Genomic DNA, 72089 nt, shown 5'->3' on the forward strand with positions numbered 1-72089 from the left:
CTCATACTCCCTTTGCTTTGAACTTAAAAATGCTGAAAACTGGGCTAGAGACATAGCTTAGTTGAACAAAGCCCTGGGTTCAATCCCCAGCACCACAAAAAAAAAAAAAAAAAAAAAATGCTGAAAACTAGAGAACACTATTTATTTCAAAGATTTTACGGCACATACTGTGCAACTAATCTTAAAAAAAAAAAAAAACGTAAATAAAAGCATTAGATATAAGTTTAAAGGTAAAAAGTATTCCAGTGTTCTAAATCACTGGATAAAATTAATTCAAGTTTTCCCTATTAGACATTCAACTACTTCTATTTCAGAGGTGAAGCATTATACATCACTGACAGGTATAATGCTCAATGGTGGGTTGTTACCTGTTCTCTTTTAAAATCAAATCTCTTTTTAATGGGTCATTTACTGCCTTTTGCTGCCTTACCTTATTGCTCTTGTTGTTTTACAAGCTTGAACAATCTGGAGGAAGTTCCAGTGCACAGGTAAACTTTGTATTTTCAAATGACACATTCATCATTTTAAATGTTTTCAACTGTCAGAATTACTCACATTATATTTCTTTTCATAGAGATTTAACTTTTTCCCACTACAAGTATCACCGTTTTTCCCTCAGATCCTATTTCCACAACCTCCACAACTGCCCCTGGTAAGCATAGGTTTGGGAATCTCAAATTGATTAGTCGGATGATGGTTATGAAACTTTCTGAATTTTCATATGGAATGAGGTCGCCAGGCATCAGCTATTCATACTTCTCTCCCTGAATATCTGTGGTGGGGTGTGACAAGGGATGAACAAATTTCCCCCAAATCAACAACCTCCTCCAGAGTCCTTCTACGCCTATCATCAAAAAGATATTATCTGAACTGATTACTTCATGACACGTGTAGTTGGTCTTGAGGAAGAGAACACTAACGTCTATGACATCCATTCTTTTGTTTTTACTAAATCACCTTTGCTGCTTTCTTTTCTCTAAAGTTTTCCCCAGCTTTCTACAACTCTTTATCAAAGGTCAAACAATAAAACTAATTCTATTCTTGTTGGGGTTTCTCCAATCTCTCCTAATATATTTTATAACATCTTTTCAATAAAGGCTGGAAGAACACTAAACATAGTTTCCTTTAGTCTACATATAACTTTTATAGACAGACAACATTCATCAGCTAACACTAAGTGTCTACTACATAATAGGGTTAATGGTGAATGCTAGAAACTTAAAAAGCATTAGATAAGTTCATAATCTGATGAGGAAGAGATATGAAAAATGAAATGAAAAATACAACACCATTTGATAAGTGCTCCTACACAAATAAAAAGCTAAATCAGGCCACAAGTCAGACTTCACAAAGGAGTTAGCATCTGGGCCAGGGCTCAAAGAATAAGGAGTGGGCAGCATTTTGAGTAGAACAGTAAGTGCAGGGCCACAGACCTGAAAAGCACAAGGCAATTTGGGGGAGGAATGATTAATACAATGAGGCTGCAACACAAGTTGTGACCATGTTAAAGTTGGACAGTATTTAAGAAATGATGTTGGGCTGCGGATATGGCTCAAGCGGTAGCACACTCCGCTGGCATGCGTGCGGCCCGGGTTCAATCCTCAGCACCACATACAAACAAAGATGTTGTGTCCGCTGAAAACTAAAAAATATAAATATTAAAAATTCTCTCTCTCTCTCTCTCTCTCTCTCTCTCTCTCTTTTTAAAAAAAAAAGAAATGATGTTCAGAAAAGTTCAAACACATTTTAAAATAGCATCTTGTCTAATTTATTGTCTGATCCTCTAAATATTTTTAAAATATATAACTTTCTTAATTTAGTTTTATATTTAAGTGTAGAAAAACACTTCCCCTTATATTTAATTTCAAAAGGTTTCAACTTTAAATAGGCTTTGGAAATTTGTGGCTAAAGCTGTCCTCAATGGAACATTTCTTTCCCTTTAACATTTTCACATATTGAATTCTACCTGCTTAATTTCTGGGTACTTGTATTTATTATTAATTGATAATTATTCTAATTATTTTGTCTCTAATAGGAGCTAAATACATTGTTTCCTTTATCTGGCTGAAATTCAGTTAATTTGTTTTTAAGTTGGTGTAAAAGCCTAAAGTATTAGTTTTTTATTATAATTTAGTAGCCACCATTAACATCTTTTTTTTTTTTTTTTTTTTTTGGTACTGGGGATTGAACTTAGGGGCATTCAACCACTGTGCCACATCCCCAGACCTATTTTATATTTTATTTAGAGACAGAGTCTCACTGAGTTGCCTAGTACCTCCCCGTTGCTGTGGCTGGCTTTGGACTCTCAATCTCAAGCCTCTCAAGCTTCTGGGTTTACAGGCATGCTACCACACATGGCTTAACATCTTTTTTGGTGTGTCTGTGTTTAGTCAAATTGGATTTATTCCTATTTGATTCACTGTTAAACAATAGTATTATTCAGGATATCAAAAAATTAAAATTACTATCAATATTACTTAAAATGCAATGATAAATTCACTATGGTTTCCTTTCCTGGCCCATTAACATCTTATATTTTAAATTATGTAATTATATGTGGCAACAAAAAGGAATCAATGGTATCTGAAATAGAAACTCTTCCTACCACCAGAGGGCAGAACAGTATTTAAAAGTAAGCAAGTAAAGAAATCCCACTGGAATTCGCAAGAACTATCAACACTGATTCAAAAGACAGATTGCCAGGCTTTAGCTTTGACTGATAAAGCAAAATGACCATACCTCTTGAAAGAAAAATAAATCAGAGAGAATCATGTGCTTCCTAAGGAAAGTGTCTTGTATACTGATATGCCCAGTCCTAGACACAAAGTTAATTGCTCAGTACACATGTCAAGCATGGATAGATGGACAGATAGTTGGAAGGTTAAATGAATAGTTGTGAGAAAAAAAGCCCAAAGGAAATGTTTGTGGTCTGTTTTGTTCATAATTCATTTCTTCCCCTTCTTTAGAGTCCAATTCTTTTTCATTATAATCCAAACCAGGTAATTATACCTAAAACTTTAAGAAAATATTTAAATGAATACAAAATACAAACTTGAAAATTCTCTAGAATTTTAATTAGAGAGGAATTTTATACCAAGAATTAATGATTAGCATTCTCTTTGGGGACTACTAGTTATTGATACTTTGTCTTAACAAAATACCAATTGTTAAATTTTGAACAACTTAATATATAAATCTCAAACCTAAAACCTGATACATTCAGTGATTGTATGGAATAAACCTGGGGACCAGTAGAAAAATTTGAAGGCAAATTGTTCTAGAGATGCCAGCTCTAGGTCTGCTCTTTAACACTTTGGAATAATCAGGCTCCTCTCAGCCTTACCTTATTCTCAAAGACAAGAGAGTAAAAATAGATCTTTTATGAAATACATTGTGCCTCTGAAGTTATGCTTACATTTGACATTCATGGGGAGAGGGGATACTTATTGAAATGTATCTGTCCTTGAAGCCTTTGAACTATATTTAGGGTTATGTTCATGGTATATAAGGTTTATTTAAATTTTACTTTAATGGGACTTCACTGAAGTACTGATAATTATATGACTGATTTAGAAAAAAAAAGTTATATATTTTATAGTATATTAATTCCAATTTTTAAAATTATACTCTTCTTAAAATTACAGAAAATAACATTATTATAGTTTCTTTCATAATGTTAATGCAAAAGTGTAGTATTTTTTCTCAACCTAGTAAGCATAGGTTTAATGATCTTCAAAAAAGAAATTCCAGGCTGGAGTCATGGCTCCATGGTAGAATGCTTGCCCAGCATATGTGAGGCCCTGAGATCCATCCTCAGCATGGCATATAAATAAATAAAAGACCCACTGGACTAGAGCTGTAGCTTAGTGGCAGAGTGCTTGCCTAGCATGCGTGAAGCACTGGGTTGGATCCTCAGCACCACATAAAAATAAATAAAATAAAGGCATTCTGTCCATCTACAACTACAAAAAAAAAAAAAAAAATTTTAAAAAGATTCATTGACAACTAAAAAACATTTTTAAAAAAACTTATAAAAAAGGAAACTGGGAAACTGTGGCTCAGAGGAAGAGTGCTTGCTTAGCATGCGTGGGGCACTGGATTCGATCCTCAGCACCACATAAAAATAAAAATATTGTGTATACCTATAACTAAAAAATAAATATTATATGTTTGGAATCCACAAAAGAAAATATGGACTACATATATCCAGAAATAGGTTTGAGAAAGAGGTACCAAGGGGGAGATACTTTAAAAATATTAGTAAATATGAATCTTAATGATATAATTCTTAAATGCATTCTAAAAAGCATGTTTTCATTTACCAAGCTAATATAAAATTATAACAGAAAAAAGTTAAAATGCTGAATTATCAACTCCTAGATTATTTCGTATTTCCTTTATTCTAGGTCCTGACACCTAATGAATTCATAATGGTAAATACATTTTGCCTTGTTAACCTATAAGTCTATAAATATATTATATTCAAAATACTGCATAAAATGAGCCAATTCATCCTGAAAATTACTCTTATTAGTCCAATTCATGTAGATACAAAATAAAGCACAGCTGTTAAATTCAAACCCAAAAAACAATCTTAATGCCTGAGAACAATTATATATTCACTTATTCAATTCAACCCAACTATACATCAATGAAATAATTTCTTCTGTGATTGCCAAGAGTGAGAGTCAAACATAATGAATAGAGTTACAAGACAGAAGAAAATATTTCTGTAAATTAAAGAAATGTAAATCTTGGTATTGATTCTTCATTTTAAAATCTTACATTATGTAAATAAAATCATAAGTAACAAAGTGGAATTTTCAATAAAACCATTTTCATATACAAAATAGTCTAATTTATACATGTACTACATTAAAATTAAAAATAAACCTACTGATAGTCCTGACATTGATTTTTCTTCTTTCTCAGTTGATCACCTCCACTTTGAACCAACTGGGGGTAAGTATTTTTAGGCTACTATAAACTACAAATTTAATGAATGGACTAAAGATAATAGCTTAATTTTTTTATCTTATTTTTAGGGCTTCCTTGGGGTAAGATTTTATTTCTACTTATAAAATAAGTGGCAATGTCAAGAAAGGTAAGAATAATGCCTCTGAACTATAAAAACACATGGCAGAATAACCCACTTCATCTACCCAATTAGAATTCATTAGTTATAAACTCAGTGTCCTCCAAGACTTTTAGATCAAAATTTCTGCATGTCACATCTCCTTAATGCAAGAGCCATCAGCTTGCTGGATGAAAAGGCTACAAACTTTAGGACATCTGCTTTGACTCTCTCTCAAGCAAGTTTGCTTTCATTTAAAACATACAGTAAAAAAAAAAAAAAAAAAAAAAAAAAAAAAAGTAGGAACAAAAAAATATATATTCCTTTTCAAAATAATTGAATATAATTAAAATTATATACATATGTATTTTTTAATCTACCTTGAAGAAGCTGATGAATCAAAATATTTTCAACTTCAATATTGAGAAAGAAATTGGATTTTTACCCAACAGTTTCCCTTCCTAATCAGTTTCAATGCCCTTAAGTATTAATTTAGTATGTTTTTACCACTTCAAGTATTTCTCTAAGGTCATCAGAGGCCAAACGGGAAAAATAAAGTTCCATGTTGTAGACAAGACAGTTCAGAGTTCAATTTATCAGCACTAAAGTACAGTAGAATCACGTTATTTTCCACTCCCAACCAACAGAGTCACTTCAATATTAACACATGAGCAATAAAATAACCATAAAATGGGAGACAGGTGATAACAATATTTTCATATAACTATAATCTGTATTTTCTATTTCAACAGAAATAATCCTGTCACCATTATGCCAGAAGTTATACATGGTTAGTAAAATCTCCAAATATTTTTCTATTTGCAGACCACCGTTACATATTTCTAAATATTTTTGTTAAGTGTTTTATCACCTTGAGATTGTGTCCATGTTGGTAAATTCATAGTATGATGAAATCAACCATAAACAAGACCAACCTAATGACAAAGGACTTCTTCAAAGGATATATTTTTAAATTAGTTTATTTGTTAAAACTCCTGAAATATTTGAGAAAACAATAGCCACCAGAAGTCCTAAGCATAATTTACACTTCTAAACAAGAGTAGCCTCTAAAACTGCTAGAATTTTCAAATTCTCTCCATAGCTACCCAGTGTCTAGCTTTTAAGATAATTACAACCTTAAGTAAACTTAGCATACACTTCTATTTGAGTTGGAAATTCTTTCAAAAGCTCAAGAATGTCTGCTGGCAAGACAAATACTGATATCTTAGATTAAGATATCACCAAATAAATTGTCTTTGGTCCAAAATTATACAAACAATTTCAACAATGCTGGCTTAATCAGGTGTGGCCCTTAAATTTCAAGTCATAAACTATGCATTATTTTGGCTAACATGAGTATCATTTATGTAACATACTTTTCCTATCTGCATCCTTAAAGTGACAAATCACAATACTCATAACCTGAGTAGGGTTAATATGTAATAGAAACGAGAACAGATACTGGAACTAGGTAGATCAGAATTCAAGCTCTATCCCTTACTGAATAAAACCTTAGGCAATCTTTCAAAGTCTCAATTTCTTCATCTGTAAAATGGAATGGAACAGTCCTGTGACTTCACAGGATTGTTGTGAGGATTAAGTAATAATGATATAGATATTCGGTAAATGGGATCTATTATTGCTACTTACTTTATTCAGTCTCTAAAAGAAAAAAATATTAATTATCTCTAAGACATTAGGAAAGTAAATATGAAGGGGACATTATCTAGCAATAGAGATGCAGATGTTCCTCCAGGAAGGTCTTAAACTAACATTTTAATCTGTTTTTTCTTAATTATAGATGGTGCTGGATATTTACAATTATCACAAGACTATCTGCATTTATCTTATCTATAGTTGGTAGTGGTTTAATCATTTTTTATACTCTGTCAATGTTCTAATGAAAACTCTAAAATACCACAACGAATGTTATCTATAGACCTATCTGCTTCAGTCATACTTCAAATAAAACTTCAACACAAACTAATATCTTTATTATTTCAGTTCAAATATACCAAAATTATTAAAAAATAAGTAAATGTTATTTTCACAAAATTTCTCAAACTTTCTTGAGAGCTTTCATTAGTCATTTCAATTTCAAAGAATTCTATTTATTGCCAGGAAGAAGCAATTTCTTCCTGTCAAACAGTAAAAGTAGAAGCCAGCTCTTTCATGCTGGGAGAAAGTCATTCAAATGGGGGTGATCAATGCACAGGATCCTATGGACCAGGATTTCATGGATTTTAAAAGAATAATATCATAATAAGCCTCATAATATAACTCTTCCAGAGGAGACCAAGGTATCCTGAAATCAAACACTGCAACATTTCTTTGCAAAACTTACAGTTACACTAAGAAGAGAAATGTCTCTTTCCAGATCAGTTCGGGTTTATCACCAAAAAAGTCATGACATCAAATCAACAACAATCAAGACAAAAAAAAAAAAAAAATCCCACCATTTTGTTTTATCTTAGCCCTAATCTTGCTCTCTAGCTATGAGAGTAAGCCTGGTTACCCTTTTCAAATATCTGTAGAAAAGTACCATGTCTCTTTCCACAAACTTCCTTTTCTTTAGGTGTCCCATCTATAATCTAACTGGAAGGAAGAAGGAATTCTGACAGTCCATACTGCAGGTTGTCAGGAGTCAATATCACAGGACTTTCCAATAGAAATCCTTAGCCTGAGTGTGACAGATATGTCCACTGGGACAGGCAGTGCTCTTTTTCTTTCCTCTTCCCTGCTTCCAAAAGACCCTAATACACCAACCCTATCCTTCCTCTATGATTTACACTGACCACATGTCTCTCAAAAATTAAGTTCAATCCTTAACATTCCCTACCTCATAAAAAGTACTCTAACTTACAACAACCTCTCTGTCCCTGCCTTTTTACATCCATCTCTAATTCATTTGTGACATACAATAGTTATAGTAGAGTGAAATCTCCATAAATTTCTAATCCCCTAGGCATATTTTTAAAATTCAGAATTTCTGAAAAATGAGAATATGAGCTCTTATTCATCAGTCTTGATCTTTATTGACAAGATAACTGAAATTTCCTTATAAAATGGATGACTCAAAGACAAAAATACAGTTTCCACTTTTGAAGTCAGCTTCAACAAAATCATATGAAGCAAAATGTGAAGCAAAATAATTTAAATAAAAATCAGATTAGACATTAAACTATACAACCAATGGCAGTACTCCTCCAAAAGAAGTTGGATGTGGCACAAACATCCTTCAAATCTCAGTTTAGAGGGAGGAAAAGAACTAACGAACAAGAATTAGATGGAAAAAGCAGAAGTTACAGCTGATGGGAAATTTATCTTTGTTCTAACTACAACTCTTCAAGAGCATCAGTTATTAAACTTGGTTTAAGCCATGCTTATAGAATGCATACAAAATATAACTATTTCTAATCTTTTTGATCAGAAAGGTGGAAATTCTATTTTATGATATTTACTCATATTATTCTGATGCAAAAACCTTCTAAATACAAACATTTTGAAAGTGAATAAAATTACTTCCTAGTGAGCTACGCTGCCTTTTTACAGCATGAGTTCTGTCACTGCCTTCTTTTCAGTGCATGTTCCTTTGCTTGCCTCTGGCTTACACGGAGACCACAAGCTATGACCCATTGCAGTCAGCTTCAGAGTCCTCACTCCAGTGTGCATCTCGTTTCTCTGTCACAAGTTTGATGAATTGGGAGTGGCTGGCATAAAGCTTGAGTTTATCACTGATGTCCACCCATTTCACTTTTCCAGCATCATCTCCAGCTTCTAGGGCAAGATTGTCCATTATCTCACCTGGTTACCAAAGAAAAACCATCACCAAAAAAAAGGAATTCATTTATTTATTTCTTTTTCCCAGCATAACTACATCTCCAAGTATTCTTAGTAAAAATAATCATAAATCATTACTGTATCAGTGGCCAAGAAATTTAAAAATTAAAATATTCCAAGTTGCCTATATTTTAATTAAGTTACTAAATTTCAGGTTGAGCACCAAAAAGAAAGATTTTTCTCTTTAAAAAATTAAGAATAGTATACTTATCAAAGAGAACATATCAAATGAGTACAAAACCTTACATCAAAAAAAAATTCCTGAGGGATTAGACACACACAAAAATAAATAAATAAATAAATAAATAAATAAATAAATAAATAAATAAATACAGGCTTAAGCAGACTTTTCTAAGCATGACAAAAAACTACAACAGAAAATATTTATATTTATACAAGCATAAATATATTTATTAAAATATCTCTATAATTATTAAAAAATTAAAATAAACATTCTCGGTCATTTTTAGGAATATAAATGGCATATTTCTATAGAACAATTTGGTAATGTTTATCAGGTATTTTTAGAAAGCAAATGCTTCTTTATAAGTATTCAACCAATAAATATCAGAGTGTCTGTGTACCAAACATTAAACTAGGCACTGAATGTACAATAACAATCCACCAATTCCTCTATGAAGAATTTATCTAAAAGAAAAAAAAACAGCCTGTTAAAGCATTTCCTCTTTACGTCATTTATTTTTTAAATAACTTTCAATTAACTTTACCTATATAATAAGTACTTGTAATAAAATAATAAAGCTAGTGTTTAAAAGAAAGAACTATTATTATATTTTAGCAGATTCCTAAATACCAATGCTGAAATGATAGCTCTATGTGCATCTTCATTATAACTGCAACATCCAACCATCCACAGAGAAAGAGAACTAAAAAGTAAACCTGAATCCAAAAATTAAAGCATCAAATTATCTAAATAATAACTCTCTACATCAAGTTTCTTATTAGAATTAATAATGTCTGAAAGGTTCTTTTACTCACCCCTATGGTCACTTAATAAATTATACAAAACAAATTTTTAAAAATTTAAAGGGAGATGATCTGACATTTAGACTTCAGGAGTCATAATTCCTACCTTAACAAGAAAAAAAGCTGAACTGAAAATTAACAATTCTTCTTATATCCAACAGAGGGCAGAGTCCTTCCCCCTCTTCAGAGGAAAATCCCCTCTAGTTTCCAGAAAGGGGAAATGAAAGTAACCATTTTGAAATACTCCCACAGTATATTGCCCTTATAGAAAATTATTTTACCAAGGCTTAACCAACCTTGGAGAAGGGAAATACCCAATTCCAGAGCTCTCTGTCTCCTTGTCTGACCTAAGAATGGGAGAAGGAGGAAGAGAAGCCTAGAAGCACTTGTAAAGGTCACAGGCCAAGGGCACAGGCTCACTAAAAGGCTGAGACCCAAACACTGGATTCTATCCCTAAACTTACTATAACAGGAGAATACAACTGAAGAGCATATCTCAGACCTTATTAAGAAGTCTCTAAGGCAACCCTAAAACAACAGAGTAGGTTAAAAAAATTTTTAAAAAAAAAAACAAAAAACAAGGACACTAGAGGAAATTTTAGTCTCTGACTCTTATTATAGCTTTAGCAATAAATACAACTATCCTGGCCAGATAAAAACAAAACTTCACACTAAAGTCCTATTTGCCTTAATTTGTTTTACCAGATAAATTGTGTCCAGCTTTTAAAATACACTGCAGGTATGCTAAAAAGTCAAAAACACAGTCTGAAGAGACAAAGTAAGCAATAGGACACTCAGATATCTATTTTGGAAGAATTCTTTTTTTTTTTTTAAATGGATAAAAGGAAGTGAAGTGAAAACAATGAACAACATATAAACTATGTAATCAACCTTTTTGGAAGATTAGTTATTATTTTTAACCACTCCCACCAAAACAAAATAACAAATTTGTCCGTATTTCCATTGTATAAACCTGCCTCTAAGTTCTATTTGTATATTTCTTCTCAGTTCTTAATACCAGAAGGATGAATTCTTTTTTACTATCTTAAAGTAGAAGAATAGAAATAGTGCCAGAAGTTTTCCCCAAGTTCAACAAGCAAAAGCACAGAGAAGTCACAGATCTTCTAATTCTAGTCTGTTTTATAAATGAATAAACTGAGTCCAAGGGGAAAACTGATTTGCACATGACTACACAGCTCAGAGAAGAGCCATGAGTAGAACATTCAGTTCTCTGATACAGTGTCCTCACTCCATTATGCTACAGATAAATATCAAATACTCAGGAAATCATCCAGTTTGGCAATCAAATGTGTTTCAAGAGAAGATATTCAATGTGTAAATTTAAAATAATAATTAATTTTTAAGATAGCAAATTTCATCTCTTTTTATAACACATTTGATTCTCCCAAATAAATTCTAAAATCCACAGACTAGAAAAAAGCATTCATTTTAAATTTTTTCAGTATTTGTAACCTTTCTGATATTGTTTTGTGCTTTAAAAATGCATGCTTATTATTAAAATATTTCAAACACTAAGACAAATATAAATCTCAACTCCTTTATTATTGCCCTACTCTCCCACCCAAATTCCTAGTTGCTTTTATTTTTATCTTATACACAAATGGATATATATTATACAAATAATAGGACAACCTTTAAAAATACATCGTTTTAGCCCATAAATTCAACCTTAATTTCATATGCTACCAATAGTTACTGGTGAATAACACTTTTGAAGTTTTGTTCTATGTAGTCTTTTAATGCCAATAACTTTGCTTTCATATAAATATAGTCCTAAAATCAATAGTTCATTGTCCTGGGGCCAGGGCTGTGACTCAGTTGTAGAGCACTTGCCTAGCATGCATGAGGCACTGGGTTCGATCCCCAGCACCACATAAAAATAAACAAATAAGGGCTGGGGATGTGACTCAAGCGGTAGCGCGCTCGTCTGGCATGCATGCGGCCCAGGTTCCATCCTCAGCACCACATACAAACAAAGATGTGTGTCCGCTGATAACTAAAAAATAAATATTTTAAAAAAATAAAATAAACAAATAAAATAAAGGTATTGTGTCCATCTACAACTAAAAAATTTTTAAAAAATAGTTAATTGACCTTAAATGCTAAGATAGTCCAGCTATAACTGCCCCAGTAGGCTGCTTGACTTACCTTTATCCTCAGTTCCAATCAATCCAATAAACATGAGTATAAAATTACCTGTTTCATCATGATAGTTCACAGCTTCTGTCTCCATCCATGCATTGTCAGTGTTTCGAGGATCATCAACATATCCCTTATATATCTATTTTTAAAAGGAGGCAGATTAAAAAAAAAGTCTAGGGTGAAACGGGAATGGGTAGAACAAAAAAATGTTCAGAAGATTCACTAGATTCAGAAATGTAAACATCCTGTTGTACAACAATGGTTAAATTTTATTGCATGTATTTTACCAAAATTTTTTAAAAAGAAGAAATGTAAATATCATAGAATCTTTACTGTAGCTTTCAAACACTTCTTTTAAATTTCTCAGGAGACAATATTTTCGTTAGAGGCAGCTTTAAGGTTCAAAAAACCCTCCATATCTTAAATTTCTAATTTCAAAATGTGAAAGGGGTTGGGGACATAGCTAAATGGTAGTGCAAGTGCTTTTAGCATGTGGGAGAGCCTAGGTTTAATCACTAACATCAGGGGAAAAAACTGAAAATAGTCCTTTTGGGGGCTGGGGATATAGTTCAAGTGCTAGAGTGCTTGCCTCACATGCACAAGGCACTGGGTTCAATCCTCAACACCACAAAAAAAAAAAAAAGAGAAAGAAAAGAAAATAGTCCTTTTAATAATTTCTGTGATTATAAGTTCATAAATAGAAAGGTAGATTTTCTACTTAAACAAAGGAGATCTATAAATAAAACTAACATATTTAAGCTGTTAATACATGAAAAGATTTGGTTCTAGTCATCTAACACAAATGTGATACAAAAAAATAAATACATCAAACTGGATAACATAGACAAAAGATTAAGAAATTCTAATTCCGGAAAAAAAACAAAGTAATCCAAATGAAAGGCAATGAAAAGAAAAGAAAATTTATTCCTTTCCTTATTATTAGTGCACATATACCTTATAAGGTTTTTTTAAATTTTTTTAATTTTTTTAATTTTTTAATTTTTTAAATTAGACCTGAGATTTAAGTAGTTATCTACCTGAAAAACTCTTGTAAAATTTAAAATGTGAATGTCCTTTCAGAGAAAGGAGGATTCATGCAAACAAACAAAAAAGAGGAAAGAGGGCTGTTGGATGTATACTCAGCAGATTAAAAAAGAGCTTATCACATTTGGTCTACAGAAAAAAACTAAAAGAAATTATTATTAAATTTACCTAAAGCTATTAAAGTTTAAATAGAAATGTATTTTAAAGTGAAGATCTACAGCCTAAATTTTTTATGAATATATTTTTCAAATATACAAGGAGTTTTATTTTCTTTAGAGAAGGTACTTTTAGGTTGCAGATATATTTTAAGTCATTTTTTATTAATTCACAGGACTAAACCCCTTCTGGAAACCATCAGTTCTTACCACTAGATGTTCCTGGCTGAAGAGTTTATGCAACTGTTCCTCTATTTCTCTCTTTTCAGCACTGGATTTCTGTAAGGAATTAAGAGCTTCCTCACCAAATTCTCTTTTCAGTGTAGCACTAATCTTCTCTCCTGGATCTACCATCCCCTAAGAATCATATTATTTTTTTAAAAAAAAACAAGAAGAAGAAGAAGCAGTAATAAGCTTTGATTTATTAATGAAATATTTACTGAGGTACAACAGACCATTATTCAATCAGCCTATAATAATGGTCCTCATTCCTCTGTAATATGCTCTCCTCTAAACCATTTGTTTCTAGTAGAAGTAGCCAATAAATGTACCTTATCTATTTGGCCACAGTGATTATCCAAAGTTGGCCTATGGTAAGCCAATCAAATTCATATCCTGACACTTTCCAAACTTAAAGGAGAGAAGGCCAGAGGCAAGAAAGAATACAGCAAATAGAGTCATCCCAATTGTCCATTCCATTCCAGCAGACTGATCTCATCTCCTTGGTGTTCACAGAACACACCAGACCTACTCCCACCTGAAGGCCTTTACACCTGCTATAATTTTTGTCCAAGATGTTTTTTCATGGATGCCTACATGGTTCATTCATTCGCTTCCTTCAGATTACAAACATCACTATCTAAAATTGTGAATTCTCATACACTTCTTAGTCTCCTACTTTGCTTTAATTTCTTTCTTAATACTTAGCATTTCCTAAGGTAAAATATATTTAACTTTTATTATCTCCCTCTCTGGATGTGAGCACTATAAAACAAGGATGTTTGTTTATGTTGCTGTGTTGTACCTTCAGTGTCTAAGATACTAGTCAACAAAGAGAAAATACTCAAATTATATTGAGTAGATGAATAACTCAAAATTTTATCAGTAACCACAGTTACCTCATCAGAATGTCAAATGACAATTAAAATATAAGTTCCTATGATGAAAACATTATGACATTGTTGCATTGAGCACGAGTGAAGTCTGATGATTTGGTTCATAATAATTAGTCTAAGCTTTTATCAGAATCAGCTTAGATCTTTAATTCCATTCTACTCTTATCCTACAAAAAATTATTTCAGATAACAGTACATTTATAGAATATTTATTATATTAAATCATCTCCATTTCACAATACAGAACAAAATAGAAAACCTTCTACACACATATGATACATATATTAAAAGTCACTTCAAATATCATACTGGCATAAATTCAAACTAAGGTATACTTGGTTGACAAAAGTATATTTTTCCTAATATTATGGAAATTTTTAAACTAAAAGGAATAATAAGTAAAAAATGCTATCTTTTTTACTATGTATAAAGTATCAGAAATTAATAAATAATGCTAAAAATATTACCTTCGATTTGGAATAGTGGTTAGGATGGGAACCCACATTAGTAAGTGCCTATGCTATTTTGTAAGGTAGATATGATTACTTTTATTTTAAAGATGAGGCCTAAACTGCATGTCATCCAGTTGCAAGTAAAAAGGCCAAAACACAACCTGAGATCTACCTCTAAAGTCCACATGTTTTTACAAAAATGTTAAAATTAAACTCAGATTCTACACTTGTTATTAAAAATGCCACTTCATTACAGTGATGAAAGATGATGGAAATAGGCAGAAACTCAGGAGAAATGGAGTAGTAAAGATCCACACACAAAAACCCTGTAGGAAATAAAGTAACTAAAAAGAACTTAAAACATTAATTTGATTTAATTGCAATGCTTACCCCTGGAATTGCCCATTCTCCACAGTCTTTCCTTTTTATTGCAACAAACTGTAAGATGTGTTTCCCAGAAACAGGGTGGGTGATTTTATTTCCACTGCTATCCCTTTTCCACCTGTGAATAGTAATGAAAGATCGTAGCTCACTTAGAACAAAGACCAAGGTTATATCTCAAGCCAAGACAAAATTATAAAGATATATTTTTCTTTATAACAGAATATATTTAAATTTACCTCAAATAAATTTTATACAAGAAAAACTATTCTTTTTTTCTTTTGAAATATTCTGCATTAAGCATTGTTACAAGCAAGGACAAAAGTCTACTACACATAAAAGATACCGTGCTCTCACTGTAATGAAAATTCAGGATATTAACAGTTTTCAGTTTTTACTATTTAAAGTACTATCCAAAAAAAAATAGTTTAAGAGCAAACAGAATTGAAAGAAAGGGTTATAAACATTTATTTTTAAATACAAAGTTTTTTTTAAAAAAAATTATAGGTTGAAAAAAGAAAAAAGACCTGGCAACATTTGCATTTAAAAGTTCACCCTGAGTTATAAGAAAAGCAGAGTACCTGATACAGTTTTACTCAGTGTCTAAAGCAGTGTTTTTTCAATCTTTATGCCCTCTTTTGATTAAAAAAACAAAAACGCACTCCATTCTTTAATCTAATTTTATATTTTGAATTGAATTACATGGTCTTATAAAAAGTATCAAGGCATATTAATTTCAGAACATACTTTTTCTAACTATGATCACCTTCCCAGAGATGACAAATGTACCTCCCCCTTCCTAACCTCCACCATACTTTTTAAGAACTGTTCTGATGGTCTCTTAGGCGAAGGTAAAGATTTTAAACTTCCAATACTAACTCAAAAGAAAATCTATGATCTGATCATTTCTCTGGATGAGACTCAATAAAATATTCTAGCTTGGATATGAGTTTCCAGGTGGCTTTTTATATAACAGCTGACTATCATATCCAACCTAAAATTCTCCCCAGAAATAACTTACAGTCTATCAGTAGAGTTAAATGTGTATACATGAATAAGTTATAAGATGGTAATAATTTGTATAGGGTAAACAGAAATGAAAGAATAACTATTATAAGACAACATCTATTTTTAAGATATCAGACAGAAGAATAACATAAGCAAGAAGCAAAGCAATAAAATAAATAATGTGTTCAAGAAACTGAACATCTGTATGGGGTCTAGTACTGTGGGTATTATTGAGGGAAAAGATGGGGGATGAGGCTGAGGAAGCAGGCAAAGTGTTTACATGACAGCAGTCATAAAATTCCTCTGATTAGAGAGCCAGAAAACATTTTAAGCAGGATAAAGCAATTAAAATTTAGAATTAGAAAGCCCCCTCATTTTGACAAGAATAGTGGTTGGTTGGGAGGGAATCAAGACTAGGGGCAAGAAGACAAGTTAAAGGTTACCACAATCCATGTAAAAGATAATGAGAATGGGAAGGGAGGCAGACAGTGAAATGGAGAGAGAACAGATTTTTTTATTTTACTGAAATCTGTTTATATAACACTTATTATATATCTTATAAACAGATATAAATCTGTTTATATAACACTTATTATATACATTTAAATGCTTTAATATATTTATTTTTTTAAGCTTCAAAACAACACCATAAAGTAGTTGTATTATCTTATTTCACAGACATGGAAATGAGGCAGAGAGAAGTCAGATAACTTATCTAAGACAACAGTGTTAATAAGGGTATAAACCAAGATTTGAACCCAGGCAATCTGGTTCTAAAATCTGAGCTCTTATTATTGCTATCTATTTAACTCAAAAAAGCAGAATGAATATATTAATCAGATGAGAGGTAATAAGACAAATGACAGCTCTGTTCACTCATAAATATTTACTGGCACCTATTACAAGGAGATAGGAAAACAGATTTAACACAGAGCCCCTGCTTCACATCCAGACAGTCTGACAGCCATGGCTAGAAAGGATCAATGAAAAGCAAAAGAAAGAGATGCTGCCAGGTAAGAAGACAGGGCCAGAATGATGAAGAGCTGTCTGCCTACTATGTTTGTATTCTTAGATTTTATTTTGACCCTTTTTTAAGGATTTTAAGCAGAAGTTATTTGCTATGTTCTTTTAAAATATATATATTTATTTATTTATTTAGTTGTAGATGAACACACAGCATCTTTATTTATTTTTATGTGGTGCCTGGGATTGACCCAGTGCCTCACACATGCGAGGCAAACACTTTACCACTGAGCTATAGCCTCAGCCCCTTTGCTATGTTCTTTATTAGTACTAGATATATAACATCAAAGTAAAAATATTTCTTGATAACAAAAGAAGTAATGTTTCATTTTAATTAACAAACTTCATTACTATTTACTGACATCATTAACACATGATATGTAACGATGATATATGATAATATATGCCCTACTGACATTCTCTAACCACTTCTGATGGCATACACCTTCCTATGCTTAACCCAAAATGAAAAGAAAATGATATTGCCATTAATTATTTGAACTAAGTTTATTCACAGTAATATACAACACTTCCTATCTCACCTTAACTTTAAGGAATGTGAAGGAACTTATTGGGAATTTGAAAATTTCATACTTGCCCTGAAGATTCTGAACTGGAAAGTTTGTGAAACTCTGTACTATACAATGCTGTTTTGAATCTTGAAATACATGAAAGAAAGGGGGATGGAATCTTCATGCCCATGTGATTCTTATGATTACTCATTATGGCTAAAGGCAAAAGTACAAAATCTAAAGTCACATATCCCTGATTCAAATTTCAAATCTGAAAGATTTAGATAAATCACTTACCCAAGTTAAGACTTCATTTCCAAATCTATAGAACGGATATACTGATACCTACTCTGGGAAATCAAAGTAGGACCTAGAAGAATGGCTGTAGTAGAGCATTATTTCTAATAATCCATTTAAGTCTTGTTAATTCTTCCTTCAACATCTTTCCTTCTTCTTATCCCTCCATTTTCCTGCCACTCATCTATTTAGAGCAATTTATCAATTAATACATGCATTATTAAGATAATAAGCATCAACCTGAAAGTACAGACCCATCACTTTGGGCTTGTGGTAAGGCAACAACTCAAGGCAACATCTCATGGCAGAGAGGGCCTGTCACCTCGTACAGGCTACGAAGCAAACAGAGAGAGAGGGGGCCAGGGTCTCAATATTCCCTTCAAAGGCATGCCCCTGATAACCTAGCTTCCTCCTCTAGGCCACACATCCTAGAAGTTCCATTACCTCCCAAAAGTACAACAGGGTGGCAACCAAACCTTTAACATATGAGCCTTTGTGGGACACTTAAGACCCAAACTATAACATTATGCCTCTGGCCCCCAAAGGCTCATGTCCATTTCACAACACAAAATACATTCAGTCCATCTCCAAGAATTCCCAGTATTGCTGAAAAGTCCAAGTCCAAAGTTTCCTCTGAGGCTCGAGGCAATTCTTAGCTGTGAACTTCTGTAAAAATCAAAAAGTTACAAACTTTCAAAACACAATGGCTGGGAATGAATAGGGTAAATATTCCCATTCCAAAAGGAAGGAATAGGAGCATAGAAAGGAAGAAAAGGACCAAAGTAAGATGGAAACACAGCAGGGAAAACATTATGTATTGTTAACTCCATGTGTCATCAGGAGCACAAAGTAACATGATGGGACCTCCAAAAGGACTGGGCAGCCCCATCCCTACAATCTTGTTGGATGAAGCCTACTTTTCTGGCTGGGATCTCAATCGCAGCCTTGGCTTCATTCTCACGTTACACATCACTCGGTAAGGGGCTATGTTGCAAGGAGGCCTACACTACCATACAACGCCTGACCTTCCAAAGATTTCCTTTGCAATCTTGCTGCATTCTGCATACCTGCAAAACCAGCATCACACAGATGACACCAAGGTCTGCTGCCTGTAGGAGCTATACCAGGGCCCAATAGAACCAAATCTGCAGAGTCTCTGAATGCTGAATACAGGGAAAATGATCCCAAGGAAATAGTTCTGTAGTTGGACCTGAGTGAGCAGAGCTCTCTGCTCAAATATGAGTCTTGGAAACAAGTGTACCTTTTTTATACCTTTGAATCTGTGATGGGTGGGGTCCAGCTGGTACCTGAAATACCCTCAAGGCATCTTTCCTATTATCCCAATATAAAGTTTCTTTTTTATGGTGCTAATCTTTTAAGCAATTGTACCCTTCTTAAAAGCAACTTTAACTTCTCCCCTTTTCCGGCTGAACTGTAAGTTTTTCAGATACTTCCACTCTGCTTTTTGCTCCCAAATCTCACTGCAAATCTGGCTAAAACAAACAATAATATCTTGCTACTGACAGAATTCTGTGCTGCCTTGAAATTTCCTCTGTAAGATTAATTAATCCATCACCTTTAAACTCAGTCTCAAGCTGAGCATGGTGGCTCACGCCTGTATTCCCAGAGGCTGGGACAGGAGGATCTCGAGTTCAAAGCCAGCTTCAGCAAAATTGAGGTGCTAAGCAACTCAGTGAGATCCTTTATCTAAATAAAGTACAAAATAGGGCTGGGGATGTAGCTTAGTGGCCAAGTGAGTCTGAGTTCAATCCCCGATAGCTCCCCCCAAAAAAATAAATACATAAATAAATAAACTTTGCCTCCCACAAAGTCTCAGGACATGCACAAAAGGTAGTCAAGTTCTTTGACAAAATGTAACACATACAAATGGACTCTAGTCCAATTTCCAAGAGAGTCCTCATTTACACTTCATGAGCCTGGCCTTTTCTCTTTAAATTCCTAACAGCATTCTGGTCTTCTGAGCTTTCACCAGAATCACCCACTAGGCTCTGTCTACAGCATTCTAGGGTTTATCTAGCCTGCTTCTCCAAACTTTTCCAAATTTCTCCCATACGCTAATTCCAAAGGCCTGAACCACACTGTCAGGTATAATCACAGCAATGACTCCACTTCTCAGTACTAATTTTCTGTGTTAATTTCTGACACTGTGGGGCTGGGGATATGGCTCAAGCGGTAGTGCGCTCGCCTGGCATGCGTGCGGCCTGGGTTTGATCCTCAGCACCACATACAAAGAAAGATGATGTGTCCGCCGAAAACTAAAAAATAAATATCAAAAAAAATTCTCTCTCTCTCTCTCTCTCTCAAAAAAAAAAAAAAAAGAAAAAAAGAAAGAAAAAAATTTCTGACACTGTGATTAGATACCTGAAAAAAATCAAATTATAAGGATGAAAGATTTATTGTGGTCCATGATTTCAGTCCATGGTAGGTTGGTTCCAGTGTATTTGGTCCTGTGGCAAGAAGGGGAAGGATATGGCAGAGGTAACTACTCACTTCATGATGGTCAGAAACCAAAGGGAGGGTGGGGGGTGGGGGAGGGATGTGTGTCAGGATCCCAGCATCCTCTTCAAGGCCCCTCAATGACTTCACTTACTTCCACTAGGCCCCACCTCTTAAAGGTTCCACCACCCTCCCCACAACAGTGCCACAGGCTGGAACCAAGCCTTTAATACATGGGCCTGTGGGATAAATTTAAGATCCAAACCATGAGTTGCTAACATACAAGTTTCCAGCTTCCCTCTTCTGCTTCTTGTCCTCTTACTAGTATTATAGTTCCACTTCAAACCTTCCTATGTTTAGCCAACTTCACAACATTGGAAAGAAACCAATAATGCCAGTAGTATTTTTTTACTTCAGGTCATTCACAAGAATGCATTCACTGTTCCTTTCTCACTTAAACTATAAAAGTTCTAAGAGAATTGTAGACAGAAAAATAGGTAGGATGGTAGGTAGATAAGTTAGTAGGTAGGAAGATGAATGGATGGACAAAAGGACAGAGAGATGGAAGAAAGGGAAGTTGTAAGGAGTAAAGATCAGTTGGGACAGGGAATTGAAAGGGTAAGAGAATAGGACAGGATGGTATTAGTGCCTCTTTTCAGTAACTTTAAAATAAGGCAAATAAGCTGCCTTCCTAGAGTCAAACTTCCTAGAGCTTCAAATCATTATCATAGCTCAGATCATAGAAAAACAGTCTCCTTAAGAAAGGGAAGGTATCCAAAATATCAAAACTAAAAAAGAAACAACATCAAGGATATTTGCTTTATTTAAAGAAGGAAAGTAATCATTATGATAGGGAAAGCGTTGGTCAGTAAACAAATTATAAAAATAAAAAGAAGAAGAATGGTAGATATAACAGAATATTCCAGACGCACTGGAAAAGATGTTTCCTGTGGAAATGGCTAAGTCCACCTAAATATTAAATTTACCTACCTTCTTTTATTTAGATTCATGGAACCAACCCAGGTAGCCTTTAACAGATGAATGAATAAAGAAAACGTGGTATGCATATATACAATAGGATAGTACTAAGTCATAAAGAAAAGTGAAATTATGGCATTTGCCAGTGAATGGATGGAACTAGAGACTATCAAGGACAAGAAGCTAAGTGAAATAAGCCAATCAGAAAAATCAAAGGCTGAATGCAGATGCTAACTGCTAATTGACAAGGAGGGGGAGGGGGGGAAGGATAGAAGTTAATTGGATCAGACAAAGAGAAATGAAGGGTAGGGGGAGATGGGATGAGAATAGGAAAGACAGTAGAATGAAACAGAAATAAGCTTCCTATGTTCATATATGAATACAGAATCAGTTTTAATCCACATCACATACATTCTTGTGATTACAAGAATGGGAAGTTATGTTCCATGCGTGTATAACATGTCAAAATGCACTGTCATGTACCTAAAAAGAATAACTAAAAAAAGAGTATGCTATGTTACACCAGTAGCAATTTCATATATCTTGTGTTTACTGCATTTTTTGATTACATTGAGAATCTGCATCAAATAATTGACCTTGGATTCTTATACACATCCTCTACAGTGCCTACTCAATGCCAAAAACAACTAGACAATCCATTAAATATCTAGTGACCTTAACTTTAAATGCTTAATTTACTCATACAACATAAAACTGCAACTTTACACTTATATCATGATAATTTTAAATGTCCCATTAAAATATGGATTATATTTACATGTATGCATATGTGCATATACATGTATGTGAACATATATACACATATTTATAAATACATCTATAAATATTTGTATGTCTATAAGTATGCAGATTTACATATATGCATACAGATATACTGTACCTACACACATGGAAACACACACATATAGCTACAGTCTACATTTTTCTAATCACTTAGCTCTTTACTAAAATATTTCATTTGGTTCTCACCTGGTTATAATAGGATCTGCAGCATGGTTTGGGCCCCATCGCCCCAAAAGCCCCCGGCCAACCAATCCTGTTCGCCCTGCAGGATTTCTGGGGGAAATAAAAACATAAAATCAATTAAATGAGTTCATCTTTTTTAACCCAACTTGCTATAACCCCCCTACATACAAAGTGCACTAGAAGAGAAATGTATTTCCTCATAAATCTGGCAGTATTGTCACATATCTACCACTGAAATCATATCACATCATACTGTTACTTAAATTTTCTTTTGCACATGTCTTAAGCTTTAGATTTGATCTGTATGATCTGATTTCCAAAGTGTTTCTACAATATACAAAATTGTTTCAGTTTTCATGTGTGCACCGAAATCCAAACTGAACCTAACTGGACCCTTAAAATGCTCTGTACCCAAACATCTATCTCTACAACAGTTTATCTTTCAGGATAGCCAACTTCTCTTTACTTTCTCATCATTCTCTTTTCCTATTCCAGTCTCCTACAACCCTTCCCATTATTTTATATTACATTTTTAAGGTCATTTTCCTAAGTGGGTTCAAGACATTGCTATATCAGTGTATCAATAATATATATTTTGTAACACACACTGAGATTTTGGTATGTAAACATACACATATTATATATATATATATATATATACATACATATATACATATATACAAATAATATATATATATTATATATATAAATTTATATATATATAAATTTATATATAAACATATATATATACATAGACATATATGTATACATACACACACATAGATGTTTTGTATACATGTATATATATTCATGTGTGTATATGTACATTTGCACACACATAAATAAATATAACACAAAGTAAGATATTGATATCATCTTTATAAAATTAGACTTTAGTGTACTAGAAATCTATTAGATTTCTATTTGCTTTATAACATAATACCATAACCCAGTGTTAAAAGTCTGTCAGATAAATATATCAACACTCATGCCTGAGTAACTTTAGCAGGAAAAAGAACAAGGTGGTCAACTTACATTTTCTATTCTATGTAAAAACACACTCTTGAACACAAATGACCAAAGCCAATGTAAAGAGAATATTACTTTATATAAGGACAAAGTTTATAACTTGTAAACTAGAAACTGTGAAACAGACATACAGAAATTATCATATAGCCCGAGAAACAGAGAAAATTGTTTTCAAAGAAACAAAAATGAACGCAACATATAGGGAAATAGAAATTGGCTTCTGTTAGAATCCTAACTAAAATAATAACCTATCTTGGCTTTGCTGCCTATCATTTTCTGTGTGTGTGTGTGTGTGTGTGTATACTTTCATATATTTTACTCAGAAAAGAACCTAAGGAATAAATTAAATTCAAGAGTTAACTTAAGAAGACTCAATGATCATTGGAAAGTGAATAAGTTTTGATAAAAGGAAGAATTTAGCAACACTGAAGGGCCAGGCTGCAGTGAAAGAAACACTAACACCTCCTTGTTCTAAAGAAACTAAAATAAAGATTGTAACATTTTTTATAAGGTTATCACCATAATTGTGATTCTTATCATTTTACATAGGGTATGCTAATTTTCACATTTACTCCTCATTTCTGTGTCTTCTTAAGGAAAATGGATAATTTTTGAGTTGTGTAGAAAAATCATTTTTCAAAGTACACAAAAACATTGCTGCTAAAATTATTGAGTTAGTTATATTCTTACTTTGGATAAATTCTTACTTTAAGGCATCAATAAAAACTAAAACTACAATTTTCAATCCTTTCTGTTAATTTATTCAATTAATTATTTCTACCTTCAAGATAAAATTATGAAAAAATGCATTTAAATTCTGACTTAGCTACTTATACTCTTTCAATATCTGTAAATAGAAACTAAAAACATATAACCATAGTTTTGAAGATTTAATTAGATTGTATATATAAAATTTTTGCACAATGTTTGGCACATACAATCATATAATAAATTTCAGTTATCTTTTCTACATTTTGAAGACCATTATTGTAAGATGCTCCATTCCCAATACCTACCGAGGTCTTCCATTTTCAATCTCATACAGGCCATTCTGACTCTTTCTCTCAACATGCCCATCCTTTTCATTAAACTTGGGAGAAAAGTTACTTTCACTGTAATGAGAATACCAATACAAATCAAGACATAATCATTCAATACTACCAATAGCTTAATATAATATAAGTCTATTATTAATATAAGTCTATTATTATTATTTATTCATAAGTGACTTCCTTGAATGAATAAATTTTTAAAGGTTAGTTTTTATTTACAAATCCATCTAATTTCTTCAGAATAGTTACTTAAGAAGAAAAAAAACATTACAAGGATGTGTATTATTACTATATTTATAAATCACTCTTAGAAAAACTACTGGCAAAAGAAGTGAAGGTCCTCCCCATACTATTAAAAAAAAAGTCTACACTACCTTCAGCAACAAAAAATTGTTTGTAGAACATTATAGGATTAGTATTTTGTAGTTCCAAAAGTAAGATTCCTTTTTATATTCTTTTGTTTGTTTGTTTTTCTCTACTGGGGATTGAAACAAGGCAGGCTCTACATGTCAAAATGCACTGTCATGTACATTGAGCTACACCCCTAGCCCTTTTATATTTTATTGAGACAAGGATTCACTAAGCTGCTGAGGCTGGCATCAAACTTGCAATCCTCAAGCTTCAGCTTCCCAAATAGCTGGGAGTACAAGTGTGCACTACCACACCTGATAATCTTGATGTTTCAATTGTTTAAAATCTTAATTTCTTGAAATGTATACTGATTAGTATTATCAAAGTACACTCTTAAAACAGTAAATTTACCCCACAGATTAAAAACACATATGTAGATTGTGATTATTAAAAACACATGTAAATGCTAGAAATATTCTAGATCTTGGTCTTAGTTGTAGTTACAGAGCTATACAAACCCAATTTTGCTGAGCTTCACCTGCACACTTACAAGAAAATGTGGACTTAACTGCATTTATATCACCCCTCAACAAAAATATTTTAACCACTTAAACTATATAACTGAACTACTTTCCTCACCATTAGGACATCATTGATGTAACTATACCAATAGTGGATAAAGAGTTGTGTGGCACTGGTTAGTTCCTGGACAGTTTTGACATATGTTTTACTTTTTCTTGCTATAACAATTCCAATAAATGAATAAAGAAATACTTGTGATCTGTTTGGAGAATAATATCCAATTTGAATGATCCAGACATTCTCTCAAGATTTTTAACCAATATGCCACACACAAATATTAAAAAAATTAAATGATAAAAACCATGAAATTATAAAACCAAAATTATAATGTTTTGAGATTCTAGAAATTCATCATTTTTTTAAAAATGTGAATCTAGTTATAAATGAAGCATTAATATTAGTAATAAGGCTTGACTCGGATAGTGATACAAAGTTAACTCAAAAAATAAATTGAAAGAACAAAAAAATGTATTCCATCTTCATCTATTTACATTATATAGCACCCTGCCAATATTATTAATCTTTAATTGTGCTTAATGTCTATATGTAATAGATGTATAAATATGTACAACCTCTTGGAACTCATTTAAAGCTAATAATTTCTCCACAGATGTCATCATGACTAATATCCTAAGACTATCATAAAGTTACAAACATTACCTGTGAGTACAATAAGAAAACCATGAGTCAAAATCAAATCACAGGAATAAATCCATGGTGAAGTTTAACAATCTAATAGACTATTACTAGACCTATTCAATTAGCAAATGTCTTTATTTAGCACTGGGTAGTTTACAATAATTATTGTGAGAGGACTATCATTTATAATAAACTTAATGAATCAAACTTTTTAAATAAAATGTTCTAAAAGTAATGTGACAATGTAACAAAATGGTTAAGAGAATGAATTCTGGAATCAGACTGAATCTAAGTACAAACTATACCATCTAGTACCTCTGTAACCATAGGCAAAGGATAAACTTTTTGTGCTTCCATTTTTTGTTTTTTTTTAATTAACATATAAACATGATACATATTTATGGGTAGTGTGATAATTTGGTCCATATATAGAATTGTCATGACTGAATTCGAGTAATTAGCATTTCTATCTCCTTAAACATTTATCATTTTTTTATGGTAGGAAGTTCTGGTGTGTTGTTGCAAAGGAGGATGACTACAGAGAGAAGTATGTACTGTACATAAAAGCTAGAAGAATGGATTTTGAACATTTTTACCATAAAGAAAGGGCAAATATTTGAGGAGACAGATATGTTTAACCTCATTTAAACATTACAAAATATATACATTTATCAAAATATCACATAGTACCTCATTAATATGAATAGTTTTAATGTATATGTTTAAAAATAAAGTTAGCCTGGGGATATAACTCAGTTGAAGAGTGCATGCTTAGCAATCCCCAACACTAAAAAATAATAATAAAAGTAAATCTAGTTAATAACTACTCAGGCATGATGGCACATGACTCTAAAACCAGCAATGTGGGAGACTGAGGCAGGAGAATCGCAAGTTCGCAGGCAACTTAGTCAGACCCTATTTCAAAATTAAAATTAAAAAAAAAGAAAAAGAAAATGGATGGGGAAATAGCTCATGTTTGCCTAGCATGTACAAGCAAGCCCCTGGGTTAAATACCCAGGACCATAAAAAAAAAAAAAACTAATTTTGGAAAAGAAAAATCTCTACCATTACATTTATTATTAAAAGAAACAATAGGTTTAATGGATAGATGTTGATCAAAGGATACAAGGTTTCAGTTACACAGAATGAATGAATAAATTCTACAGACCTAACTTACAGTTCAGTGACCATAGCTAATAATATATAATAATGTATCCTCAAAAATTGCTGAGTGTAGATCTCATATGTTGGCACCACAAAAAAAGAAGAGGTAAACATGTGAAGTGACAGATATGTTAGTTGGCTTTATTGTGGTACTTATTTCACAATGTATATGTGTATCAAAATACAAGTTTTACACTTTAAATATACACTTTTGTCTATTATACCTTGATGAAGCTGGAAAAAAGTAAGAAATATAAACATAAAATGTGAACCAATGCCGCACTTCTATGAATTTAGTCAAGAGATCATTTTTTTGAGTCAAGCCTCAATTAATATTTCCTCTCTTTCCCTCTCCCTCTCCCATCCCCAGCCCCACCCACTCTTTATCTATCCCTTTTCAATTTTTTCCCAGGGGTCTAATTTATTATCATCCTATTCTTAACTATCTGAAAAAATATCTGAAAAATATTTTCACTGCTTCAAATACAAGTCTAGTTTTGAAAGATGAACTATTGATAACCAAAAAAAACACATGAAAATAGATATCACCAGTTGTTATTTTATAACTAATGGCAGTTATTTCAAATCAAAATGGATTTACCTATTAGAAAGTATACTCATAAAATCCCCTCAAAAATTAACAAAGGTGAACTGCTTAGCTTTGGCAAAAATTCAAGCAAATATCGAAACTGAGTTGTATAAAAGTCAAACACAGATAAAAATTATTTTTCAAGTGTCAAAAAATAATTTTACAAATATATTCACTACCTTTTCCAAAAATCTATACCCAGCTAATTACAGGTTCTTTACTCACCTGATTTGAGGATCTGCCCACCTGGGGCCAGCCAAAACAGAAACTGCAGTATATTCCACAGGGTTATAGTCCTGCCACTCAACAAGCCAGCCTACTTTCTCATTAGGAACCTGGCTTCTTTGAACTTTTGAACCTGGGTAAGGAGATGTCCGAGCCTTGTTGTGGGAATTGTCTTTGACACCGTTAGAACCAGACATGATGTTGGAGTTAAGATGAAACCAAGAGGATAAAAGTGAGTTTCTGGGAAGGAAAAAAAAAGGAGAAACATTTTACAGAAACACCAAAAATATGTTAAACTCAACCATAAATATGAAGTAAAACTGTTTAAGTCTATTCAAAGGAATATATTTTTTAAAAACCATCTATAGTCTAACAGGTATGTATAAAACATGATAAAATAGCACAAAGGAAAAATAGGAAGATGAAAATTTACTGTTGTAAAGTTCTTACACAATGGAATGAAGTAACGAAGCAATTAATGTAATATTATTTGAAGTTAGTGACTGATATATATGTGTGTATATGTATGCAAATGCATATATGTGTGTAAATATATAACTTTAGAGCAAAATTTAATAAAATTAAAGGATATAAAATAATTGGAGAGCACAGAAAAAAAACTAATAACTAAACTTTCATACTAACCTCAGAGCATACACAAAGTCTCCTCTTGCCTAAAAACTTATAGATTCTTAATATTCTTACAATAAAAATTAAAATTCCCAATGACCCTAAATTAGAACATCTAAAGTGGAGAAAGGGATCTGAGAACATGGTAAACTGATGACAGCTCCGAAATAAAATACATTCAAATTGGAAAGAAAGAAGAAAAATGATCTACTTGCAAATCACATGATCTTTTATTTAGAAAATGCAAAAGACTCCAAGAATAAAATTGTTGAAACAAATAAATGAATAACAAAATAGTTACATTCAAAGCACTAACAATAAACAATACAAAAAGAAAATTAAGGAAATAATTCCACTTAAAATAGGACAAAAAATTATTATTTAGTGATTAACTTCAAAGAGGCAAAACTCCTGTACACTGAATACTGCATAAGGTTGCTGAGAGACATTAAATAAGATATTAATAAATGAAAAGACATTCCATGTTCACTGATTGGAGGACTTAATATTGTAAAGACGTTAAAACTACCCAAGGTAATCTATAGATTTACTGCAATCCCTGTTTCCATTTTTTCCAGAAATAGAAAAACTCCATCCTAAAATTCATATGAAATCTCAAGAGGACCCAAACAGTCAAAACAATCTTCAAAAAGAAAAATAAAACTCAATGTCTCATTCTTCCTGATTTCAAAATTCACTGCAAAACCATAATAATCGCAAGAGTGTGGTACTGGCATAAAGAGAGACATTATAGATAAATGGAACAGAATTGCAAGCCCAGGAATAAACCTTCATATATATGGCCAAATGTTTCTTATTTTTAATTATTCTTTATTGATGAATTATAATTATACATAATTATTGTGAGATATTTGGTAAAGTTTTCCCCAGTACTTTCTCTTTCATTTCTAGCCTCCAGCCCCAGAACCCTTTCTCTCCTCTGTGGGCCTCCCTTCTCGTTTCATTAGATTCCCCATCCCCTTTGTTGTTCCTTTATTCTCTCTAGCTTCCACATGTAGAAGAAAACACATGACCCTTGACTTTCTGAGTTGAGTTTATTTTCACTTAACAAAATACTCTCAAGTTCCATCCATTTTCCCATAAATGACAGTCTCATTCTTCTTTATGGCTGAATAAAACTCTATTATGTATATAATATGTATATCACATTTTCTTTATCCACTCATCTGTTCATGGACACCTATATAGTTCCTTAACTTAGATCAAATGTTTCAACAGTGTGCTAAGACCATATAACCAGGAAAGAATAATCTTCTCAACAAATTATACTGGGAAAACTGATTATTCATATGCAAAAAGAACCTTTTCTTTATGCCATATACAAACATTAACTAAAACTAGATCAGGGCTGGGGATATAGCTCAGTGGCAGAGCACCTGTCAAAAATGTTTAAGCCCTAGGTTTGACTCCTAGCAATAGCCAAAAAAAAAGATCTAATCATAAAACCAAAAATGACAAAACTCTTAGAAAAACACATATAGGATTGCATCACCATACTGGATCTGAAATGATTTCTTATATATGACAACAAAAACATGGGCAGCAAAAGAAAAAACTAAGTAAACTGGACATCAAAATTTAAAATATAGGCCCCAAAAAGAACACAACACAATGAAAAGGGAACTCATAAAAATGGAAGCGTAAATCATATCTCTGATAGGGTGTTGGGTAGACCCAGAACACGTAAAGAACTCCTATAACTCAACAAGAAAATAATCCAATTACAAAATCAGCAAAGAGCCCGAACAGACATTTTTCCAAAGATATATAACTGGTCAACAAATACATGCAAAGAAAGTCAATGTCAACGTCACTAATCATTAAAAAATGCAACACAAAACCACAAGGAGATGTCACCTCATACCCATTATGGTGGTCATTATGATAAAAGAACACAGCAAGTACTGGCAAGGAGAAATTTATTTACTGTTAAAAATAACATCATCAGGGGCTAGGGTTGTGGCTCAGCGGTAGAGCATGTGTGAGGCACTGGGTTCAATCCTCAGCACCACATAAAAGTAAATAAACAAAATAAAGGCATTGTGTCCATTTACAACTAAAAAAAAATTGCTTAAAAAAATAACATCATCAAATGACTTGGCTATATTTTCATAAGATATTGGTTAAAAAAGAAAGAAAAACAAGATGTAGAAAAGTGTATATAATAAGATTATAATTTTATAAAATAATGACTTTAAGTAAGAGTATGTACATAAATCAGTTTTCTATTGCTACTATAATACCTTTTCTAGAGGGCACCATGGTTCTATGACAATGGCCCCCTTTCTTTACCTTCAAAGATAATGAATCTGTGACCATTTTTCAGTAGTCATACCTTTCTCTGAACACAGTCTAGAATGTCTCCATTTTTGAGGACTTGATTAGATCAGATGCACCTGGCTAACCCAGGATAATTTCCCAGCTCAAAGTCTTTAAACTTAAAAAAATCTATAGTCTCTTTTCCCAAGCAACATATTTAGAGGCTCCATATATTAGGAGGTGGATATCTTTGGGGTGGGGGGGCATTATTCTGCTTTCCACAAATGTTTTTACTATTTATTACCTGTATGTGGTAGAAACTACAGAAAGAGCATATCTTCAGTTTCTTAATATGGATTAGAAGACACAGTGCCACTGTGAGGTAGAGACAGAAGGAAAGGAGAATATGAGGGAAAGGTTGGGAGGAGAAAAAGGGAAAGATGGAAGAGATACAAAATGGGAAGACAGTGTGAAAAAGAAGGGGAGAGAAAGGAAGAAAAAGAGCAGGAGGTTAAAAAGAAGGGATAAGAAAAGGAAGCAAGCAAGAATGGACTATCCAAACATATTAAAGAAATGGAAGTATGAATGAAGTGATGAAATTTATGCATTAAGGTCAAATTATGTATTTAAATTGTATAGAAACTTATTAAAAATTAAGATTAAAATTCTTAACCTGACCTTCAAGGACTGCTTATCACACCGCCTCCAGACCCCTCTTCAAAGTGTATTGTATATGCAATGAACAATATAAAGACATGTGATTATATTGTTTATCCAAATCCATAAATAAAACAGAGACTCTAATGTAAACTATGGGACTCTAGGTGACAATGACACATTAACAGAGCAAACATACTACTCTGTGAGATACACTATAAGGGGGAACTATGCATGCATAAGGGTTGGGGATACATGGGAAATTTATATAACTTCTATTCAATTTTGCTCTAAAAAATAAGCTATTAAAAAGTAATCATCTGTGCTCCCCCAATTCATTCATCCTGCCCCCACAACTCCTGATCTTGTTACTGTTTTCATAGTTTTGCCTTCAAGAATTGTCATATAGTTTAAATCAGATAACCTTTTCAGATTGGCTTCTTTCCCTCAGTAATAGACATATAAGATTCCTCCACATCTTTCCATGGCTTAAATAACTCACTTTTTAGCACTTATTATTCCATTATCTGGATGTACCACAGTTTATTTACCCATTCACCTACCAAAAGACATCTTGGTTGCATCTAAGTCTTGGCACTTTTAAATAAAGCTGATATCTGTGTGCAGGTTTTTGTGTGAACAAAACCTCATTAATTTGGATAAATAACAAAAATTGTGATAGCTGAGTCATACAATAACAGTTATGTTTAGTTTTCTACAAAACTGCCACACTGTCTTCTCTTCCTTGATTTTTTATTGGTTTAAATCTTTCCTATTCTTGTGTCTATAGCTCTTGTGCAATTCAAGATGTCTTTCATCCTATTTAAAGACTTTGAAACAAGCACCATTTCATTTTGCATTCCCTTTGCATCCATGAAGTACTGTCAAACACCCAAAATTCTGGGAAAGCCTAACTAGTAAAGAAATTAATATCCCCAGAGAGAATGAACACTAGCAAAAAGTGGGAGAATTTCGACTTTTGACTAACTTTATTAAAAGTTCATTCACTGTTTTCATGTTATGATAACTTACTTGCTTCAGCTGCCACAACTTTGGAAATCTAAATAACGACTACTCTTAAAAGATCTTTCCCACTGATTCTAAATTCATACTCAATAAAAATGTATAAATATGAAACACATATTTATCAAAATTAGATTTCAGGTATGTTATTTTAAAAGCATAATATAATATATGAAGCCCTAGTCTCTAAATAAATCCTATTATAAATGACAATTTTGTTTCATGATTTGATAGCAGGGCAAGGAAAAAATGTCCACAAGAAACAAGAATCTTGTTAAACTCTACCCCCAACATGTACGAAAAATGTTCTCTAAGTAATTTTGGGTTCTCTGTTTCCTGATTTAGCAAGGTTAAGCATACAGAATTCCAAAAATCTGCTACAGACTCAAACGAGAGAAAACGTAATACACCTGATTGTTTACTTTTCTAAATAATTTTACTTTTGCAAGAACAACATCAAAAATTCCTCTTACCCTACAAAGAAGCACTAATGCCATTTATATCTTCTGTGTACTCTGACATACTAAAAGATATCAGAACAAGTATACTTATCATATATACATATACAGCTTAGACCTCTTTTAACTGCATTACTGAATAGATGCAAGAAATTTATTTGGCCTACCAAAGGCAATTAAATACCTTTGTATCTTACAAAGCAAAAACTGGTTACCAAAACTGGCAAATTTAAGGAAATGCAATATTGCCAGGCATTATTACAGTGGCACACACCTATAATCCGAGTGGCTTAGGAGGCTGAGGCAGTAGGATGATGAGTTCAAAGACAGCCTCAGCCACTTACGGAGGCCTAAGCAATTCAGTGAGACCCTGTCTCTAAGTGAAATACAAAAAAGGCTGGGGATGGGGCTCACTGGTTAAGTATCCCTGGGCTCAATCCCCCAATACCAAAAAAAAAAAAGAAAAAAAAAAGAAAAGAAGAAAAGAAATGTAATAGTGACATGTGCTTTAAACCAAAAAAAAAAAAAAAAAAAAAAATTGCAATAATCATAATAGTTATAACTACATATATACAGTAAGTGCATGCTGTGTGTGAAAAACATTGTTCCAAATATTGTAATATTATTAACTCATTTGATCCTCAACTCTGAGTTTAGGTATTATTCTTCTTTTAGAAATAAGATCATTAAGGCTCATCTACAAAAAAAATAAAATAAAAAAGAACATTAAGGCCCAGAGAGGCTAAGCAAGTTTACCAAAGTCATACAACTGATAACAGAATCAGAACCAAATCCTGGCAAACTGGCTCAGAGTTTCAGGCTCTAAACACTATGCAAAACTATCTCTATTTCAATCTTTAGCTCAGACATATATATATATATATATATATATATATATATATATTTTTTTTTTTTTTTTTTTTTTTTTCCCCCACAGAGACAAAATATACAATGTTCTCAACCAAGGTATGTTGTGGTAGATCCTGCTGGGAAACCTGGAAACATAACAATCCAAATACTATTGCTTTTTGTAGAAAACAGACATTTGAAACTGGTGAACTCAAAAAAACTAACTGCAAAACTATCACTTTCTGGGCTGGGGATGTGGCTCAAGCGGTGACGCGCTGGCCTGGCATGCGTGCGGCCCGGGTTCGATCCTCAGCACCACATACAAAGATGTTGTGTCCGCCAAAAACTAAAAAAAAAATAAATAGATATTTAAAAAAAAAAAAAAAACTGTCACTTTCTGGATTTTCCCCAATTATTAAAGAATGGTAAATTTTGGCGGGAGAGATACCAGGGATTGAACTTAGGGGCACACTATCACTGAGCCCAGACCCTTTTTGTATTTTATTCACAGACAGGGTCTCACTGTGTTGCTTAGTGCCTCACTAAGTTGCTGAGGTGGGATTTGAACTCGGGATCCTCCTGTCTCAGCCTCCCGAGCTGCTGGGACTACAGGTATGGGCCACCCTACAAGACCAAGAATGGTAAAATTCTCAATAATACATTTCTTTTGTCTTCTCCAGGATGCTTTGCAACATTAGAAACCAGGTACTCCACACACATTTGTTGACTTCACTTCTGGGTTTTTCTTCTAAGCTGGTATGCAGTCTCTGGTTCTAGAGTTCCCACCTTATAAAAATGAAGAATAATTGCCAAGCAACTTTACATTGTTCCAGGGGCAACTAACAAAAATAGAATTAGTGACTTCCAGATACCACTGTCATGTGTTCCTTCCTTCTCAAATTCCACTGGAAGAAGATAAAAGATGTATACAAGGAAATAAAATCCATACTATCAGAATAAGTGGGACACCACTAGTAAAGAGATTTTAACCAATTTCAGGAAGACGGCAAATGGCCAGAACCATAATGGCCTAAAAGCCAGAGTAGAACAGATTACATTTAGGAGTATATACAAAAGGGTGAGAGATGCCACCCCAACAAGAGAAGCCAAGAGATTTCAAATTTGAAGTCAGTAAGCCCAAAGTTTGTTAAGTGGGCAGTGAGACAATAACCATGGAAGTTATTCAAATGAAAACCAAAAGTTGGCAATAGCTATTTATTCCCAGGATAAAGTCAAAAGTTTAAAAAACAAGGGAGGTAGCTGGGACCCCTACCATTAATACTGGTGTTAGAAAACAAGAGAAAAACAGGTTTAATAATTTTACAAGTCTCACTAGAAAGTAAAGTTGAGGAAACTATACTACTGTAAATTCTAGGGTTAAAGGGTTCAGGTCTGTACACCTGGTACCAGCTCACACACTCTCCACTGAACTTCCAGACTAGGAGCCAGATACAAACAGCCAAAGTCAATCAGTCTTCCCATATAGAGAAAACAACGACTACTTATATTAGTAAAACACAGCCAATGTCCATGATGTTTTAAATATTAACCAGAAAAGAAAATGACACGGGGCAACAGAATCCAAACAAGCGCTTAACTCTCTGATGACCACAATGTTGGTGACTTACAAAAGACGGCAAATTTCAAAATCAGGGGTTAATAAAGGTCCCAGAACTAATTTTCCCCAAAAAAAACAACTAATACATTTTGAAGATTTTTGTTTTCTTTTGTTTTTGTTTTGGGTATAGGGATGCGTAAATCGGGGTCATAAGTAAAGCCTACAGAATACGCCGGAAAGGAAGCTGATTCCCACCCCCAACCCAAGGTCTCCGGATAGGGGTCAGCACCAGGAGTGGTGAATACGAGTGGTGAATACCTGTACGCCGGGATACTGCGGCAGCCTGAGGACCTGACAGTCACGGAGGCCAAGGCTACTGAGAGAGACACCGTGGCTAAAGCCTTACGCAGGGAGCGTCCGGCCATCAGCGCCCCGCGGGAGGCTTCGACCCTAGCTTGGGCCTCAGCCTCCGCCGGCCCCACTGCCCAATCCCCGGCTCCGGGTATCTAGCGGGCACTAGGACCCGGCAGCCCGCGGGTTCTTCCGCTGCATCTATCTAAAAATACACACAGACTAGAAGTTCTCCCCGAACCGCCGCTTTCCCCAGTGCTATACAGAAATCCCCACTAGCAAGTACCGCCGACTACACCAGGGTGAGCTGCCGAGAACAGCCACCCGGGACCCGTGACGTCCCAAGTGCGTGGCGGCGCTTTTCGGCCATGTCGCAAAGCAAAGGCCGTGCAAACTTGGCAGCGCCTGTCTTCGCCGACGGCCTGATCTGCGCAGGCGCAGGCGCGCGACGAGGCGGAGGGAAGTACCCTGACAGCCAGAGAAAAGGTGACTTGGAAAGGAGGAACTGGAAGGGGACAAAAGGGGAAAGAAAGAAAGGGATTTGCGAAAAGTTTACTGCCCTTTTTTCTAAGGAAGGAAATGCAGAACCACGCGCTCATAGTCATATGATGAACAATCGGTGGTTGTAAGAAGAAGTAGGAAAGAAACCTGGAGCCCACGCACCTGGAGGCGTTTCTCTTCCTTCTTTAACAAGTCCTTCCCTCCAGTTGGTAAATTGCACTGGGCTTTGCTGGGTGTGGCCCTTGGAAACCCGCAGCTGAATAAACAGGATGTAAAGTTGGCACACAACCTGGAGAATAAAGTCGAAAAGCAGATATTAGCCAAGTTGGAAACCCAAGTTGTCCAAAGCAGTTAATGATCTGGTTTATATTTTTTATATTCATCAACTCATTAATATGTCAATTCGTAATGTTTAAAAACATAATCCACTATTTAAGGGGTACAGTTCAGACACAGACATTGTAAAGCTTTGACTATCTTAAAAGCCAGTTAAATTTTAAACAGCACTTTTCCTGAAAGCTGCAGGACTCTTGGCACATAGTGACTCTGACCAAATCTATGCACTAAGATTTGATCACACTCTATATACCATGGTTTCCAGCAGCATAAAGGCTTGTACTTGAGATAACCCCAGACCCTCTTGAAATGCCTGCCTGAACACAAAGCTAGTAGAATTTTACTGTTGTTCCTGACAAAACCCAGTCATATGATAGGTGTCTTAACTCCTCTTGATAGGGAACAGACAACTGGGAATGGTGGTAACAGGAGGTTTGGAGAATAATTCTATAAAATGGGCCCACTGTGCTGACCACCCACATGCTGTCTTTTCCAAAAAGCAATTTACTTGAAGCCCAGCTTAAGTGGACAGAATATTTTACATTCCTCAGCAAACTACCTGTTATCTGCAGGAGAAACGCAGGCCTGAAATAATGTCCACAAGAGGAACCCAAGTTACCCTGAAAAAGGAGACTTTTGCAACCCTTTTTACAGACCAGATCCCAAAAACTCAGGAAGATAAGAGTAGTTCCTCCTAACCATAAAATCTGTAAGAATTCATGGTTAAGAATCCATTAGAACCTGTCAGCATGGGTCAAAGTGACCTAGAGTTGCCATGGCAGTGGGGATTTGAAATTGCCATGCTATCTTGCTGTGAGTCAAAAGTCAACAAGTGGACCTGGGTGGGACTCTCTGGAAACATCTCTTAGCTCCCCAATAAAACTGGAGGCACACTGTCCCTCTCATCTGAAAAGACCCACTTTCTCCCTTGAGAGTTTCGCTTTTCTCTTTTCGTATCCCTTCAAGAAACTCATGCCTGTTACTGTGAGCAACATGTCTAAATCCTCTGACTTAATCTCAAGAATCGGGGTTTGAAAGGGGTCTTTATGCTGCCTCAATTTCCCAGACGGCCCCAGAGCTATAACTTTAGAAAGCTTAATTATAAATTTTTTTCCTACCACCCAACCCTGTTTGCTGTGGACTTGAGCCCCATCTCTTTGAGATGTTGAAGTGGCACCCCCTTTCTCCACAGAAAAGCCCTCTTCACCATGGCTGATTTTAGGACTGTCAGCAACAGAGTCCATTGTAGATAAACTTCCTATTTTCATTTCACCCTATTTACTTGGCCACTGGCCGGGAAGATACAAGCACTCCAGGTGCTGGACACCCCCTTACTAATTTTTCACAAATGTATCCAGTACAGTATTTTGAAGAAAAGTGAAAACAAGGCCTCTGGCCTTGAGCTGGGCTTCACAGAGACATCTAAATTTTTAAGATAAGTTACAAATGGGCTCCATGGTAACCGCTGGCAGGGGGAGGATAGAAAGAAGAGAAGAAGCTCTCCCCTTCTCAGGTGTTGTCCTTGAAGAGTTAACATGCCCAGAACAGTCAAAGAAAAAGCTGCTTTTATGTGAACTTCTGCAGACTGTGAACTTCTGAGCCCCTCCCCTTACATGCTGGGTATAAAACTCCGAAACTCCCTGAACTCGGGGTTCAGGGTATTGATTGATTACAGCAAAGGCTGTACCCTCTGAACCTGGCTGCAGCCAAATAAAACTGTTTCCTGCTATCTTCTGTGCCTTGCCTTGTTTGTCCCTACAACAATGTAACATAACTCACACTAATCTTGAATACTTGTGAGAAGTGCCCTGTTTCAATTTGCACCACTGTCTCCTGTGGTTAAGATAGAAATTTGTTTCCCCTCTGTCATGCACCCCGCGCGCGCGCACACACACACACACACACACACACACTTTAGAGCCTGCAGTGCCTTTCCTTTATAACACAACAGCATTTAAAACATCTCCCACATTTTGTTTCAGGGAAATAGAGTTCAGTTCATACTGTACTCTCTTTGTTTTGGAAAAAATACTAATAAAATCTTGCCTTAACATTTTAGTGCCAGCTTTGTTTATTATTGACAACTCCTTCATGGAGTGAAGTACTTTTATTAAAATGTGCACTTCAAAGATAAATATCAAGCCAGTTATGGCAGTGATGTATCTGTAGTCCCAGCTACTCAAGAACCCAGGAGTTCCAGGATAGCCTGGGCAACATAGGGAAAACCTGTTTTAAATAAATTAAATACCAGTACTTGGCTTTCTTTGCTCAGATAAGCTTTGCTTTCAATGTTTTCAGCAGCCATTAATCACTACTTCAACCAGAAACATGTTGGGCAGGCTTTGTTTCTGAAGTTCAGCTCATCAAAAGTCTACTGATAAATTAGTCAATAGGGAGAAAAGGAGTAAGGCAGTGACTCAGAATGCCTCTCATCGACGGGAGCAACAAAACGAAGGTCTCATAGGAAGCCCCTCAGACCCTAGTCTTCTAACTCCACATTCCTTGATGAGAGGCTGGAATGGACCTGGTTTAAATAACCACACAATAAGCAAACAAATCCAATTCTGTGGCACTGAAATTGAACCACAATGGGCTCAGACCTCAGGTCTCCTGGGTTCCTCTCTTCAGAGATGTGTATTCCCTGCCTGCAAGAGTGTAGTGAGTGCACATGCTGCAGCTTACTCTTGGGCAGAACCTAAACACCTTCTCATCGACTTACCAACACCCAAAACTATAAGTTGATATTATCAGAACATAAGAAAATGAGAGCTTTTATTTTCTTCTTAATTTTGAAACCATATCAGCTTTAAGGGCAGAAGCATCTTAAAATAGTAAGACAGGCAAGAGACACTGAGCAATGAATTCTTTTAAGTAGAAGAGCCATGTATCTGATTATTGAAATTGATATGTATGTTTAAAAAAGAATGATTAAGAGTCTTATCCCAGGGGCTAGGGTTGTGGTTCAGTGGTAGAGTGCTTGCCTAGCATGTGTGAGGCACTAGGTTTGATTCTCAGCACCACATATAAACTAATAAATTAATAAAGGTCCATCAATAACTAATAAAAATTTTCAAAACAAAAGAATCTTATCCCCCCCTTTTTCCATTATTAAATTATGCCACAAATGTTTACTGAGTATATACTTACTATTTACCAAGCACTGTCCTGGGTGCCGGGAGTACAGTTGTGAACAAGATGGTATTCAGCCCAGGGATGCAATTACCCCAGTGCACTGTTTACTGATCCCAAAGAAAGAACTTGGATGACTCAAAAGGGAGGTTTTGCACAATTTATTACTCATACTTTTCATGGCAACAGACTGTACACACCACACCTACAAACAGGGGGAATATATGGGATAAGTTGCATGCCCACTGTACAGGTGAATTTCTCAGTTGTTTTATGAGTATATTTCTTTAGCGTACAATAAGTATCATTCTGTTCAGGTCCTCTTCTAAAGATTGAAGATAGGGGCTGGGGATGTGGCTCAAGCGGTAGCGCGCTCGCCTGGCATGCATGCTGCCCGGGTTCGATCCTCAGCACCACGTACAAACAAAGATGTTGTGTCAGCCGAGAACTAAAAAATAAATATTAAAAAAAAAAAAAATTGAAGATAAAGGAAGTGGCCAGCTTCCCCTCTCCATTTCTTTCATCATCACATTCTTTGGAGGTCTTCTCTTACTACAAGCTTTCCCAGGCATTGATTAGAATTTAATCCAATATTCCACCCCTTCAGTGCCTCAGAAGCCCCTTCATATCTCTCACAATCTAATATTGTTTTATGTGTTAAAAAAAATCCCTTGGGGCAGGGTTCCAGAGGTAAATTGCATCTATATCTTAAAATAGCAGTACAAAGAGCAAGAACCTATCAGCAAACATGCTAAGGTACTTAAGATGGCTTTAATTTGTTTAGACACATGGGTTTAAGTGTGAGTAATTATGTCCATTATCAGATGTATACATGCAGCATTCTGTCCCTAAGGCTGCACATACAACACTTTGGGCAGCCACAAGAACAACACCATCTTATTTTGTAAAGCTTCCTTTCTTATCCTAGTAGTTTCCTCAGTTATCAAATTATGGCATGTTTAGTCTCATTAAGAATGAGAGGCTGGGGTTGTGGCTCAGAGGTAGAGTGCTCACCTACCATGCGTGAAGCACTGGGTTCGATCCTCAACACCACATCAAAATAAAACAAAGATATTGCATCCACTTATAACTAAAAAATAAATATTAAAAAATTAAAAAAAAAAAAAAAAGAATGAGAGCACCAGGCGCTATGGCACACACATGTAATCCCAGCAGATCAGGAAACTGAGACAGGAGGATTTCGAGTTCAAAGCCAGCCTCAGAAACTTAGCAAGGCCCTAACTCAGTGAGACCCTGTCTCTAAATAAAATACAAAAAAAAGGGGGCGGCTGGGGATGTGGCTCTGTGATTGAGTGCCCCAGGGTACCATACCCAGTGCCAAAAAAAAAAAAAAAAAAAAAACCTGAGCAGTGTGGGAGGCTAAATCAAGACTTAAGCTTCTACATCAATCACTGTAGTTTGTGGGGAAAGATAATCTAATGATTAAAACCACCAGATGGCATGGCAGGGCCTTTATGCTACTCCATTTACTAGGTGTGTGTGTGGCAAAAGAGGCAAAACTTGGGCTGAGATCAAAACCATCCCCATGTACATTGTCCTGTCCAGTGGTAAGGTAGGTAAGGCCATCCATAGAGCCCACATATACACAGTTCATCCCATGGCAGGGGAAAAGCCCCATGAGTAACAAGGGATGATGGGTGAGTTGACTGTTTTCTCACACAGACATGGAGGCATAAAACCTGCCTTCTTTTTATCATGACCCTACAGGGTGATGCAAAGGAAAGTTTACTTTTTAACTCTAACCTGAATTGCTACCTCATATAAAAGTCCATTCCATATATAAGTATACCCAGGTACTTGAGAGAAATTTAATGTCTCCAATCAAAGCAAACGTTTTTCTCTTTAGTGTAATCATATGAAGGCCATTTTTGCAGGCAGTCTAGTCAGTGTCAGCCAAGTCTATTCCATCTCATTTCCAGGTTAAGATATCCAGGGAAGTTCTTGTGCTGCACTCAGAGTTCTGAGCAGATCCAACAGTTATTCTGGTTAGCATGATGTGCAACTTCCATTACTCAGTCCAGGAATAAACCTGTTGTTTATAGGTTTATTGTTAAGCAGTTGCTTAAACCTATTGTTTAGCAACCTTGTTGTTAACCTGTGGAGAATATGACAAATGTTTAATAAACACCAATAATAGCAAAGCAGCTCCATGAGGCAATATAGCGGCTATTATATGATCTTTACTGTATGGTCCTTACAGCTTTGTCCACAAATTAGCCTACATGGCAAGTGTACCATATCAACCTGTTTGCACTTGAGGGGTATAGAAGGAACAAGACAACTCTGGAATATATAACTGCCATAAACTGATACAAAATTTTCCTCAAGCCAGGCATGGTGGTGCAAGCCTGTAACCTCAACAGCTAGGGAGGCTGAGACAGGAGAATCACAAGTTCAAAGCCAGCCTCAGCAACAGTGAGGTACTAGGCAACTCAGTGAGACCCTGTCTCTAAATAAAATACTTAACAGGGCTGGGGATGTAGCTCAGTGGTCAAGTGCTCCTTAGTTCAATCCCCAGTACCTCTCCCCCCCACAAATTTTTTTTCCCAGGTGATAATGCCAAGAGTATCATCGCCTGTACTTGTGAGTGCCAGGGTCCCAACATTGTAGGTTTTACTTTTACATTTAGCCATTCTTCCTCCCTACAAGGAACCAGAAGGCAAACCACTGGAGGTGGTTACTTGTACAGTCCATGGCCAACTAATGCTCCTTGTCTACCAGGTAATATCTTGAAGAGCCAGCAACGGTAAATTGTTACTTGTGCCCAGGCCAGTTTAAGAAAATGTTCAGTGGATGTGCACTTTATCTGTAACCCCAACCCTGGCAGCCATAGGCAAGATAACATAGAAACAGCTGCAGGCAGCTGATATCTGGGTTTCTCATAAGGAAAACCCAGCCCTGCATAGAGTCATTCTCAGTCCTTATGGCTTGTTTCAGCAGGCCATTCATTATTTCAGTTAATACAGCTCCTGTTGTATTGCATGGCAGGTGGAAAATTCATAGTATGTCCCAGTCTTGAACCCATTGCTGTATGGGTTCAAGACCTATGAAATGAGTTCCTTGGTCATTGTTAATTCCTGTGGTATGCTACACATGGCAGTCAACCAGGTCAATCCCTTAATAATTGCCTTTTGATTGGCTTTTTTTGCTGTGGAAGACTGCACCAAGTCTGTTACAGTGGCCACACAAGTTAATGCATATTTGTCCCTTTCTGATAATGGGAGAAGGCCAATGTAGTCTATCTGCCATTGCTGAAGAGGGACATCACCTCACTTGATATACCACTTGGTAGCACTCAGTTGTTGTGGATAGTGATAACAGACCACAGGAAGACAGTTTCTAGCTGCAGCAACAACATCATACATCTTTATGGGTGTGTCACAGCTACTCACATAATCTTCCAACCTGCATTCTTTAATCTATGATTTAGCCAAGGGGCAACTTCTCCTGCAGGGGTTTGCTCTAGTCATTTTATCTTTGCCAGTTAGTCAGCCTCATCATTTCCTGTAAATCAGAGAGAACAATGGCAATTGCATGGTATATTGTAACAATTTTGGTTTGGGCACAACACCAAATATCTTCTCATATCTGCCATTTATCATCCACTGTTGTTGCCACTGAGACAGTCACATTGTTAAGTCTTCTGAATATGTCCCTACTATCTGTAAAGATAGCTAATGGCCCACTTTGGTAAACAATAGACATCCATATCACTTACAATTCAGCCCACTAGTTGCTGTTTCCTTGTCATCAATCAATCAATTTCCTTCATCAATTCACAATATCAGTCACTGGATGAGAGGCTACAGCTGTCCACTCTGGGGGTTTCCTTTTGCTGATCCATCAGTATACTAGACTTGCTCTGACGTTGGAGAATGGCCTTCTTGTATGGGTGAAGGGAGTAAAGGTGTGTCTTATAATGTTTCATCCTGTTATTCTACATATGTGATTGGTCCCAGGAACTGTTGACTGAGAGGCAAAGTGTTGTCTATTCCTTGCTGTCAAAGGTATTTGCAATATTTCCTAGTGGTTGCCGTCTGAGCTACTCCCAATTATGGAACCTTGGTCATTTGATGTAGCCATTCACTTGTTACCAAAAGCTTAGTCCTTGTCCTCAATGCCAATCTAGTGATGAAGACAATCACTGATGAAGCAAGGCTTCTCTCAGTGAGACCCTGTCTCTAAATAAAATATATTTAAAAAGTAGCTGAGAATGTGTGTCTCAGTGGTTGAGTACCCCAGGGTTCCATCCCCAGTACAAAAAAAAAAAAAAAAAAAAGAACCTGAGCCATGTGGGAGGCTAAATCAAGACTTAAGCATTTGAGAAAAACAAGTTTCATTTCTTTGCGAGCAAAGGAGAAACACAGGGGACTCCTGTCCTAGAAGTTGTGTATCTGCTTGTCAGGGGGAACAGAAGGCTTTTATAAAGGTGATTCAAAGGCCAAAAAATTCCAGTTCAACCTTGTCAGGGACCATAATTCACTTATGACCCTGAGAGAGCGCAGTTTCTTAGGTCAGTCCCAAGGCCTAAATAACTTTATTCCTCTGGCATGTGTATTCAAAGACAGGTAGCATGACCTAAGATGGCCTTGTTTCCCCAAAGGTTAGGAAGGTGGAGAGGGAGAAGAGAAAAGGGGGGAAACATCAGTTTTAAAATAAGCCACGGTGGCAGAGCAGCAAGTGAACTCCTGTTACGCCTAGATAGGCGGTCACAACCATAGCTAGTGATGGGCTCCATGACTAAGAAGGCAGCACAAGTAGCACACTGTTGTTTTTCTAACAATTTTAGCATTCCTCTGCCTACTTCCATACTGTGACCAACATCCAATGAGTGTCGTATGTCCCTTAATCCACTGCCATAAGCTTCATCAAAAGCCATCTGGAGTGACATGGGTGGTAAGCACAGCAGGTTTCCATGTCTAGTGTCCAAGGGCTTGTGCCTGCTTGACTATTGGTTTGGCTTGATTAAACAAATGCCTCAGTATGCCAGTCAGAACAGTTCCTGTACCCCTTCTAAACAAATTATAGAATTGTAGTAATAACTGAGCCAGATGAAGGATGAAACTCCTCCAATAACCTAGTAACACCATAAATTTTTGTATTTGCTTTACTGTATTTGAAAAGTGGAAACACCTAAATTTTATCTATCACAGCCTGAGATATAACTTTTGTCTTACCTGACCAGACAAAGCCCAAGAATTTCACTGATAAGCCATGACCCTGCACTTTGTTGGAGTTCAAGGTCTACTCTCTTCTTTGCAAATGAGGCAAAATCACGTGAGTATCCTTGGTGAGCACTGAAAGAAAATCTGATGTGATAATTATATAAACATTTTTACCAGTTCATGTTGGCAGCAGGTTTTTTACCATATCATGACATAAGATGATGTGATGGAGACATACTCCAGATAAGATTGTAAACATCTATTATCCATCCTCTCCCATGAAGACAAATGAGTCTTGACCCTCAGACACTTCATCTATTCCAAAGAAGGCATTAGCAAGGTCTAATACACAATTATAAATTCCCTTCTAGAATGGTGGCTACATTGGCAATGGCTGCATAATGTGAGTGGATCACATTATTTAATTCCCTGTACTCCACTGTCTCGTACTAAGCTCTATTGGGGTTTCTTACTGTTTATGAAGGAAATTTAAAAGGACTGTGGTTTGGAAAAATTGTGTTTACTTTAGCCAATTTACATATAGTGTCCATTATCTCTTGGGGGCCAACATGAAGACATAGTTTGGGGGGGGCAACAATTCAGCAGGGTACAGGCAAAAACGGGGAGTGTTTAGCAAGCCTTCTTAATGTTGGCTTTATAGTGGATGCATGCTTAATCACCTCGCAATGCAAACAGAATTCCCCTATGATAGTTTGTAGGCATTTACCCCACAATATATCAATACCTATTAAATATTCACCAATGCAATCTGTGAACAAAGGGTAGGGTGATGACATCAGGAGGAAGAGTTAAGGCTGGGCAGATAGGGAAATGGGCCACTGGTTAACCTCCTGGGCAATAGAGCACAAACAGTACCTGCAAATATTTGCTAAGAAATGTACAAAAATGTTATTTAAAAATCAGGAATATGTGACTAGGATTCATGCCTCTCCAAAAAGGAAAAATGCCCAGTTGATATTTTGATTGGACTAAAGGCTGCATAAATACCTCTTGGACACTGAATGCCTTACCCAGGATTGGGCAGGGGGCTGACTTCCTTAACCCTGTAGATTTATATACACTCCAAGACAATAGCTACTCTTCGGTATCCCTCTCTTGGGACCCCTCCCTCTTTGAGAGCTCTGCTTTCTTTCTATTACCCCAATAAATCCTGTACTTTGCTCTCACCCTTGTGTCCATGAATTTTATTCTTCAAATTCATGAGATAAAGAACCCAACCCCATCATGCTCCATGCTGCAGTGGAAGGCAGGCATCTAAGCCTTGGTGTCAATGTTATAGCTCAGCTCTCACTGTTTTCCAACATATCGGTCAAGAGCAGTTTACCTGCCTGAGACTTTGACAGGATTACTATATATCAATACACATTCAGATCCTGTGTCCACCAGTGCTGTTACTCTCTGAATATTCTTTGAAGACCAATGTACTGCCAATTCTACATATGGCCTCCCATCCAGAGACATGGCTCAGACCCAAGAACCTTCACTTTTCCCCTAGTTCTCCCCTACCCAAGGACTCAAAGACTCCCCGGGGAAAGCTGTGGTCTCTGCTTTCATTACATCTCCTAATAGAAGAGGCTTCTCTTTGTCTCTTTTTGGAGTTGAAGTCCATTCTGACTTTCTGACATCTTCATTTTTCTCATTGAGAGATAATGACTGAAATCTCTTGTCCTTTGGTCATTGCTTCCACAAGCATACCAGGGTTGCCTTAGATTGTTTATCTATTTTCCTTTCATCTACTCTTGCTACTATTAAGTTCACCTGAATCTGTTTACTATAGACTTAAAGAGATTCTTCTAGGCTCCTGTTTTCTGCTGCAACTTCCTTTTTCCCTTAGATCTGTTATCAGTTGTGTTACTTGCTGGAGGAGTTGCCCTACTAATGGGGATAATACTGCTACTAGGACACCCCAAATGGATGAAGGGGCTGTGTGTAACACTGCATCCCTCATCCTGACAGTAAAAGTCATATTGCTGGTCCTGGAAAAGACTGCACATAAATAACATGTTTCATTCCCAGTTCCCACAGATAGCTCTGTAGCTCCTCCATAGAGGCCCAGATGCCTCTAGGCATAGGATATCTCCAAAATTTAAACATGTATTGCAAGTGGCAAGAGGCAGCTGAGCTAGTAATGACCCTACACTTTTATCAGTAGCATTGGTGTAAAGCTGCTGACATAGAGCAGCGTAAGCCATTTTAGACAATTACATACCATTCACTATAATCCCATCTGCTTCTCTGTTGCACAAGTAGAGTAGCCATGCAGGTACTTGCTTTTGTTTTCTGCCTGAACTTGGACCCCAGTTCTGCTGGCTCTGCCTGAGTGTACAGTTTCATGGCGGTAGGTAAATCTCTTTCTGGAATGGGGAGCAGACTGGATCAGCCACCTCAGGCCACTCCTGCTGGTTCTTTAAATTTTGGACCATCACTGGTTCCTGCTATTATATCTTCATCCTCCACTTCAATTTCTGAGTCTCTGGCACTAGTGGACTCCCTGAGTGGGTCCCACATCTGAGGGTCCCAATTTTCTCTAGTCACCCATGCCTTCCTATGGGATATGGGCCTGTGATGTCCATTCAGTTTGGCATAAAGGTAAGCTATGACCTGTAGACACTTACCTGCAGATTCTATGCACTGCAACAGCTTATCTTTGCTGTCAACCTGTGCTAAACAGGCCTCTCTTTCTAGTTCTTTCTATACTCTACAGAGTTAAACCTGCGTGACTGACTCCCAGTCTGTGTCTCACTTTAATTCACACAGCAGGGACTTTGCCACCAAGGGAGTAGCACTGTTGGATTCCTTTCACTTTCCCATGATTACCCTGAATTTCTTTTGCTTTTCTGTGACTACTTTAGGTGCTGCTTCCCACATTTGTGGCACCTCTTCTTGTGTTTTCAGAGCATCCCTATACTCACATGGTAGTCCCCACCCCTCCAATGGGAAGCTACCTCAAACTACATGGAGGCTTATGGCCAGTCAGAGATTTCCCCCACAGACCCATGCCCTTTCCCAACTCTGGGAAACACATCCTCTTTTGGGACCCCACTGACTCTGCCAATTGTTCAGTCCCAGAGCTGAAAATGTCCCAGCATTAGTAGTTTTACTAATCCTAAAGAAAGAACTTGGAGCTGGGTGCAGTGGTTCATACTTGTAGTCCTAGCAACTTGGGAGGCTAAGGCAGGAAGATTCCAGATTCAAAGAGAGTCTCAGCAACTTAGCGAGTCCTTAAGCAACTTAGCAAGGCCCTGTCTCAAAATAAAAGACAAAAAGGGCTGGAAGGGCTGGGGATGTGGTTCAGTGGTTAAGTGCCTGGTACAGAAAGAAAGAAAGGCAGGAGTGGGAGGGGGGCAGAGAGAGAGAGAGAGAAGGAGAGGGAGGGAAGGAGAGGGAGGGAGGGAGGGGCGGGAGGATGAAAGAACTAGGAGAACTCAACAGGGAAGCTGGGAAGTTTTAGACATTTTATTACTCATGCAATTCTGTGGGCAGCAGGCTAAGATAATATAGAGGGCTGAACCATGCCTACAAGCAGAGGGAATATGTAGGATTGGCTGCATGCCCGCTGTGCAGGTAGAATTCCTCAGATGTTTTATGAGCGCATTCCTTTATTTTCCAACCAAGGTCACTCTGCTTTGATGCCCACCTAAAGATTGGAGATAAGGGCACTTCCCAATGCCCAGCTTCCCCTATTTCCTTTATTATCACAGTCTTTGGAATTCTTGTCTTACTGCAAGCTTTCCTAAGCACTGATTAGTGCTGAACCCAACAGTTGGATGAGGTCCTCTTCCAAGAAGTTTACTTTCTGAGAGAGGGAAATAATAAACAAGTAAATGAATTGGAAATTCCAATTCCAGGATTGTGTGAAAGTACTATAAAAATACTAAAAAGGAAATAGATAACTTGTTATGGAAGATAATTAGCAAGGCAGATGTGACCACTTTCAATTTCAGGGTAGAAGTATCAAAGACTTTTCTGAAAAGGTCACACAGTTGAACAGAGACCTAAGGACATGAGGGTGCCAACCTTGGAAATGCTGGCAAAAGAGCATTCCAGGAAGAGAGGATTATAGATTGAATACATCCCTGAGGTACAAAAGTTTGACCATAATTAGGAAACAGAAAGGCCAACATAGTAAAGCATATAATCTAGGGGAATGATAATCTGCAAGGCAGCTGGAGAGTGGGCCAATGCATAGACACTGCTGGATGCTTTCCAAAACGTTTTCTTTTTTCTAAGTTACATGTAGAAAATGGTTTAGTTCAAAATTTAACTTCCATAAGTTCCCCGTAGCTAAAGGGAACCATATGACCCTTTCTGTTCAATGAGATCAGAGTGAAAGTCTACTGTGTGGTTCTTTTGGGAAAGATACTGTTTTCCTCATGAAGAGGCACTGACTCCTTTTGCAAGCACCATTTGCGCTTTCCTGTTTCACCTCCATCTTTTATTCCTGCTTGAAAGGAGGGCAGATATCCTAGAGAAGGAGCAACTGCCTTAAGACCATAATGACAAAAGCCACACGGTGTGGGATGGCACTATCCAAGAAGGAACCTGAGTCCTTAATGATTTCCACAAGTAGGAGCACTATCCCTGAACATCCTGCTGCCGAACTGAAGAAAATAAACTCCAATTTGACAAAGTGAATAAGATTGCGTTTGTTTAAAGTCCTGACACAAGAGCTAACCATACAAGGCCTTACAGATCATGGTAACACAGAGTTTCCAAGAGCAATGAGAAGCCATTAAAACTCCACTTTATTCTTCACGACATAGAGAAGTAAGTATTATAAAAGTATAAACAGCATCATCAGGATGGGATGTGTTACTCAGTTTTCTGCTATTGTAACAAATAACTGGAATAAATCAAGTTATAAGGAGGAAAGATTTATTTTGGCTCATGGTTTCAAAAGTTTCAGTCCATATTTGGGTGGTCTCACCGCTTTGGATCCTGTAGGGAGGCAGCCCGTTAAGGCAGGGAGAACATGGTGAAACAACCTGTTCACCTAAAGGCCAGATGCAAAAGAGCGAGAGGAAAAGGAAAAAAACAGGATCTCAGTATCCTCTTTGAGGGCATATGCCTGATGGCCTAACTTCCTTTCTTGAGGCTCCACCTCCTAAAGGTTGTATTCCCTCCCATGACCCCTCAGGCTGGGGACCAAGCCTTTAATACAAGAGTTCTGTGGGATATCCAAAATTCAAACGATAGCAGAACAGACAGTCTGATTACTGGATTCTTAATACTTGCTTCCACTGCTATCATCTCTTCCTTCTTTCCATCATCTACTGGGTCAGAGGCAATTTTCTTCCCCCTCTTTCTTTCTTGTGGCAAGAATTTTCTTCATATGGTCTATGTTCATTCAATCAGGGAAAACTTCACACATACTGGTCCTGCTTCTTGTTAGGGCATGCTGAAAGAATTTTGAAATCCTTTCTCAATTGACAAAGCCTCACTTTCAAGATTAATCCTGTGGCAGAGACTCAAAAACTCCCATTTGACAGACATGTCTTTGTTCTAATTCATATCTGACCTTCCCTCTGAAACACCGAAACCATTATTTCAATGGATGGGGTGCCTCAGGCAAATAAGATATTGGGAATATTTAAAATACATCAAAAAACATTTCAAAAACATTAAACTTAAGCTATTTTGCATTTTGAGCAAATTGTAATTTGAGCAAATTATTTAACTTCTCCACACCTATAAAATGAGGAGATATGGGGGCTGGGGATGTGGCTCAAGCGGTAGCGCGCTCGCCTGGCATGCGTGCGGCCAGGGTTCGATCCTCAGCACCACAAACAAACAAAGATGTTGTGTCCGCCGAAAAACTAAAAAATAAATATTTAAAAAAAATGAGGAGATATGGTCCTTGACATCATAGAACTATGAGAATTATTAAAGATGATGATTTGTAAAAATATCTAACAAAAAATTGTAATTATTCTTTTCAAGCATTTACAATGCAGTCTCTACTATTTGCTCTGTACTTTACACATATTACCACATTTAGCAGGACATCTGGTATACTGGCCCTTACTTTAGAGATGAGAATGAAGACTCAAAGAACTTAAAAATATATATAACTTGCCAAAGTTATGCAACCTACCTAATAATTTGTAGGACCAGATATATTAATTTTCTTTGACTACTGTAACAAGTTATCACAGATTTGTAGTTTAGCTATTTTTTACCCCCACTACTGGGAATCAAATCTAGAGCCTTGCACATGCCAGGCAAGCACTCTACCACTGAGCTATATCTTCAACACCTTACAAATTTGCAGTTTAAAACAACATACCTTCATTCTTTCACAGTTCAGAAGACTGGAAATCTGAAATCGATTCCACAGTGCCAAAATCTGCTCTGTTCTTTGTCTTCCATCTTCTGAGGCCAGCCAGCATCCATGGCTTATAGTCACATCACTCCAATTTCTGGTTTTGTGGTCATATTGACTTCCTCCTTTTATGTTTCTACCTGTTTTATAAGGACACGTGGCTTCCCAGCTAATTCATGATAATATCACCATCTCAATAATACTATTACAGGTTAGGTAATACTACAGGTTCCAGAGATTTGGACCTCACATCTTTTGGTGTCATCACTCTGTGTACTATGCCAAGATTAAAATTTAGGTCTATATGTTCTAAGCCCAATTTCATAACCATGTATTTGTTCACTATTTATTAATCACCTGATATGTGCAAGCACTGTGGTAGATACTGAGCTGTAATGGTTAGCAAAACCCACCACCATTGGTGGATTGAGGCAGCCCCCATCAGCCTGCAGGTTAACTGGAGAGATAAATATTGGTAAAAATCACCTAAATAAATACCAAGTTGCAAATATGATACATGTTGTTTTGAGAGGTTCATGGTGCTCTGAGAATAGGTGTTGGGGAAATTTGGCCTTGTGTGGCAATGTTCCACATGAGAACTAACACTTAAGATGAGATCTGAAGGAAGAATGGGAGTCCTCAGACATAAAATGAGAAGAAGCAAAAGCCCTTATGTAGTTCTGCTAGGAGCACTTCTGGCACATTTAAGTGCTCAGAAAATCAAGTTCCCTCCTTCATTCCCCACCATTCTTTAGGAAATCTGTCAGTGCAGCTGCAGGGTTATGACTACAGTGGGGCTGTAAAATATTCAGTTTTTTGAGAGTCTTTTTAATTCACACTCTGTGCAACATTCTGTAGTCTTTGGAAGTAATAGTTATCAGTGTAAATTTTAACTAATTTTTCATGTGTCTTGCTTCAGCAAGACAGGAACTAAAAAATAAACTCAGTGTGCTATGTATAGTGACAAGCATTTTATCAATGCTGTTAGTGCTCTAAGATGGGACTGAGACATGATCAAGGACATTCCCAGAGACCAAAAGATAATCCATTATCAGGACTTTTTTTTTTTTTTATGAGTGATACTGGACATTTTGAACATATGCTTCTTTAAACTATGTGCTATAATATTTTAGTAAGATTCTTGGGTAAATCTTATAGTTACTAAAGTACATGTCCATTTGACTGAAATGTGTACTGAGGCTCTCTGTGTTTCCCTCTTTATGTACTCTTACAGGAAGTGTGATGTGTACTTTCTTTGATAGATCACATTTGGACCAGCAGCAGGATGCACAGAAGCACCCCTGGCTGATTCTGTCAACTATTAGATCTAAAGAAAAGGGCAAGCCTGAAAGGTACATTCACCTGGCTACACTTGACACCTAGAAGGTTTCTAGTTTTAAAAAACCATTCAGCTCCGTTAGATTTGTCAGTCTATACTAAAAAGTACTTTTTAAAAAATGAAGGTTATTTAGGTTGATCTTCATTACCTGCCATTTGAAAAATTGCAAGTGACAGTATAAGCAGGGTTAGAAAAAAAATCAGCAAGTGAAGAGGAAATTTAAACCATTCTTTACTTTTAGTAATTTTTATTTAACTAAGTTTTCCAAATATTAGTCTTATTTTTAAACCCATGGATTTTAACTGTAGTTTGTTTTCACATTTGTCCCTAACATTAATAGCAGGGAATAGAGAGCAGTTATTTTAAATTTCAAGTTACAGCCTCCTCAATGTATGAATTTGGCAAATTATCTAACCTCCTTGAGCTTTTATTTGCAAAGGGATATGCCAATATTTTGTTTGTAATAAAACATTTATTTGTAGTAAAATAAATTAAAAATATAAAATTCATAGTAGACAGAAAGTAGAAGCTACTAATTTATTAGCCATTGTTATTATTACCATTGTTTTATTTTTACATGTATGTATTTGCTTATTTTTTTTTTTAATTTATTTTTTATTGGTTGTTCAAAACATTATAAAGCTCTTGACATATCATATTTCATACATGAGATTCAAGTTGGTTATGAACTCCCAATTTTACCCCAAATACAGATTGCAGAATCACATCGGTTACACATCCACATTTTTACATAATGCCCTATTAGTAACTGTTGTATTCTGCTACCTTTCCTATCCTCTACTATCCCCCCTCCCTCCCCTCCCATCTTCTCTCTCTACCCCATCCACTGTAATTCATTTCTCTGCTTGTTTATTTTCCCATTCCCCTCACAACCTCTTATATGTAATTTTGTATAACAATGAGGGTCTACCTCCATTACCATGCAATTTCCCTTTTCTCTCCCTTTCCCTCCCACCTCATGTATCTGTTTAATGTTAATCTTTTCTTCCTGCTCTTCCTCCCTGCTCTGTTCTTAGTTGCTCTCATTATATCAAAGAAGACATTTGGTATTTGTTTTTTAGGGATTGGCTAGCTTCACTAAGCATAATCTGCTCTAATGCCATCCATTTCCCTGCAAATTCTATGATTTTGTCATTTTTCAGTGCTGCATAATACTCCATGGTGTATAAATGCCACATTTTTTTAATCCATTCATCTATTGAAGGGCATCTGGGTTGGTTCCACAGTCTAGCAATTGTGAATTGTGCTGCTATGAACATCGATGTAGCAGTATCCCTGTAGTACGCTCTTTTAAGGTCTTCAGGGAAGAGTCCAAGAAGGGCAATAGCTGGGTCAAATGGTGGTTCCATTCCCAGCTTTCCCAGGAATCTCCATACTGCTTTCCAGATTGGCCGCACCAGTTTGCAGTCCCACCAGCAATGTACAAGAGTACCCTTTTCCCCACATCCTCTCCAGCACTTGTTGTCGTTTGACTTCATAATGGCTGCCAATCTTACTGGAGTGAGATGGTATCTTAGGGTGGTTTTGATTTGCATTTCTCTGACAGCTAGAGATGGTGAGCATTTTTTCATGTACTTGTTGATTGATTGTATGTCCTCCTTTAAAAAAAAAAAAAGAAGAAGAAGGTCTTGTTGACTCTATCTCAGATAGTTATTGTGCAAGATAAACTCTTTCAAGGACAATCTTTGCAACTGTTATTATGTGTTACATGAAAGGGATTTCAGGAAATTTGTTTTTGCAGTTGAAAATAAACTTCAAAGTTTTCACTGAAATTTGTTAATAAAATAAAACAAAGTTTATTTTGTTTAACAGCCAATGAAAAACAAAATATGAAATGGCTTTCATATTTTAAGTAAGTAATTTTTGTTCTTTTTAGCAAGTTCCATAAAATTTCATTAGTGACCTCTTAACAGAATTCATAGCTAGAGAAAGAACTGAGAACTATGGGTTTACAACAAATAAAAACTACTGTGTATAGTAGAAAGCATAACACAAGAGCTACCTGAACAAACTTCCATAGTTATGAGTTCCCATCCCTGCATTGCACCTTATATTTCTCCTATCTAACAGAGTATATGTGCTTTTCATGGTTAACATTTTGAGTACAGCATCTTCCATGTTGAAGCAATACTACATTCCTTTTATTTTAGTAAATTATATATTTAAAAATTACCATTTTAACCATTTTAGTGTATATTTCAGTGACATTGAGTATATTCACATTGTTGTGCAATCATCACCACTCTCCATCTTTGGAAATTTTTCATTTTCCCAAACTGAAACTCTGTACTATTCCCATAACCAACAAAACTCACCTATCTCTCTGAATTTGACTATTCTAGATATCTCATATAAGTCGAATCAATGTTTGTCTTTTTATGGCTTATTTCACTTTAAAAAATAACATGCTTCATCCATTTTGTAGTATGTATCAGAATGTTATTTCCTTTTATAGCTCAGTAATGCTTTGTTGTATATGTAGACACATTTTGTTTATCAGTAAATCCATCAATGGGCATCTGAGTTGTTTCCTCTTTGGGGCTCTTTTGAATAAGGCTACTATGAATATTGGTATACAAATGTCAGTGGGAGTCTCTGCATTCAATTCTTCTTTTTTTTAAAAAAAAAAAAAAAAGTCCTTGAAATTGGATCTTGCTATATTTCTCAGGCTAGCCTAGATCTCCTGGATTCATGTGATCCTCTTGCCTCATCCTAATGAGTAGCTGGGACTACAGGCACATACAACCATGCCTATCTCAATTTTTTTTTTTTAGTATATGCTCAGAAATGGAATTGCTGGATCATATGAATATCATATTTCCTATTAAAAAAAAAAACCTTAAGAATCATCCCTGAGTCCTTGGTTTTACTAATTTCTAAGCCATTAGTAAAGCCTATCTGGTTTAAACCAGAATGATCTCTCCATATTCCCTCTACTACCATCATCCTATGCCTGTCTACCAGAATCTTTTTCTTGGGCTCCTGAAATAGCTTTCTAATTCACTTCTGTACTTCCTCTTTGCTGCATTTTCCACATGGCTAATAGAGCATTAAAAAAAGAAATACTAATCCAATTACAGTATTCCATTGTTTAAAACCTTTTCAATGGTTTCCTGTTAAGTTTAGAATAACATTCAAATATTTTACCATAACTGACAAGATCCAGCATAGCCTGGCATCTTTTGGAACTTCATTTTACAATACTTTCCTCCTTGTATACTACATCAGACATCCACTGTGCTCCACCCCACATTCTCTTGTCCATATTTTACCCCAGTCATTGCTGCCACAACCAGTTTTTTCAAGGAGTAAACTTATAGCGCCTCCACTCAACAACACATCTCTCTCTTTTTGCTCTGGTGCCTTTCAGATGCCAAGGCTGCAAGATACATCAACAAGGACTCAATCTGGTTCCAGAGGCTACTTGTACTACCCAGAGGTTCGAAGGAGTTAACACTCTACGGGGCCACCAATTGAACAATGGAGACCAAAAGCTTGTAGATATAGGTGTTTCTCTTCCATCCTTCAGATGAAAAATTCTGAATACTACATGATTCTTCAGAATCATGAGTCTCAATCGCCCACTGCAGTGACTATATCCATACTACAATCTTTGTACTGATTTTTATTTTTTCCCTTTTGTACACTTTATAGTTCTCCTACTCACTTCCCTGGGATCACTTCATCAGCTCCCTGCTCTGTTTTCCTGAGGTAACCTAGGCTAAGACTAGGGAAGTATGAGACATGCAGGATAGGATTCTGGAACTGGATCCTATCCTGCATGTCTCGTACACCAATAAGGATCTCACTGCAACTGGTTGAGTGGTGATAACTACTGGTATGCAGCAGTGATAAAACAAGTAAGACCTCACTTGTGGCGATGAAGTACAGGTGTTAAGTAAAGCATTGGCTTATGCTGGTGGCATTGGCTTTTGAACAGTATAGGAGAAATCATTCTGCTGAGAAATAGAGGTGATTGACTTTAAGACTTTAGATGTCTTAAAAATGAAAATTACAGAATCAGATCAATTATCTTCTTGAAGTGTGATATTAAATTTGGAAATATTCCATTGCGCTATTTAAAGAAAACCTTACATCATGCAAACCATATGGTAGATGAAATAAAGGATTTAATTGTAGGACTAGGAGATATTCAAAGACTGAATGCACAGCTCTCTAGGTATCTGAGGACAAAGTTTGACCCCTGATAGGAAAAGATCAGGACTCAGAGCTGGAATTGGAATATTTGGTAGAGAACCTAAGAATCTTGAACTTCCAGCATAGATGTGCTGATGAGATTAAATGCAAAGAAGAAAAGACCACATTATGTAGAACTCTCTGAAAGAGGGCAAGGAGTTTTCTTTTATTTTGCATATAATGAGAAGCCTGGAATAAACTAAGAGTGGTAGGTGAAGAAGAGTGTAAGTAAGGCAAAGTTCATGTTTAGGATAGGGAGATAAACCAGGCATGGTGGTGCATGCCTGTAATCCCAGCAGCTCCGGAGGCTGAGGCAGGAGGATCAAGAGTTTAAAGCCAGCCTCAGCAAAAGCAACTCAGTGAGACCCTATCGCTAAATAAAATACAAAATAGGGCTGGGGATGTGGCTCAGTGGTCCAGTGTCCCTGAGTTCAATACCCACCCCCCCAAAAAAGATAGAGGATAAGAGTATGTGCCAACTAGAATGATGTGGTGAGGTACTATAAAGGGTTCCAAGTAGATATTGAGGCAGAAAAATTATTTTTGAGCAGAAGGCATTTAAGAATAGGATTTTTTTCTATTATCTGCCTAAAAGGAGACTCTCTCAAATGAACTCAAGTGAAATAAGTCCTCTCCCAGGGAGCTGTACAACCAAGGAAGATAGATTCTTACCACTGGAGAGAAGTCAACACCACAACTGTGGTAAGTCCATTTTCTGCTGCTACAACAGAATACCCACAGAGTGGGTATTTCTAAAGAGAAGAAATTGCTTATAGTACAGTTGTAGAGGCTGAGAAGTCCAAGCATGTGGTGCTGGCATCTGCTGAGAGCCTTCTTGATGCTTCATTCCGAGGCAGAAGACATCATGTGGCAAGACAGGAAGTGAGTTATCTCAGGCTTCTCTTTCTTTGCTTGAATAGCCACTGATCCCATCTGGGGCCCCAACTTCATGACCTCTTCTAACCCTAATTACCTCCGTTAGTCTTGATCTTCAAATGCCATCAACATGAATTTGGGGATTAAGTTTCTAACACATGAATTTTGAGGGAACATATTCAAACCACAGCAACATTTAAACAGATTGTTACAAAACTATCATATCACCCATTCATTTTCCTAAGGGAGCATTTATCTTTCCTAAAAATCATTTGTTTTTCCATAAATGCCCAACTCTTCCTCCTTTTCCTTATAAAAATGATAAGTAACCCCCTCTTTGAATCACATTTTTCTGTGCAATCCCATAAATGCATGAGTAAAAATCTGCCTTTTTTTTCCCCTTGATAATCTTTATTGGTTTAATTCACAGCCCCTGCCCCAAAACTGGATTTAAGGGGTTAGAGAAAAATGTGTCTCTTCACCTACAGATAGTTTATGGTTTAGTAAATGGCACAGACCCAATCCCTTGGGCTCTACAGGAGGACTTGTCTTCCAGGGAAGACAATTACTTACTGTTGAAAACATCAACTCCATCACAAAGAAGAGACATTAATTGTCAAAGGCTAGGGGATAGGAAGGCTTGAGATCCAGAGCCCAGTGGGGGAGTTAACCTGAGGGAGGAGCAGAAACGCGTCCTTCATAGGAACAATCAAGGACACAAGAGCCTGGGATTAGGTACCAGGAGTTTGAGGGATCTTTTTTTTTTTTTTTTAATTTTTTGGTGTGTGTGCTGGGGATTGAATCTAGGGATGCTTTACCAGTGAGCTGCATCCCAAGCCCTTTTTAGTTTTTGTTTTGAGACAGGGTCTCACTAAGTTGCTGAGGTTGCGCTTAAACTTGCCATCCATTTTTTTTTTAATATTTATTTTTTAGTTTTCGGCGGATATAACATCTTTGTTTGTATGTGGTGCTGAGGATCGAACCCGGGCCACACGCATGCCAGGCGAGCGCGTGACCGCTTGAGCCACATCCCCAGCCCCAAGTTTGAGGGATCTTGTGGTTAGACGATGAGGACATCCCTCATGATTGATTGCTTCTGCTTTTGTCAGTGGACATGAGGCCATCAGCTGAGAGTGAGGTATGAAAGAGAGTCCAGGCAGTTCCACAAAAGAGGACAATCTTCTTTCAGAAAGTAGAAAACCAGATATCATGGGAAAGTTTCTCCCAGGGAATATTGAACACTAATATGAAATTTGACCATGTGAATTCAGTCACCATGGTTGAGGTGGTTTGTTTATAGCATGAATGCTTGGCTTCTTCCTATAGCACAATGTAGAAAATGGTGGAGTTCAAGTACAGTTGGATCTCTGCCATGAGTCCAGTGGAAGGAGCAAACATTAAAATGATTATAATGAAGAGCCATAGGATCTAAGCTAAGAAGAGAAGGGAAGAACAGTCAGTAGATTGGTATAGGAAGTGGTAGAGTCCATTAATCCATGATGATGGTCAAGCAGTGGCTCTGATAGGCTCACTCATGTGTGTGACTTGAAGAGTTAGGGCTGATAGTGAAAGAGGGAGAGACTTCAAATTCAGATTAGGGTTTAGGGGTTGGGGATGTCAAGGTCATGAAGATAGCCCCAGGAATGGGTGTTAAAGAAAACTGAGTGAAATGTCAGCCTGCATGCTGGTCTCTAACCTGTGACTGTCATTACCATTGCACAACAGCAGTAGAGCTTCACTGTGTATGAAAAACAGTGAACTCTCAAAGGTTATTGCTGGTAAGTAGATATCGAATAGTAAACAGACTCATAATTCACACAGTAGAGGTCAGAAGACAAAGGGATCAGGCAGCTCTCTAAAGTGTCAGGAAAATTAAGGGGACAAAAACCCCTGTGGGACTTGGAAGGCTACAGACAACAAAGGTAGTAAAGAGAGAAGAGTGTTGGATTATTTCAGATAAGTGGAGATAAAGTCAACAGTAGGAAAGGAACTGGATTAAGCAAATTCACTCTAATTCCTAGGGTCACAAACCAGGGAGAATTAACCCTACGGGCCTTTTTATGTACTGCCTCATCTACCCACAGAGGAATATCTTCATGTAAATTAAGTGATCTGTATACCCACTGAAGCCTTGAAAAGGAAAACAAAGACAAAAAACAAAGGTGGAGATTATAGGGAAGGTTTTGAACCTCTTTCTCTCGGAGCTTGATTCACTAAAAAACAGAAAATTGTAAATACATAATGTGGAAACAGTATTAAATTCTGGTACACAGTGAAAACCAATCTCCTTCAAATCCTGGATTAAAAATTGAGTCTTTGGGGCCAGAGGTGTAGCTCAGTGATAAAGTACTTCCCTGGAATTCTCCAAGCCCTGGGTTCAATCCCTAGCACTACAAAAATAAATAAATAAATAAATAAATCGTATAGTTTGAACATTCTATATAGTGCATTTCTTAGAAAAGACATCCATATCTAAATTCCAGTCTTACCTTTGAGGCAGAAAAAAATAAAATCTTCATCTCTATATATCTGGTCAATTCTTGTTTAATGACATGATCTCATTCAGGAAAGTATTTTTCTTGGAGCACAACCTTAGATAATTTCCTTATAAGGTGTTTTCTTACTTATAAATTTATAGATCAGAGTTTTCTGAAAAACTCCACAACTATAGCTGAATTCTTCAAAGTTAGTAACCTTTGTGGCTAATTGGTCCCCTTTGATTGATTCAGTTAATATAGTCTCATCATCTGGGTTACATTAAATATTTGAGGTCAATAAAAAATGTACCGCATTTTTAAAGAATCTAGGGAATAAAATTTTAGTTACAGTCCAAAATTCCATTTAGATGTCATTCACTGACCCTTTATTAAGAGATACATTTGCCAGGTGCTGTGGCGAATGCCTGTAGTACCAGTGGCTTGGGAGGCTGAGGAAGGACGAGTTCAAAGCCAGCCTCAGCAACTTTGCAAGGTCCTAAGCAACTCAGTGAGACACTGTCTGTAAATAAAATACAAAATAGGGCTGAGGATGTGGCTCAGTGGTTGAGTGCCCCCAAGTTCAATCCCCAGTAGAAAGAAAGAAAGAAAGAAAGAAAGAAAGAAAAGAAAAGAAAGAAAGAAAGAAAGAAGAAATTTAAGGGCTGGGATTGTAGCTCAGTGGTAGAGCACTTGCCCAGCATGTGTGAGGCACTAGGTTTGTGTCTCGGCACCACCCATAAATAAATAAAATAAAGGTATTATATCCATCTACAACTAAAAATATATTTTTAAAATAAATACACTTTATGTATAATTCCAATAATTTATACTACAAAAGACTTGTGATGAGAAAGTCAAAGACTAAAGGAAAGGCATGATTTTCTTTATTTTGTAATCATACTTACTGTTGAGGTATGATTAGATGATCACAAAATAAGATGAGTTTTCAACATACTTCCCAGAAAGGATATGCATCTTTCAAATACTTCTCCAGAAAGGAGATGGTTGTATACGTTATTTAGGTTGCTCAGACCACAAAAGAGGAAACTTCTGAGATTCAGTGAGGTTGTCCAAGTGATTCTCAAATGAAGGTAAAGATGGAACAGAGGGCAAACCAGAGTTCCCCTAAGGAGGGTTTACCAGGATCTCTTTTGTATAATTTTAAACATAAGCTTATAGTGTTAATATGCTTAATTATTATTATTAATAGCCCTAGATACTTACACATTAATTGTAATTAATTTTTGTTGGTTTATTTCCAATAATGTTAAAGGAAAGCCTACTGTTTGAACAAATTTATTCTTAATCAAAAAGGTCACGGGTTTAAAAATTTTTAAGGCCTAGAAACAAATAATTAGTTCTTTGTCTTAGGTCTAATGGCTGTTAAGAGCAGGATCAGGAAGCCCAGGTCATTCTAACTTTAGGTGAATCATGCATTTTACTCAGTGCCAGGCACAAACTGCTTCAGGGCCTTTGCAGTTGCAGATAAGCATTGGCTTTCATGAAGCATAAAACATGTTTCTTTCTGTGGATGCTGATATATCATAAACTACAGTGAGCTGCCTCCACTCTTCCACTGTCTCTTAGTGGAGGCTTCCTAGGAACAGAAATGTTTACTATAATTTACTACAGGTACTTTAATGAATTAACCTTTTGATAAAGCATAGTTTATTAAACTAGATAAATTATTTCTCTATTTTCTTTTATAGCTTATCTGTTGTCATTGTTGCTTTATTTGGTCTATTATAACATATTTTTATTGCATCATAGGACATAATGTTTACTTTCTGCCTAGTTGTTTTTTTGTTTATATGTGTCCAATACTGGCTTTCTGAATTCAAGAAGTCATCCTTTGATATTTGCTTTCTGTCATTCAGTCTAACTCATTGAAATACATTAAATGGCAATTCCCTGCCTAAATTTTCTAAACTTATTTTTCCCAAGTGGTGTAAGCTAATAAACATACTATTTAATAATATTATATATCTTTTTTTTTAATATTTATTTTTTAGTTATCGGCAGACACAACATCTTTGTTTGTATGTGGTGCTGAGGATCGAACTCGGGCCACACGCATGTCAGGCAAGCCACTACCACTTGAGCCACATCCCCAGCCCTGCATTATATATCTTGTTAAGATATTTAATAACAATAACTTAGTATTATAAATCAGATTGCTTTAGCAAAAATATATATCTTTTAAACACTTTGAGATAGACAACACTAAAATTGTGGTTGCCGATTAGTGATATATGAGAATTTATACTGGTATTTATTTGATAACCTCATTATTAGAGCTCTTAGTACATTACCACTTAAGCAAAATAAAATTCTTCATCAGAGGCCTTAATATTTTATTGAAGTGGTATCATATGCTAATAAATCTTGCCAAGCACAGCATTTTGCATGCCTATAATCCCAGGTACTCAGGAGGCCGAAGCAGAAGGATCAAAAGTTTGAGGCCTCTCTGGGAAACTTAGTGAGAACCTGTCTCAAAATTAAAAATAAAAAAAGATGCAGATATAGCTGAGTGATACAATGCCCCTAAGTTCAATCTCCAGCACCACAAAAAAGAAAAAAAATTATATCAATTTTCTAAGAAGTTATCATTTAAACACATGCATGTGATTGGAAAACTTACATCCAAGCCTATGTTTCAACAAAGGCTTTCTCATCATTTTTTAGATGCAAAATAAAGGTCCAAAGTAAACACCTCTACTGTGTGAGTCTTATTGACTACCTGGTCAACGTTGACACTAAGAGTAGCATTGACACTAAGAATAGCAAAAGCTAGGTCAGTCTAACTGCTTGGATTGATGTTATTTAGAGTGCAGAGAGATTAGAAGGGGAGAAGAGAAGTCCTGAAGAAACTGACCAGCACCTCAAACATTTATTGGATATTTACCTGTTGATCACCTCTGCTTTTTTCCATTGGTTAGTTGGATGAGAGGCTGTTTGGTATTAATGTTTTCTTCAGATTCTACATTCACTGTCAAGAGGGGTGCTTGGCTTAAGGAGACCATATAACATCCATTTAAATTGGATCTTCTCTTTAGTCTCTTTGAATCCAATGACATCATTGTGGCAAAAAAAAAAAGCATAACATTACAAAAGCATGATCTTGACATTAGAGAATCATAGATTCTCATATTATAAACCATGGATCATTAGACAAATTACTTCAATTCCCTATACTTCAATTTTCTAATCTATGAAGACAGTATTATAATACAAAATTACAACAAATTTAAAGATCTTTTTTTTTATTGATTGTTCAAAACATTACAGAGCTTTTATTTTTGATTATAGAATTGGATCGGGCAACACCTCAACACCTATTCTATAAAACAGAACAAGCACTATGATGAGCTGAGCAGAAGAAATTGGCTTTGTTGATGAAAAACAGGGGCATAGGGATATAGCACAATAGTAAGATGTGCACTTTTTATCTGCGAGTCCCTGGATTCAATCCTCAGGATGTAAGTGTGTATGCATACCCCCCCACCACCACCAAGGAAAACAGAAACTGAACAAAAAGATTGGTTACTTCAAAATTTTTTTCTTGTAAAGGTTAAAGCAGATGGAACTTCCTTTTTAGGCTACTGTGATACCAAATGCAGAGCATCAAAAGAAAAACATAGATAAATTAGACTTCATCAAAATTAAAAACTTTTGTTTACCAAGGACATTATTATAGTTTGGATATGAGGTGTTAGGTCGGTGATGGTGACTTAGTTGTGACTTAGAATAAAGCAGCCCTCAAGGGAAAAGAACATCAATCAGATGCCTGCGGAAATGCCTGTCAATCAGCCAGATCTCCTGACCAATGCCTGTCAATCATCAGGACCCCCTGAACCAATCCTGGAGTTCAGCCAACTCCCCTGACCAACTCCAAAGGGGCAAGGGACCCTAAAAACACATTTTCCTATCCCAAGCCCTTCCCTTCCTGCTGTAAGCCCCATAAAAGTCCAGTCTGGTCGAGCTTCCACGCGGTTTCTCCTCAGACCCTTCCCCTGTCCCCTCTGTGGGTCTGATCGAGTTCTGCCTGGGAGTGATATCTCAATAAAGCCTCATTCAGCGGCCCTTTTAAATCTGCCTCCTTTGGTCGCTGCCCACCTCACCTGATCTGACATGAGGTATCCCCCAAAAGGTCACATGTGAGGACAATGCAAGAAGTTTCAGAGGAGAAATGATTGGATTGTGAGAGGCTTAACCCAATCAGTGGGTTAATCCCTGATGAGATTAACTGAGTGGTAACTAGAGGCAGGTGGGGTGTGGCTGGAGGAAGTCATTAATTGGGGGCATGGCTATTGGGGGCATGGCTTTGTATCTGGAGCCATAGTCTCTCTCTCTCTGCTTCTTGACCACCATGATGTGAACTGCTTCCCTCCTCCACACACTCCACCATGATGTTCTACCTCACCCAAGCCCCAAGGAATGGAGCTGGCCTTCTCTGGATTAAGACCTCTGAAACCATGAGCACTCAAATAAACTTTTTCTCCTCTATAGTTGTTCTGGTCAGATCCTTTAATCGCAGCAGCAAAAAAAAAGCTGACTAAAACAGAAATTATAAACAAAGTAAAAAGAAGTTAACCTACAAAATGAAAGGAATTATTCACAAAATAAATATCCAGTAAGGGTATAGTAGGTATAGTATCCAGAGAATATAAAAAACTCTGAAAACTCAACAACTAAAAAACAGTCCATTTTTTTTAAGTGGGCAAAGGACTTGAATCAACACTTCTCAAAAAATATACAAATAACCAATAAGCACATGAAAAGATGTTCAACATCATTTGTCATTAGGAAGATGTAAATCAAAACAACAATGAGCCAGGCATAATGATGCACACCTGTAATCCCAGTGGCTCAGGAGACTGAGACAGGAGGATTCAAAGCCAGCTTCAGCAAAATCAAGGCACTAAGCAATTCAATGAGATCCTGTCTCTAGATAAATACAAAATAGGACTGCGGATGTGGCTCAGTGGTTAAGTGCCCCTGAGTTCAATTCCTGGTACCAACACACACACACACACACACACACACACACACACACAATGATATACCACTTCATACTCTTTAAGATGAACATAATTCTATTTTTAAAACAGAAAATAACAAGCATTGGTGAGGATATGGAAAAATTGAAACCATCATACATGGGCTGATGAGAATACAAAATAGTACACTCATTGTGTATACAGTTTGTCAATTCCTCAGAATTAAACATAGAGTTATCATATGACCTGCACTTTAACATCTAGGAATATAGGTAAGAAAACTGAAATTGCATGTTCACACAAAAAACTTTGTGACTTGACTCCCTAGCTGGGCTGCAGAGACACAGAGACAGACCACTAATCCCCCTCCTAAAATCAGCGGTGGAGTGGTGGAACAGTGGTCGGGGCTTGTTGGAGCACAGAAAGTGAGCACTGGTCAGAGCCATGCCTGAACCCAGCATGCTAGCATAGGCCTGAGGCAAGAAGAGCCAGAGCCAAAACAAGTCAGAACATGCTGATCTGTCACCTGGTGGCCCAGTCGCGGGCCAATGAGCAGTGAAAAAACGGAAGTGGGGGCAGACCCAAATGGAGAGTGCAGGGCTAAACAACAGCATTGATACTTTCTAAAACCAGGTTATCATAAATTTGGACCAGTAACATTGACCAAGTGCTTATAAATCCCTAGACTTAGCACTTTCAAGTAGCAACCCCTATTACATCCCCTCTCACCCTATGAGAGTTGTTTCTTTTCTTCACACTTTAATAAATCCTACTCTTACACTCATTCTTCCTTGTCTGTGGATTTCATTCTTTGAATTCGCAAGACAAGAATCCAGAAAGAAGAAATCAGCAGTGAGCTGCTGGAGTCCGTTGCAACACTGGAGGGCACGGTCAACCATTAAAGCCTGCAACAAGCCACTTGATAGTATTGGAGATGAATTTGGCTTTGTCAGCTGTGACCCTCAGAGTTGACAAGGGCAGGCGTCCCCTGCTGTGATTAGCTGCTAACACTAAAATGGGCTTTCTTGGCTGCAGAGGCCTATGTTTATACAAACTCAACCCACCAGCAGAAGTGCTAAACTAGTTTTCTCCCAAACTTCAATTTCACTTGTATACCAAGTGTTATTATTTATTTTTATAGTGTGGGGATTAAACCCAGGTCCTTATGCATGCCAGGCAAGCACTCTACCACAGAGCTACATCCCAAGTCCCACAAATGTTATAGTAACATTATTAATAACAGCCAAAAAATAGAAACAGCACAAATATCCTTCAATGACTGGATAAACAAATATGATGTATCCATATCCTAGAATATTATTTGGTGACAAAAAAGGAACTGTACATCCTGCAATGTGGAAGCATGTATCCAAGTTCTCAAAAACATTATGCTGAAAGAAAGCAGCCAATCACAAAAGTGAATATACTATGTGATGGCATAGTATGATGTGTTCAGAATAAGCAAATATACAGAGAAAGTAAACTGGTGGTTGTCTTGGGCTGGGAATGAGGAATTGGGAAAGAGAGGGGAATCATTGCTAATGGATATGAGCTTTCTATTTGAGATGATGAAAATGTTCTAATATCCATTTGTGGTAATGATTATACAACTCTGAGAATGTTCTGAAAAGCCACTAAATTATATACTCTACACAGGTCAATTTTATAGTATGTAAATTATATCTGAATAAAACTTTTTAAACATGTCATAGACCTAAATACCAGCCCTACCATGTGTATAGCACCTCCTTGTGCAAGTTATTCACCTTCCCTGAACTGTCCTTCCTTTGGAAATTGGGTATTTTATTTTCCTTCCTCCAGGAATGTTTTTCTTTTCTTGTATAGTCAATATTTGCAGATATTATCCCTCTCAAAAAGGAAAAAAAGTGAAGGATATATTACAGATTTTTGCCTTCAACTTAAAACTGTTATTGATAAATAATCAAGCAGTTTTTTTGTTTTGTTTTGTTTTAGTTGTAGATGGATATTTTTATGAAGTACTAAGAGTCAAACCCAGTGCCTCACACATGCTAGGCAAGCGTTCCACCACTGAGCTACAACCCCAGCCCTCAAACAGTTCTTAAAGTCTAAAGTATTGGGGTTAATTCAGATTTGAGTAGAATAATAACTTCCAAAATTTTTTGCTGACTCTTTGTCATGTTATACCAGATCCGTGGGACCCCAATAGACCTCCAGGAGCCGAATCCGATGCAATCACACAGAGTCTTATTGCAAGCTCGAGCCTGGACTCACAACCGTTTCCGACGAAGCAGTCCCAGGGAGTGAGTCCTGGTCCTTTGTTCAGTGAGATTTTATAGGTTTTTTGGGGGGATACTCTATGTGTCACAACATCACACAGCAAATCATTCCATACCGTGGGAAAATCAAACAACAACTCTTAACATTGATTAGCACATTCAATGGCAGGAACAAGTTGGGTAGGGGTGATTGGTTAGTACAATAGGGGGATTCCTTTGAACTGATTGGTTTAGGCCATAAGGGGTATACGTGCTAAACTACATGGTTTCCCAACATGTTATCAACAACCATAAACTACTGGAGGGTCATCTGGCATTCCAGGTGTTTTCCTTGTCTAATGCTGATTGGAGGTTGTTAGGGGGTTGCTATGAGTCCTCACTTAGCCTAACTGAGTCAGGGACACCTGGCACCACAGACCTCTCCTGTTATTTACAGACAAACAACTCAGCAGGGTGGGTATGTGCTTAGGAGTGCTCTGTGGGATTTTCCAAGGACAAGGGTCACGCCCCTTTCCTTGGACAGGCTTTGTCTGAGATAGAGGCTAGTTTCTCAAAAATGGAGTCACATTAGTTTCTCAGTCACAAGTGCATAGCTTACCATGTAACAAGCCCTACTCTGAACATTTGATAAATATTTCATTTAATCATCATGATGAGCACAATAAAAATTACAATGATCTTCCTTTTATAATTGAAGGAGTTAAAACCAAATAGTTATATAATTTGCACCCAGGTCACAGATAGTAATTAGCTGAGCTAGGACTCAACTTCAGGCAATCTGCTACAGAATCTACTCTCAACACTGCTTTGTTGTCTCTCAAGTAAACAGTACAAAAGGTTCTCTCTCTGTCCCCACCCCACCCAATCTACCTATATAAAATCAAAATATTATCCAGAGCAATACCATATGATATGTTCTATAAATATCCTATAAATACATTTGTTTTCTTTTTAAATGATGGTGTGATCCTCTAAATTGATTTTGCAACAAAACTGACTCTTTGATTTATTAATAGGTGATGATGTGCAATTTTTAAAATGCCAGATTGGAATATCAATGCATTTTTTAATTGGGCAGAAGTTCCTTTAGTTGGCTTAGTTGTAGATAAAACAAGTAATCTTAATTATATTGAGTGGATTTATTTTTTTTTTCTTTATCCATATATGCATTTTAACATCATCACAATGGTAGTGGATGCACAGTTTTATAAACTGATGTTTGCCCTTTAACATGCTGTTAACTTGGTTTTCTAATTTTAATGGCTTCTGACAGCCCCTAAGATTGGTAGTGCTTGTTTAAATAGCCCCAATTCTGCCTGCCAGAAGGTCTGAGTTCTCTACCAAAAGCTTTCAGCAACTGGAACCAAGGAGGAAAATATGCATTTTTGTGAAAGACAACAAGATGTCTTCCCTTAGGGTCATCTGCATATGGCCCACAAAAAATACCTGAATTTATAGAAAAGGATGCATTTACACAAATCCACCACTCTCCTACAGAATTGGGCTATGCTACAATTCTCAAGCACTGCTTCCTAGGCCCACTAATTTTTGCTAAATTAATCATTATGTTACTGCTGTTGACCGGTGACGAGTTCTTGCTTCCCCAATGTTGAAGAATAACACCAAAGAAGCACGCCGAGGCAAGGTCAGAGTAGAAATTAGAAGTTTATTAAAGGACAGCAGAAAAGACTTCTCCCGGAGGAAGAAGGGGACCCAAGAGGTGGAATCCGTGGAAGTGCGGTTGTTTCCCCTTTTTATAGTTTTGGTGATGGAATGTAGGTGGGAAGGCCGGAGGGGTGGGACACAGGTGGGCCAAAGAAGTAATCTGGTCAGGAAGGACTTCTGAGTCAGCACCTTTTTGCTGGGGGCTGTTCATTAACATTTCTTTGAGGTGGACTTTGGCCTAGGGCCTTTTCGGGACTTCATTAACATTCCATGAGTTGTCCTGTGTTTTCCCTGAGTCATTCTCCGCACGGCCTCCATTTTAGATTTCACTTGATATTAGACCCGATTTACCTAACTACACTGACTACCTAACTTTAAATCTGGCTTCAATTACATTTTAAACTAAAATGATCCCATTAAAGAATAGGCACACAGAATTCCAGGATACTGAAGGGCCCCAGAGCTGTGTGAGACAGAATGCCAGTATTCTCAATGTGCATTTTACTAGGCTCATGGGCAAGCTCTGGGCACCAAAGGGACCCAAGCAGTACGCTGATTGGGTGCTCAATAAATGCAGTTGTCTCTTGGTATCTTCCAGAGTTAGGTTCCAAGAACCCCCTCAGATATCAAAAACATCAAAACCTTGAATGTTTCAAGTCCCTTCTACAAAATGATGTAATGCAGAATTTTAATATAATCTACACAATCCTCCCATGCACTTTAAGTCATGTCCAAATTACTTATGATATTTAATACAATGTAAATATTAAAATATTTTTTTTAAATATTTTTCAATCTGAGGTCGGTTGTATCTGTAAATGCAGAAGGCACAAATTGGAGGACAGACACTGACACTGAAGAAACAACTAGCACTCTGGTCAAGTCTGTATGTTCCTGCTCTGAGGATTAAAGAGAACTTTTGAGTCATTCACTTGGAAGACTGCTGGGAGCCATTAGCCAAGTAGGTATGACAATTTCCTTGCCAGCGTACCCCATGTTGCTGACATGTTGCAGTGACATTGAATGTAAGTGACCTTGCTCAAGGACCAAGGCAGATTAGGGTGTTCCTGGTTTTAAGATAATCCTGTTTAGGGCGTTCCCAGTTTAGGTTCCAGGTTTAAGGTTTAAGATTATTCCTGCTGGGAATAGGGCGTATCCTGCTGCCTGAGTTCCCCTTGAGTTCTCACGGGATTCAGACAGTATATTTTGGGAGACAGAAGCCGAGTGGAGGTGGATTTGGGCAGAGAACTTGGATTTCCCCAGAACGTGATTGTAGACGGCTGGTGTGAGTTCGGGAATAAAGAGTTGCTGTTTGAATCTACAAGCTGTGTGGTGGCTCGTGATTGTGTGCCCAGCCAGACTGCGGCATTTGTGCCCAGCCAGACTGTGGCATTTGGTGGCTTGTACGGGGAACTTCTGAAGCTTGGAGGTAAGTGAAATTGCTTGCCCCTGAGGAAGAGCGAAAGAATGGGTGACCAATTCAAAAAACAATGTGTTATTGTTTTGATTTATCTTGTTTTTGTTTCAAGCTGCCTATCCCTAGAAATTTCTCAGGCAAACTGGGGAAAACGGTTGACTCAAGGTTTGAAGTTGTTCGCCTCCGAGGAAGAGAAATTGTTAGAGGAAAGAGGCACCCCAGTGAGACCAAGAACAGTTAAGGCATATGTTGATACAATACAAAAATGTAGCCCATGGCTTTTTAAAGACGAGTTATTAAGTATATCAATGGGACCATCATGGTATCCTATAGAAGGATTTTTCTTCAACAAGAAAGAGATGGCTAATTCTGTTTACTACATTTGTCTAAGATCTTGGTTTTTACAGACATCTGATTAATTTACAAAGCTAAAGTGTTAAAATATCAACCACTAAATATGAAATCAAGTACTCTTTACTTATTAAGTTCCATAAGGTAATATATTTAAACATTATGTGTGTTTTCATAAATTGGTGAATGGAAAAAGTTTAATATTGCTTTGTGTCTGTGTCTTTGCTAAAACAAGGTTACTAAGAGTTAAGATTCTATCATGTGTAATTTATATACAAAGTAGAAAAATTTTCAGTTGGGTTTCAATTATAGTATTATAGTATCATAAAAAACATGAAAGTCTTTCATCTTATTAAAGTGGAGTAATTTGTCTAAATCAGAAATTTTATAAGAGTTGTTTCAAAATGTGAATTTATAAAAAGGGTTAACGGTTAAAAAAGAGATAGAAAAAGATTCAAGATGTGGAAATATATTTTAATATAAAAGGTTAAAGGAAAAAAATGTTTCTAGATGAGATAATCTCTGTGTGGTAAAGTAAAAAGTTGTAAAATGCCATTTAAAAAGATTTTGAGGAAACTAGACTTAATTTAAAAGCTTGAGAAAGGAAGAAAGAAGAAAAAGATATTTGTACATGGCAGATTGAGACAAAGCTTCTCAATGGAGTTAAAAAAAAAGCCTTTGGTTGAAAGGCAGCCATGTAAACTAACATTGAAGCGATTTAAACAAAATCTAAGCCTCGTTTAAAAGAGTGAAGCTGTAGGTGGTGAAAAAGTACATTTAAAAGTACAGTATAGATGATAATTAAAAGGCTTTAAAAGGTTAAATTGAAGGTGGTTAAAATGCCTTCATGATGGAGGAAAGAAGCTTAATCTTAAAGGCATTACTTTAAAAAAATGGGAAGATAATAAGAAAAGATATTTAGATAAAGAAGATTAAAAATTTAAAGTGAAAAACTTTAAAGACAGAAGTATAGAAAGTTAAAAACAAAAAAAGATAGAAAAGACGTAGAAAGATAAAAAAATGTAGGAAGACAAAAATTTTAAACCCACAAAATAGGAAGAAAAAAAAAAAAACTAGGAGAAA

General features: G+C 36.3%; 1 protein-coding gene and 1 long non-coding RNA gene across 5 annotated transcripts; both read right to left on the reverse strand.

Annotated features, from left to right (window-relative positions):
- Nucleotides 1–6038: 6038 nt before the first annotated feature.
- Nudt9 (nudix hydrolase 9) lies at nucleotides 6039–36698 on the reverse strand. 4 transcript variants are annotated; one of them, XM_046457580.2, is made up of 8 exons: nucleotides 36574–36698; nucleotides 28105–28344; nucleotides 24519–24614; nucleotides 22477–22563; nucleotides 15221–15332; nucleotides 13474–13620; nucleotides 12119–12203; nucleotides 6039–8878 (listed from the first exon to the last, which is right to left on the reverse strand). In XM_046457580.2, the coding sequence occupies exons 2-8, from the start codon at nucleotides 28299–28301 to the stop codon at nucleotides 8700–8702; spliced, it is 903 nt and encodes a 300-aa protein (XP_046313536.1). In that variant the 5' UTR covers nucleotides 28302–28344; nucleotides 36574–36698; the 3' UTR covers nucleotides 6039–8699. The 4 variants fall into 4 exon arrangements, with proteins under 4 accessions (XP_046313536.1, XP_046313533.1, XP_046313535.1 ...); XM_046457577.2 differs by lacking the exon at nucleotides 36574–36698 and adding an exon at nucleotides 35878–36270; XM_046457578.2 differs by lacking the exons at nucleotides 6039–8878; nucleotides 36574–36698 and adding exons at nucleotides 8909–9562; nucleotides 35878–36276.
- Nucleotides 36699–40097: 3399 nt separating this feature from the next.
- On the reverse strand, nucleotides 40098–45403 carry LOC124101566 (uncharacterized). Its single transcript, XR_006854659.2, has 4 exons — nucleotides 45075–45403; nucleotides 43290–43401; nucleotides 41687–41992; nucleotides 40098–40324 (listed from the first exon to the last, which is right to left on the reverse strand). It is a non-coding gene; the product is annotated as an uncharacterized LOC124101566 (long non-coding RNA).
- Nucleotides 45404–72089: the final 26686 nt, after the last annotated feature.

This window comes from Marmota monax, unplaced genomic scaffold, assembly GCF_021218885.2.
Source record: "Marmota monax isolate L192 unplaced genomic scaffold, Marmota_monax_Labrador192_F-V1.1 WCK01_AAM20220418_F8-fsc00128, whole genome shotgun sequence".
Taxonomy (NCBI): domain Eukaryota; kingdom Metazoa; phylum Chordata; class Mammalia; order Rodentia; family Sciuridae; genus Marmota; species Marmota monax.

Bases quoted from the DNA above. Each gene is read 5' to 3' on its own strand.
- Nudt9 (XM_046457577.2), bottom strand. From the start codon at position 35,984: ATGGCCGGACGCTCCCTGCGTAAGGCTTTAGCCACGGTGTCTCTCTCA. The intron at 28,345-35,877 runs GTATTCACCACT...TTTCCTTCCCAG, and splicing joins CGCAGTATCCCGGCGTACAG to AAACTCACTTTTATCCTCTT. The intron at 13,621-15,220 runs GTAAGCATTGCA...TATGATTCTTAG, and splicing joins GAGAATGGGCAATTCCAGGG to GGGATGGTAGATCCAGGAGA.